The sequence below is a fragment of the Urocampus carinirostris genome, chromosome 1, assembly GCF_059441175.1.
Source record: "Urocampus carinirostris isolate Australia breed hairy pipefish chromosome 1, RoL_Ucar_1.0, whole genome shotgun sequence".
Classification (NCBI taxonomy): Eukaryota; Metazoa; Chordata; class Actinopteri; order Syngnathiformes; family Syngnathidae; genus Urocampus; species Urocampus carinirostris.
Window position 1 is genome coordinate 49,868,019 of NC_142349.1, and position 72,089 is coordinate 49,940,107.

At 39.3% G+C, this 72,089-nt stretch overlaps 1 protein-coding gene, 1 non-coding gene and 1 pseudogene across 2 annotated transcripts; 2 read left to right on the forward strand and 1 right to left on the reverse strand.

Moving 5' to 3' along the window:
- Positions 1–10,156: 10,156 nt before the first annotated feature.
- On the forward strand, positions 10,157–39,220 carry rgl3b (ral guanine nucleotide dissociation stimulator-like 3b). The gene is made up of 16 exons (XM_088343691.1): positions 10,157–10,457; positions 19,218–19,504; positions 21,721–21,765; positions 21,921–22,120; positions 22,214–22,371; positions 23,066–23,290; positions 23,378–23,481; positions 23,752–23,836; positions 25,478–25,564; positions 25,924–25,956; positions 26,035–26,156; positions 27,734–27,823; positions 27,929–28,058; positions 32,390–32,692; positions 35,856–35,970; positions 37,598–39,220. The coding sequence occupies exons 1-16, from the start codon at positions 10,404–10,406 to the stop codon at positions 37,735–37,737; spliced, it is 2,178 nt and encodes a 725-aa protein (XP_088199817.1). The 5' UTR covers positions 10,157–10,403; the 3' UTR covers positions 37,738–39,220.
- LOC148375039 (U2 spliceosomal RNA) lies at positions 37,113–37,232 on the forward strand (annotated as a pseudogene).
- Positions 39,221–53,641: 14,421 nt separating the features above from the next.
- On the reverse strand, positions 53,642–53,829 carry LOC148375040 (U2 spliceosomal RNA). Its single transcript, XR_015849072.1, has one exon. It is a non-coding gene; the product is annotated as a U2 spliceosomal RNA (small nuclear RNA).
- Between the last annotated feature and the right edge of the window lie 18,260 nt (positions 53,830–72,089).

The following is a 72,089-nucleotide window of genomic DNA, read 5'->3' on the forward strand; positions in this document are numbered from 1 at the left end:
TGAGTCTCAAACTCATGGTCTGGGGACCTATTGCAGCCCTCAAGATAATTTAAGGTCCCTGCCATAATAATAAAGTTAAAAGAACAGTGTGTATTATTTGACCGCCAGAAGTCACTGTTTTTTCTCATACAACAGTGAGTGCTAAAAATCACAAGTGAGAATACAAAATTCAGAAGCTTTTTAGTGAACATAGAGCACAGTTTCCAATTTTTTATGTTTTTTTTTATTTATTTTTTTTGTTCTGATTTTTAGGGTAACTGTAGCAGCAAGATTGTGGACAACAATGTCATTTTACTTCGGGTGAGGCACATGTTATGTAAAATGAATAGAAATTTATATAAAAAAAATAAAAAAAATAAAATTATGTGACTGTTCATGTTTTTTCGCTATTTCTATCAAAAAAATGTTTTCAATGAATGGCATTTTAACCACGAGGGTAATGATTATTCATTAACACAGTCCCTTTAGGTGCAGCCCTAATGGATTATGGATTAATTACTGATTGTTTAATTTCATACTTATTCTTAATAATTGTATCATTAAATCTTATTTTATGTAAGGACTACTATGTGTGAACGTGTGAATGTTTTTCAGAACTTTTTTTTACGGAAAAATCGATTCAGCCTAACCTCACCCAGACCCTAGCTGCAGCGGCCCCCAAGTAAAGTGAGTTTGAGACATCTGAGTTAATGAATTATATGGGCATTTTTAAGTTATCTCAAAGGCAAGTCTGTAAATGGTTAAAAGGGGGGAAAGTTTAATTTTTCAACTCCAAAACTCTCAAGCAGTGTTTCTCAACTGGTGAGTTGGGACCCAAAAGTGGGAAGTAGGCCCGGTTTCAGCAAAATAATGTTAAGATCAAAAACGGTGGAGCAATTACACAGCAGCGGTAGTATGCTCAATTTTTTTCTTTCTGTTCAGTCAATCTGCGACGTCCCACTTGTGTTATTGAGAGGGACCACATATCATTTCGTTGTGATTTTTTCTTATTTCCTTTTTCAGAAAGCTGGTGATAAGGGAAAAGAAAACGTGAAAATGGTGACCACAACAATCTAGTCAAAGAAGGAAATGATTGTGGAATACAAAAATATTGAGTGTCTGAAATTGCTTGAAGATACAGTGAATGTTTTAAAAATATATTTCTAGCTCCCCGAGGCCCTACTGAGGATAAGCGGTGCAGATAATGGATAGATATTTCTAGCCTTTTTTTTTACCAGTGTATTGATCTTTATTATCTACACAAGTAATTGTCGTTGTCTAGGTACACAACTTTTTTTTTTTAATATTTTGGATATGAATTTATTTTGATATGTGGCAATTTTAAAGCAGTTAAGCAAGTATATACAGTACTGAGGTCATTTTGCTGATCATTTCTCTTTTTTTAAAAAAAGGTGAATATATTCTATCTCTGCTTTAAACTGCAAAATCCCTTCTTTCAATTGAGAAGTGGATTTTTTTTTTATCTTCGGGTTGGAGTTTATCATTAGAGTGGAATGGCGGGTCCTCAAGTCGGACCTGTTGAACATCTGTTTTAAAACTTCTTACAGTGAACAAAATAAGTATTTGAACACCCTGCTATTTTGCAATTTCTCCGACTTAGAAATTATGGAAGGCTCTGAAATCTTCATCGTAGGTGCAAGTCCACTTTGAGAGATATAAACTAAAAAGAAAAATCCAGAAATCACAATGCATAATTCATCTCTCTCAGTCGACATGCACCTACGATGAAAAGTTCGGACCCATCCATGATTTCTAAGTGGGAGAAATAGCAAAATAGATGGGTGTTCAAATACTTATTTTCTTCTCTGAACATAGTGCAGTATTGTTTGACACAAGAAGCTTTGAGTAATTCAATTTTATAAACGGCCCTGACCCCAATCAGGGTTAAAAGATTCTCATGAGCCTCTCATGTGGGCTGGAGGATATATGACTTCATTTTGATTTGTTTGCCTTGAACTGATAATTCAGAAGTCACCACACAAAACGTTTTTTGCTTGCAATCGTGCGTCATCGGTCTTGAGTGATTAATGAAGCCTGCTGGCCAGTGAGCATTCACTTTCACTCCAGTCTCCATGGAGAACACCTGAGCGGCACAAGTGGAGCCCTTAAAACAATCCGGTATGCACTTGATACGAGCACATTTCCCTGGCAACCTGAAGGGTAGTAAACATCATGGGTGTAATATCCAGCTGATTATGTATCTATGTCAAATATTTAAATATCAAAGGGCAATAATGACAGAAATTAGCCAGTACTTGAAATGCAAATTGAACACCTGAGAGAAGAACCCTTTTTCACATTATCTCTATTTGAATAAATGTCATCTATTGTTGTTTAACTCATTCAATGCCAGACTGATTTTTGAAAGCATACAGAAAATGTTATTCTGTAGCAAAATAGGCATAGGAAATATGCAAATAAAGTTTGAACACTCATTTTTTATTACTTTATTTCTAGCTTTGATCATTTTTTAGTAAAAAATACACTTGAACATTCTAAGTTTCTTGAAAATACTAATTTCTGAGAAAATGGCTTTTTGTGAAAGGGTGCCTTTCAAGCAGAATTTTCACTTTGTGTTTTTTTTTTTCCTTTTCTTTGGATTTGTTAGAATTCCAATATCTGAACAATGCTTTACATGAACACAAAGGCACTTTGCTTCCAAAATAACATTTTATTGCAATAACATCGAACTGATGCATGAACAATGCATGCATTTTTGGTCACTATGACGATCATGTTCCCTCAGGCAAATTATTTTTATGCGGAAGAGCATAAAATGTCATCCTTCTTTGACCAGAGGATGACAAAGGGCTTCTTCGTATTTTTTTGAAAAAGAAAGGCTCTTTCGAAAAGTTAACTGCCCATATATGTCCATATCTCGCGACTCTCACCACACTTTGCACCATGCCTAATCACCATATACACGCACTCATTCACTGGATACCGAAAGCAACACTACAAAATTGGGCTTCCTTTATGTGTGGACAAAGATCTGATTAAAGCCACTCCTGACATCTAATGGTGATTTATCATACTGAAATCTTTACCAGAGGCTTGATGCTTTCTGACGGGCAGCCCCAAACCCTTTGTTGTGTGTGTGTATGTGTATGTATGTATGTTTAAAAAAAATACAATTAGAAAAACATTTTTATGTTTTGGCACTCAGGGCTAATGCTTCCGAAAACTTATTTATATGTCCTGACATTGAATGAGTTGGCAGTAAGAAAAAGGAAGGCTGGTTTTGTTGTGTGATTTTATGAAGATGTTCGAGGAACACTCTTCACAGATTGATGAACGCTATCTTTCTTGTTTGCACTGACATGACCACATTGTGTTTAAAGAATCACTTTATCTTTTTGTCAGTTGTCTTAGGGGAAAAAAACCCTTCCCATATTTACTCTAGGGGTGGGCGGATCAAACAAGATATCAATATTATTGATAGTCAGCAAGTACTTGGATCTGATCGATACTATTGTCCTACGATCAATACTTGCCACTCCTACATTTTATTTAAAGCACCCCTTCAATGTGTATATAATGCAGTTCTTCTCTCTTTCACCCAGCGCCCTCGGCCACCATCTATGTTTATACCTGTTTTTGTGACTGATGGGCACACATTTAACACCTCTCCCTACATGGCCTGCTGTCACTCTTTGCCTGCCAGGCAAAAAAGACAGCCAAAGCCATGTTTATTGGAATGTGGGAGGCAATACATGCGGGCATGAAGAGCTCATGCAAACTCAACACCGGGAGGCTGCGACAGCTGGAATTGAATCCTGGATCTGTGCACCATATATCCATCCATCCATTATCTGCACCGCTTATCCTCAGTAGGATCGCAGGGGTGCTGGAGCCCATTCCAGTCACCTTCGGGCCGTGGGCAGGGGACACAAAGACCGACAACTCACTCGTTCACTCACACCTAGGGACAATTTGGATCTGTCCATTAACCTGACATGCCATCTCCAAGCAAAATGTATTTGTATCGTATCAGTACCGACTAATACTACCATGTATTTACTTGGATCGGATCGATACTGGAATTCCCAGTATTGCCCATCCATAATTGACTTTATTCAAGGTTTTTTTAAAACTCTGTTTTGTGTGCGAAAATCATGAAGACCAATCTTTTGACATTAAAAATGTGTAGTATTTATCGCACTTTTTGTTTTAAGCACAAAACACAGTCACTCCCCAGAATAACAACAACAACGACACACGGGCTTGTTTAAAACCTGAAGTAGCAAACCTTTATCAAAACGCAAATGCAATGCTTCAGAAGGGTTAATTCATGCACAAAGACATCATCTCACTTCAAAATAAAGCAGCTGTAGACCAAAATACTAGTCTCTCGTCGAGATTTTGTTATTTTACATACAAAAAGTGTTTTTAAGGGGAGACAAATGTTAGTTTAACGCGTAAATTTGTTGTGTTGGTAAGTATAAGGAAATATTTGTACTCTAACAGACTAAAATGCAGTCTAACATACATAATTCTGCACAGTGTCATATGAATGTGAGGACTTTGTAACAACTACTCGCGTCTAGTGCTGATAAAGAAGTGTTTGTCTGCATTCCTTGACATTGGTGTAACCACTCATTTCTTTGTATCGCTGAATTCCAGGAATCTTAAAACACAATACCAAGATGGCATCCAACCACACATGATAATCTCAAGCAAAACTCAAATCTCAGAAAATAGCTCACATTATGAGAACACAGTGGCGGGCGGTGCCTTTCGCACCAAGGCCTTCAGTGATGGCCTCTAGTTATGTGTGGAACCGGCTCCCCACCAATCAAGAGCCGGTTCCTTTAGAGACGTTTTTTTTCTCTTGTGATTGGTCGATACGCATGGTATTTCAAGGATGATGTGTTGTTGACTTTATTTGTATCGTATAAAAATGTTAAAACTGTTTTGTGTCCTATCTTTTTTTTGTACATTTGAAAATATTTTGATTTATTTTTTCATGTGCTTGTTCAGGGATGTGTTTTACATAAAAGTAAAGTTAATCCTGAGGAAAAAAAACGTTTTTTTCTTTGGTGCCAACTTCGTCCCCATTGTCCCTTTGTGTGTCTACAACAAAAATACTACTACAGAAATTGTAATGGTTGCCATGGCGCCCAATTGGCCTCGCCCATGTGGGCAGCACGGCAGCGCAGTGGTTAGCACGTGTGCGGCAGACAGGCCCGTCGGCCTCTCTGCCGCGCCCGTCGGCCACGTCGACCTGTCTGCTGCACACGTGCTAACCACTGCGCTGCCGTGCTGCCTACACAGGCGGGGCCAATTGGGCGCCATGGCAACCATGACAGAAATACAACCACAACACTACAAAATGATCACAAAACTAAATATCAAATAAAGTGCTTAAAACACTGACCTCATACATAAACACTACAAAAATACAACTACAGTAATATTCCAAAAATACATATGAAATACGACAAAAATACTACTATGGAAATACTACAAAAAAAAAAACACTGGAAAAAAAACTAAACTTGGCAACTACTTTGGAAATCAAAAATATTTCAACTGAAACACTACACTATTACCACTACAGTAATACTATATACAAAAACACTACTACAAAAGTACTACAACAATAGTACAGAAATACAACAAAAATTATTCGATGATACTGCAAATACTACAGAAATACTACAAAAATAATGCAGAAATTCTGCAAAGGTAAAACAGCAGTACAGTGGGACCTCGCTACTTCGCGGTTCCACGTACGCGGGTTCAGAGCTTCGCGGGTCTAAAGAATAATAATAATAAAATAAAATATTAAAAAAAGAAGAATATATATATATATATTTTTTTTTTTTTAAGCATTTTTGAAGGGGCCTCGCTACTCCGTGGTTCCACGTTCGCGGGTTCAGAGCTTCGCAGATCTAAAAAATAATACAGTGGAACCTCTGTTCTCGACCATAATCCGTTCCAGAACCCTGTTGGAAAACCGATTTGTTCGATCACCGAAATCATTTTCCCCATTAAAAATAATGTAAATCGTTTGAATCCGTTCCAACACCCTGAATGTTTACCTTGAATGTTTAACGTAATCATAAAGCTAACCCAGGCTAATCGTACGTTCGCTTTATCATAATCTTCCGTACGAAAGATTACGCTAACATGAACGAGTAAAAATAAAAAAAAGGATAAAGAAAATAATTATGAATAGGATTTCTTACCTTTGTGGTGGTCAGCAGAAGGCGCAGGCAAGATCAGACACTCGCACAACTCCTTCATATTTTGCTATTATTTCTTTCTTAAATGCAATAGTTTTACGCACTAATTTTTTTTTTCACCTGTAGCAACTTTGCTGCTTGCACTGACTTTCTCCGGAGGCACAATTTAGGGGCTAAAACACTTTGTACACCTATATTAAAAGCGAAAGCAAAACGAAGTACATCCGCACGCGATAATAGTTGGTCACGAAAAGATCGATCTACACCCGTACGCCGCTCAGCATCGCACCCTAGCGTAAGCACTCACGCATTACCGGCGTTCGAACTCCGATTTTTTGACCGAACAGCGAAGCAAGAATTTCTCGAAAGAGGCGTTCGTAAACCGAGGTTCCACTGTAATAATAAAATAAAATAATAATAAAAAATATATATAAATATATTTTATTTTTTAATTTTTTTTAAGCATTTTTGAAGGGGCGTCGCTACTTCGTGGTTCCACGTTCGCGGGTTCAGAGCTTCGCAGGTCTAAAAAATAATAATGATAAAATAAAATAATTAAAACAAAAAAAATATTTTTTTTGTATTATTTTTTTTAAAGCATTTTTGAAGGGGCGTCGCTACTTTGCGGATTTTCGCTTTTCGCGGGTGGTTTTGGTCCCCATTAACCGCGATAACAGAGGGATTACTGTAATAATAAAAAACACTACAGAACTATAACAAACATCCAACTGCAAAAATACTACAAAAATTCAATTGGAGTGTTACTGGTTGGTTGTTTGGTTGGTTGGATCCATTAACCACACAGGTCGTAGCGGGCACTATTTCCTGTGGTGTGTCTTGGGCAAGTACTGCCCTATTCCTCCCCCAGCCAACTATGTTTACACTCGGTTTTGAACCGGGGACCCTTGCATGTTACTACAAAATGTAAAATCAAATAAAGATCTTCAAGGGACAGCCTGTAATATGTAATGCCTCCTGGTGGTACCTTTTTTTCATTCATTAAAAAAAGACAACATTGATTTTAATACTAAAAAAACACATGAAGTATCATACCAATGTTAATCTTTTTATATATATATATATATATATATATATATATATATATATATATATATATATATATATAAAATCATCGGTCGAGAAATTTGTATTTTCTTTTGATATCCCCCCATCCTGACATCCCGACATCCTGCTGCCACGCTGTGCTCTATGTCATTGGCCCTCGCTTGCACCAGACAACACAGTGCCATCTAGTGGTCAAGTATTACACACTGGGGCTTTGATAACAGGAACTAATATATCAATCCATCCATTATCTGCACCGCTTATCCTCATTAGGGTCACGGGGGTGCTGGAGCCCATTCCAGCTATCTTCGGGCAGTGGGCAGGGGACACCCTAAATTGGTTGCCAGCCAGTCGCAGGGCACACAAAGATGGACAACTCACTGACTCATTCACACCTAGGGACAATTTGGACCGGCTAATTAACCTGACATGCATGTTTTTGGAATGTGGGAGAGGACCGAAGTGTCCGGAGGAATCCCGCGCAAGCATGGGGAGAACATGCAAACTCCACACAGGAGGTTCGATCTCATGACCTCAGAACTGTGCCGCACACGCGCTAACCACTGCGCCGCCATGCTGCCCACGTAATATCATATTTTTACTTTAATTTTGAACGTTTCAAACCCGAATTGATGCGAAAATCTCTTTCAAAAGAAATATAACATGTAGATGTCTAAATGTATGTGTAATCCTAATATTAAAAAAGGGTCAGTTTTCCAGGATCGACCAAATGCATACCTGTCAACGTGTACGTTTTTGCCGTACAAAGTATGTTTATTATGCATTTTAAGACGTGTACGACGTACCAGAAAATCTGCACGGAAAAACGCAAATTTGTCAATTATGGGGACCATCCGGTATACAGCGACTATCACGAAAAGGCAAATCAATCAAGTCAAACGAGTTCGCCGCGGTATCGTTTTTTTGTTGCAAACGAAGCGAGCGTTTGATGCTACTGTGCGCATGCGTCTGCCGCTGTAGTGCCTAATTTCGACTCTCCTGCAAAATCCTCACCCCTCGCGTGAACGCGCATTCTGCTGCGCTTTCGACAATAGCGATTGTATTCTATATAATAAGGTTTTTAAAACATTACACCTATTGTCGGAAGCGCAGAAGAATGCTCGTTCACACGAGGGGGGTAGGATTTTGCAGGGGAGTCAAAATTAGGCACTACACCGGAAGACTCCTCAACAGCTGCAGATTAAAAATACAAGCATCAATGGTTGATATTGTGGTTTGGTTTACAAAATAGAAATGCCAACTAATTTCTTCGTCCATAAATATCTTTATTTACAAATTTAAATTTAAAGTGTTATTAACGGATATTTTAGTTACGCTGAAAACAATTGGTCCTGATTGTTTATTTTTTTTCTTATTTAATTTTTTATTTTATTATTAAGAATATGTACAGAATGATATAACGGAATACAATATAATATACAATATAACATGTTTAACTACATAAATAAACACGTTTGAAAAAAAATATGGTGTACGTTTTTTTTGTATTTTGTAAGGGAAAACATAATAATACCTGTCAACCTGTAAGTTTTTGCTGTACAAAGTATGTTTATTATGCATTTTAAGACGTGTACGACGAACAAGAAAATCCGTACGGAAAAAATGCAAATTTGTCAATTATGGGTACCATTCTGTATACACCGACTATCACGAAACGGCAAGTCAATCAAGTCAAACGAGTCCGCCGCGGTAGCCTCTATCTCCGTATCGTTTTTTTTTGTTGCAAACGAAGCGAGCGATTTCCCATCATGCATCATTCCGTGGAAGTTGTGTAGTGAAAGGAAGTCCGTCTCATTTTACAGAACCAGCTTTTTCGGCTCAACTCATTAAAGAGAGCCGGCTCTCAAACGGCTCACTTGCTTTGATGGATTATATTACGAATCATTATTGTTGTATAAAGAAGTTAAGAAAAAAAGGAAGTATAAAAGAAGAAAATGAAAAAAGAAGGTTCGTGGTTATCCGTATATTACCAACAATAATTTGTGGTTATCCGTATATTACCAACAATAATTTAATAAGGAAAATGAATTAATAATTTGAATAAGAAAATTATTATTATTATATAAGAAAAGTATTATTCTACTTAATATACTTTCATTATGAGAATGGCTCAGCCTTTAAGCATATTTATTCTTTAACAGCAAGCAAACAAGAACGCAGCTCCATCCAATACAATATGGCAATCAACAATAGCAAAACGAAATATGGTGCGTGCGCAATGACGTCACACAATGGAAAACGTCTCCCCGCAATATCACGAGTAAGAGCAGGGTTGGGTAGGGTTACTTTAACTGGATTACTTTCAATTACTTTTGGATTACTCCAATACCAAATATGCTAATAAAAGACAAAAGACGCGAAATATGAATAAAATTATGACTCACAACACGTGGTAAGCTTTCTCTACTGGCTTTGATCTCTTTGATCTCCGGCAAAACTAACATAAAATGCGACAGAAACAAAATGAAAATAAATCCAAACAGCTTGCCAACATCATTTTTGCCGTTCCATGTGTTCCGTTACTCCCCAAGCCTGCACAAAATGTTCTAATTTCATCATATTTAGTTTATTTTGTCTTTTATTAGCATATTTGGTATTGAAGTAGTCCAAAAGTAATTGAAAGTAATCCAGTTAAAGTAACCCTACCCAACTCTGAGTAAGAGCGCTATTAAATTGACAAATCTTAACAAACTCGATGTGCCCCCACTCCAAATAGTTCCCCACCCCTGATCAAGTGTTTAGAAGCAGGTTGAAATGAAGAAAAGAGAAGCGATAGTGATTGGCTGTCAAGTGGCGTTTCCCCGGCTATCCCCAAAATGGCTCCTCCTGCTATTTATACCACAGTGCGCTAACTCTCCCCAGCCGCCAGCCGGTGTGTCCAGTCTGAGCTCGGAGTTTCTAACACTCCAACCAGTTTCGGCAACTCCCTAACAACCACTAAAGCCGCTCCTTCTGAGTTTTTATTTTTATTTTTTAATGTTCTGATTTTAGGTCTTCAACTGTATTTCCCTCCACAAAATTATTAAACTTTTAGTTTAAATCGGGAATGTGTCAGTGAGCTATTTTTGTCAAGTTTTTATCCCGAAGAAACATGCAGCCTTAAATTTTAAACGTCTCCGGGGAAGATGGATGAACGTCTACCGTAAGAAACCAAACGAGATGGGGAAATGGGAGTTGACAATGGTAAGACTTTTGGAGTTTATTATACTGTCGTGGAAATGTAACAACTGCTAAACAGCCTTAAACATTGTGTGTGATAATGGATTGTAACTGATACCTCCATGCCCTTACAAACTGTCGTATTTTCCCTTACAAATTACAAAATAATCTTACACCATATTTTTTCCCCAAACGTGTTTATTTATGTAGTTTAACATGTGATATTGTACATGTGTTTCATTATCTCATCTCATCTCATCTCATTAGCTACACCGCTTATCCTCAGTAGGGTCGCGGGGGTGCTGGAGCCCATCCCAGCAATCATCGGGCAGTGGGCAGGGGACACCCTGAACTGGTTGCCGGCCAATCGCAGGGCACACGGGGACAGACAACTCACTCGCTCAATCACACCTAGGGACAATTTGGACCGGCCAATTCACCTGACATGCATGTTTTTGGAATGTGGGAGGAAACCGGAGTGCCCGGAGGAAACCCACGCAAGCACGGGGAGAACATACAAACTCCGCACAGGAAGTCTGGAGCTGGATTTGAACCCATGACAGGTTCCCATGACATGAACTGTGCCGCGCAAGCGCTAACCACTGCGCCGCCGTGCTGCCCGTGTTTCATTATATCGTATATAATGTTAATTAACATTTTGTTGTGAAATCCTGAGTTGCTCGACATGAATGAGGTTTATTATAAAAAAAGTTCAAAAATGAAGTAGCTTGGACGTTCACTGTAGAAGGAAACAATACATGCAAATATAATTAAGTAGAATAATACATTTTCTTATTAAAAAAATGAATTCATTTTCTGTATTAAATTATTGTTGGTAATATACTGATTAACGGGATAACCACAAACCTGTCGTTTTTCATTTTCTCATTTTATACTTTTTTCTTAACTTCTTTATACAACATAATAATTCGTAATATAACGCATCAAAGCAAGTGAGCCGTTTGAGAGCCGGCTCTCTTAAATGAGTTGAGACGAAAAAGCCGGTCTTAAAAAAGAGACGGACTTCGTTTCACTACATCAAACTGCTCACTTCGTTTGCAACGAAAAAAACGATACAGAGATAGAGGCTTCCGCGGCGAACTCGTTTGACTTTATTGATTTGCTGTTTTGTGATAGTCGGTGTATACCGGATGGTACCCATAATTGACAATTTGCGGTTTTCCTTACAGATTTTCTTGTACGTTGTACATGTCTTAAAATGCATGATAAATGTACTTTGTACGGCAAAACCGTACGGGTTGATAGGTATGATAACTGCTTTAACGTCTCACATTTTATGTGTTTTTTTAATGTCTAGGCTCATGGGCAAATTTAGGTGCAGAGATTTGTGTTTGGATGGTTTCAAAACATACATCCATCCATTATATGCACCGCTTATCCTGAGTAGGGTCGCGGGGGTGGTGGAGCCCATCGCAGCTATTTTCGGGCAATGGGCAGGGGACACCCTGAACTGGTTGCCAGCCAGTCGCATGGCACAATGACACAATTCTCTCGCTCATTCACACCTAGGGACAATTTGGACTTGCCAATTAACCTGACATGCATGTTTTTGGAATGTGGGAGGAAACCGCAGTGCCCGGAGGAAACCCACGCAAGTACGGGGAGAACATGCAAACTCCACACTGGAGGTTCAACCTCATGACCTCAGAACTGTGCCGCTCACGCGCTAACCTCTGTGCCGGGTTGCTGCCCCGGTTTAAAAATATGTTTTTCCTATTTCACTTAAAGTGATATAATACGTAAAATTCAATCATAATAGCATTTTAATTAGAATATTTTCTATTTTTAATTTTAATAGGACATTTTTATCAATTGAATGTACATTCAAGGCCATTTTTTTTAAATTGGATGTTTGTTTTAAGGCCATTTTTATTAAATTAATACAGTACTGCATTCAGTTTTTAAATTAAATTATGGCACTCTTGGGCTTCCATAATAACATATCCTCACCCTAATAGATTGGAGCCTCCACAGACTCCGCCGCTATGCTGCAAGTGACACAAGCTGAGCGAAAGGGGAGCAGAAAAGGGGGCGAGAGCTGTGCTAGGAATCAAATGGACTCTATTGTTTCAAAATGGTGAATGTAAGAAGAGGCTTTCTTCAAGTAGAGTCCAAACCCCAAGAAAGATCAAAATTGATTTTGATGCATGTACTCACACACGCATCATGAACGAGTTAACTGAGGCTGCAAAGTTCGAAATTCCGCCCGTCTCTTTTAAAAAGTCACAAAAGGGGAAAAAAACATCTCTATCAGATCTAATTCTATTAGATCTAATAGTTTTTTCGTCACACCCAATATTTGCTCAAAAGTACAGATAATGTATCCGTACAAACAAAAGGTTATTTAAAACTCTACAGGATTGACACTTAACATCTCACAAAATTCACTGTATTAAGGGTTAGTACAAGTTCTTGAAATCCTTTAAAATTCTTTATTTTGATGTTGTGTTTTCCAACTTTGAAAAGTGCTTTAATTTTGGGTGAGGTGATTGTAAATGCTTGAAATTTTTTATATGTTTCCCGCCAGTCTGACTCGATAGATCATACATTATATGAAGCTATTGATAAGTGAAATGATTACGTATCAATTATGGACTTTTATTATGGGCCCCGGGCAGCATGGCGGCGCAGTGGTTAGCGTGTGTGTGGCACAGTTCTGAGGTCATGAGATCGAACCTATCCTGTGTGGAGTTCTCATGTTCTCCCCGTGCTTGTGTGGGGTTCCTCCAGGCACTACAGTTTCCTCCTACATTCCAAAAACATGCATGTCAGGTTAATTGGCCGGTCCAAATTGTCGCTAGGTGTGAATGAGCGAGCAAATTGTCGGTCCCTGTGTGCCTTATGACTGGCTGGCAACCAGTTCAGGGTGTCCCCTCCCCACTGCCCGAAGATAGCTGAGATGGGGTCCAGCACCCCTGCAACCCTACTGAAGATAAGCGGTGCAGATAATTAATGGATGGATGGATTATGGGCCATGTAAAAAATTAAGGGGGCGTTTCCTAGTGTTAAATTGAAATGGGAAGAACTTCCTCAACTGAAAGTATAAGCTACAAATTGCCATACACTTTACCCAAATCCTATATGAGAGATTTGTCTTAAAAATCACATGTCGTGATGAATTCTCACACAAGATTAAAAATTGTATATTTGAGGATCTGCAAAATTCACGATTCACCCGGATTTCTTCCAATAATAGTACTAGAGGAAATGGAAAATTGTCCTCGAAAGTCCTTAAAAAGTGTTTAAATTTAGGTATTAAAGAAGGTGCAAACCCTGTGTTCTGGAAATTAGCAAAACTCTCCATGCAATCCCTGAAATTGTATTTACAGTACTAAAATGATGGGTTAAAAAGAAGTATCCTTTAATATTAGAAGACCATCAATCTTTGGGTTGAACTGAAATAAAGTTTTGCTAATGTTGGACTCAAAATGTTTGGGTCAGAAATAGTTACATTTCATAATTCTTATTTATTTTTTATTGCGATGCTATTATTCCTTTACAACCATTTTAATAAGTAATTTTATGATTTATTGAACGATTTATTCTTGACCCATTGGGGATATCTTTAAAAGAGCTATTTTTTTGAAATTTTGTTTAGGCCCAACCCCAGCATTTTTGAAAATAATAATAATAAAGTTTTTCTATTTTACAAAATTGTTCAGGCCAAACTGCAAACCAATTTAACATGAACGTATGTTTACAATCTTGTTTTATTGAACTCATTTTTCGTTTTATGCTATAACAATCAAAACAAAATCATTTTAAGTTTGTGAGATCCATTGATGAAATAACATTGGAATAATAAATTCTTAAATTTGTAGCAGCCCTGGTTTAAAATATTACAATTTTGGGTGTCCAAAGTCTTTGGTCTTCCATATTCACTCTCCCTTTCTTCTGACCCCCCACCTCCCTTTACAAACAGGACCCCACGATAATTTATGTGGTCGTTTGGGTTTGGGTCCTCACTGCACTGTCATCCCTGTTAACCTCTGATGACGTTTGAAAGTTATAGCTTGGGAACATATTGAAAAGGTTCCCGAGTTCCCATCACAAAACTATATTTGAAAACTAAACAAGACGTTTCCCCCTCCAACTTTCATTCACCTAAATCAAATGGCTGTACAGTACTAGAAGTACTACCTCTTTCACACATCTCGTCAAGTTCCATATGTTACCCTGCAAAAGTTGCAAATTGCGTGTACAGTACATTGTTGCTCAATTTCCATTTGACTGGTCCTGGTGTTTTGTGCTTCGTGCTACCAGTGCATCCCTTTCAATGGGTGCAGGCAACACACAATGATCCACTCTTTTGAGCGAACACACCACTCGTTTCTACAAGGGACAAAGGGTGCTTATGTAAGCATGTGTGCTTGAAGCAGTTTGTCTCAGAGCGTTTCTTGTCAACTTCACTTCAGGTTTAAAGGATTTGATAAACTGATAGTTATCATTGAGCAGTCCAAATGTAATGTGATTTTTGTTTTCTTTTTTTGTTTTTGACTCATTTTGGAAGGCCTACAAAAATGTAGTTCTGCAGCTAAATAGGCAGAGGACATCCAAAAGAAAACTTGAACCCTCATATTTATATTGGACAAAAATATGTTCTTTAGCTTTGCCATTTTTTTAGTAAACAGCAGTTGAACTTTGCTTAGTTCATTCAAAATACCTGTTTCCAGAAAACGTCTGAGAAGATCGGCATTTCAAGCAGAACTTTCACTTGATTGTTTTTTTTATTTTTGCATTTAAGACACCTCCAATATCAAAACAATCCTTTCCATAAACAAGGGCACTTTGCCTCCAAAATGACATTTTATTGCAACCCTGACATTATGCATGAACATTTTAAGAAACTCCTGATGTTTAGGGTGACGTGATCATAGGATTTCTGCCTGCACACTCTCAATTGCTGGATCGAGGGAGCAACAAGAGGAAGTAGGGGCGCCTTGATGTGTGGACTTAGATATGATAAAAGCCATTCCTGCCATCTAGTGAAGTCTTATCATACTGAAATAATTCCCGGGCGCTTAATATTTACTGATCAACAGTGGAAAAGTCTTTTTAGAATTAAAAAAAAAAAAAAAAACTCTTTATGTTTTGGCACTCAGGGACAATGGTTCTTAAAACACATGTATACATTATGGCACTTAATGGGTTAATAAGTACCAATTCAAAACTGTTTTGAAAACAGATTTAGATTTACTACTCAACCTAAGAATACAGGTCAGGGTTTTATTGTAAATCACCTGCACGCTCATGTGTTCCGCAGGTGAGCAGAATGTAGTTACCCAAAATGTCTTACTGACACTGCTGGTTACTGAAAAAAAAAAAAAAGTAATTAGTTACAGTTAATAGTTACTTCATTTAAAAATTATTACTTAACCCCCCCAGATTACTGACACCCAAAAGTAGATAGATAGATAGAATAGATAGATAGATAGATACTTTATTCATCCCCGCAGGGAAATCCACATTTCCAGCAGCATCCATTCGCTGAGAACAATACAATAATAAAGCAAAAGGAATACAATATACAAATACCCAATGTGACGTGCTAATACCCACTGTAGCGTGTTGTATAGAGTATTTAAATCGTGCTACATAAAATACACACTGCAATAGAAGTATGGTAATATGCAATGTAGGGGGTGTGGTTTAATGTGGGCCTTTACTCCGCCGGGTGGAGTTAAAGTGCCTCATGGCATGAGGAAGAAAAGATCTCTTCCGTGGTACAAGACAGTGACAGCAGTCAGTCGCTGAAGCTGCTCTTCTGTCTGGATATAATGCTATGTAGTGGATGTGATGAATTGTCCATGATTGACCGAATTGTCCATAATTGACCGAAATTGTCCATGATTGACCGAAATTGTCCATGATTGACCGGATTGTCCATGATTGACCGTAATAAACACAGTAGCGCGTTACCCTGAGTTACTCTAGTTTTAAATTACCATTTATATAAGCTGTCCCCGTAAAACTGCTTAAAACAGCCACATAATAAAAGAAATGGAAGAAAATGTTTAAATAAACCCCTTGGAAGTGGTAAAAGCCTCATAACTCTTGGATTGTGCAATCTTGAGAGCTTGCAAACCAAATACTTCACATCTATTTAGTCTCCCTTTCTGGGTGGTGTCCAAGACATTTATATTTTTCGCCAGGCATGGCGGTGTATTGCAAAAGGAATTGTACAAAAAAAAAAGACCAACATTCAGCACTCTTTAACCGTAAATTCTGTGCTTTTGTTGTTCATGTATGACCCACGCCCCCTGTCCCTGCACTGCCTACCATTTACTACTGGTTACACGCAACTAAACTGACCACCTGATTTCAGTATTTTATTTTATGGTTGTAAACACGGTTTAGATGTGAGTAGAAGAAATATCAGAATATTAGTAGGGCAACATTTTGCACTCACATACTCTGTGCTTAAGAAAGGGGCACCATAACTGTATTCAGTTGTATTTTGTAGGTATACTGTATATACATATAAACATGTCCACCCTTCTCAAACATTATATTCTGCATTGTTTTGCTGACGGAATGAGAATTGAATGTTACTTCATGAACAAAGAATGAGCTGTCAAAATTCACGAAACATAGAATTCCATGGTCCACTTTAAAAAAAATTGCAGAGTAACGGACCGTTATGTCACGACAGTTGAGTTACTTCATGTTATCAGTAACTGATTACAGTACTCGTTACCGAGAAATGTAATTGCGTTATCCCCAACACTGGTTACTGATCACTTTTGTACAAGTAGGAGTACACTCACATATCACATTACATTCAGAGAATTACAGTACATATCGAGAATACTAAAAACATTTCTGGTATCCTCTTTTTTTTCTATAGACACTAGGTTTTAATTGATGTAAAGAAAATAGCAGATGATGACTTTGTTTTTGTGGCTGGTCGTTTTGTGCCTCAAACTGTTCTTGTAACAAAATAAGAAACATAATGCCCACGGGTTGTTTTTCCTAAACCCTAAATATGATGTGCACGTACTGTACATCTTCATTACCACATCATGTCTATACTGGTCTCCTAGTCAGGGATTTCTCTATCTAGGTCAGGTTTTACCAAGTCAGGTTCTCGAGGGCACCTATCCAACATGTTTTGTGTGGTTTCCTCCTCTGACACCACTGATTGAAATGCTAGAGATCTAAATTTGGCCTTTGTGGTGCTCATATAAATCAGCAATGGAGGTGGGCAAATCTAAAACAAGCAAGATAGGTGACCTTCAAGGACCGGTATTGGTGAGCCTTGCTCTTGGTACAAGATATTCCCGCTCGAGGGTGAGGGAAGGTGACGCAAAAATGGATGTTGTTCCTGTACCTACTATAATACATTTTTCTGTTGTGGTGGCATTGTTTAAGGCATGTTTTTGGAGTGTTTATTTTAGCCACATAATGACATGGTAAATACGTTTAAGACCTCATAGTAGTTGTTCAAATGATTCTATTAAAAAATTACACCTAAAAAAACTTAAAAGTAAAAAGATTTAAAAGGAATTTGGTAAAATAAAAACCAATAACCTTTCTAAGTATATGTGTTTCTGTAATCTGATCTTATTTTAACATTATATCTATTTTACTTTATTATATTTATTATATTTATTGTCCTCTATTTTTTGCAGCTCACACTGCTAAAAAAGGATATATTCAACATGGAAAAAGTAAACTATAACAATGGTAATAGTAGTTAACAAGATAACTAGTTTTTGAAAAAAGCACAATTATGTGCTAACAAAAAGAGAAAATGTTAGTTAACAATGTATAAAGGATACGTTTTTCGATTTCTTCACCATCACTTAGTAGTTCATTTTCTTAAATCAATCTATAATTGTGTTAAAAATATGTCATTTAATTTTTAAATCTTTGGGGTAAGAGTACATTTCCAACCAATTCACTAGATATTTCTAAACTTTTTTTAAAATCGCAGATTTATGATTGGCCTTCTGTATTTGCATATTATTTTTACACCATGACATTTAGACATGACTTTAGGTTTCGTTTCCCTTTTTTTAATAAAGACGGCTGAAACGTCACTAATCCTGAATTTGTCCATAAATATTTGCTGAAATGATTTGTGTAAATTTCAGGTTAGTCTAAATTTGGGAATCAACACTTGTGAACATGCACTGACTCAGCTGTCACAAAATAGGGCTCTGACAAATACAAACAAGTATAACTGACTATTAAGTTGAGTATACCACCTCTTATTGGAAAAACAACAAAAACTAAATAGTTCAAATTCACAATGCACACCCAAAAATATACCTTAGTATGTATAGAAACCGTATACATATTTTATTTCTCGACTCTTGTTTTGGAAGTATGTTACTTCTAATTTAATTGCACTATTGTTCTAATGCACTTACAATTTAGGCTTTTCACAGTAAATATTGCTTATTTTTCCAAGAATTCATTTTTTTTTCTCTTTTAAGTCTTAAGTGCCACATCTGATCACGTTGTAAACCTTTCCACCATGTTGTTATCAATGACAAAGACAGTTCTAATTGTGATTTACCGGTTAAGTCTGTAACATTTCTTCACATACCTAAATTAAAAGTAGGCTACATAAATGTGGGGCTATTTATAGTTGTTTTAAAATTAGTTAGTTTTTTTTTTTAATTGTTGCTCCTAAAATGCAAACTGAATTTGCCATTGAACTGGTACAGTCTGAATTTTAATGTTTTTCTCATTTGGGTAACTTATTTTATAGACTCTCAATTGCATATCATAATTCTCTCCCTTCCTAAACCGCAGAACCCAGTGCAGGAATGGGGTGAAGAGTTTGAGGATGGAGCAGTGTATGGGATCACGCTGCACCGGGTGCCTGTCACCTCCTCGCATGACTCTAGTTCAAACCCGTCCTGCGCATTTGTCCAGTACCGGACCAACAAAGTGCGTCGACTGAAGGCAGCAAGTCTTCAAATGCTCGTCAGTCACCTCCTTGATCCCGACTGTCAGGAGCAGGACTATGGCAGGATTTTCCTTTCCACATACAGAACCTTCACCACTACAGACAAGTTATTAGAGCTCATCTTTCAAAGGTATTGTGCATTTATTAAAATTACTTTATTTTCACGACCATAGAGCGCACTGCATTAAAAGGCACAGCCTCCGTAGCTGGTTCTATTTTTGTATTTAACACATACGCAGGACGCACTGCACGATAGGGTGCGGTTGTGCCTTAATCCGACACCCCTGCAAAATATGACTCCTTCGTGTGAACTATATTTATTTGATAAACTCATTATATAGACTGCAATTGTATTTTGTTTTAATCACGCCAAACAATATTCCTTAATAGACACATTATACAGACTAAGATCGCGACACAAGTTCTGTCTTAAGCATAGTGCGTGTTCACGCGAAGGGGAATCAGATTTTGCAGGAGAACAAAAACACTGAAATAATTCAATGGAGGGAAAGTGAGGTTTTGAATTAAATTGATATTTGGGGTGACAACTCTGTTCAGCCTCCCGTCGCACAATACGCTACAGCGTTAGCATCCATGAATACTTCCGTCAGTTTCCAAGTAAGAAAAGTCACTTGCCATTTCAAAGCAGCTGCAGGTCCCAAGAGCAACAGTGCAAACAATTGTTAGTGAGTATAAAGTGCATGGCACTGTTTTGTCACTCCCACGATTGGGAAGAAAACACAAGCTATCACCTGATACTGAGAATATTCAACAGAGAATACCCAAAAAGCAGATCTGCCAAGAATTAGAAGCTGCTGGAACATAGGTCTCAGTGTCCACAGTCAAGCGTGTTTTGCATCTCCATGGACTGAGTCTGCCGTGCAAGAAGGAAGCCCTTGCTCCAAAAGCGGCACCTTAAGGCTCAACTGAAGTTTGCTGCTCATCACATGGACAAAGATAAGACCTTCTGAAGGAAAGTTCTGAGGTCAGACGAAACAAAAATTCTAGCTATCTGGCTACAATGCCTAGCAATATGTTTAGAGAAGAAAAGGTGAGGCGTTTAACCCCAAGTACACTATGCCTATCGTCAACCACAGTGGGGCTGGTATTGTGTTGTGGGGCTGTTTTGCTGCATAAGAACCTGGTCCTGTACAGAGAATAAATGGGATAATGAAGAAGCAGGATTACCTTCAAATTCAAAGTCAGCCCAAAGATTGGGTGTTCTAACAGGACAATGACCCCAAACACACATCAAAAATGGTAATGGAATGGCTAAATCAGACTTGAATTAAGGTTTTAGAATGGCCTTCACAAAGTCCTGACTTAAACCCCATAGAGAACTTTTGGACAATGCTGAAGAAACAAGTCCATGTCAGAAAGCCATCAAATTTTACTAAACTGCACCAATTATGTCAAGGGAAGTGGTCAAAAATTCAACCAGAATCTTGCCAGAAGCTTGTGGATGGCCACCAAAAGCGCCTAATTGAATGGGAAAATGGCCCAGGGACATGTTACTAAAAATTAACGCTGCTGTATGTATATTTTTGACCCAGCAGATTTGATGACTTTTTCTGTTAACCCATATTAAGTTCATAAAAGAACCAAACTTCATGAATGTTTTTGTGACAAAGAACTAACTGTTCCAATAACTCTATCAGATGAATCAGAATTGTAGAAATAACTGGAAACACAAGAGAGCCATGACATTATGCTCTTCACAAGTGTATGTAAAATTTTGACCACAAATGTATGTTCATTGTTGAGACACTTTTTAAAGTAGTGGAGTAACGATACAAATGCCTCGTAAGATGTCATTTTTGTGCTCTCGCATGTCGTAGTTTTGTTATAATGTTCCATCTGGCTGCAGTCTGTAAACATAAACAAACTTGTACGAGGATCATAAACGTGCCCGACAGAGGTTGCAATGATGACACAAGCCAAAGGTTTTGTCTGCGAGTAAAAAGAGTTTCAAATTCTGTTTAGCTTTTTCAATTAACTCAAAAATCAATGTGCCTATTTTCTAAATACAGATACTATTCAGAGTTTTTTTTTCCAAAGTCTTTTATCTTGATGACTTTTGAAAAACATCTCTTCATACTGCACACTTGTGTTGCTTCCAAGTTATCTTAAATGTTGCCTGCACTGCATGTGCTCATTAATGAAAGGCTTTCAAAACAGCAATTACGAACTCACAGGCTGCAATTAGGTTTGGTTGACTCACGTGCGGGATAAGGCTAGAAATACACTATTGGCAAGTATTTTTACTGTGTGAAACAAATGCACATGTGCTTACTTCTGTGACAATATAATTGTAAATCCTTTCTCTTCCCTCAAATCTTTCTCCAGAGACACTGCAACATTGGAAGTAGAAAATACTGACTGCAGCCTCAGGTGGGTGGATTATTTATTATTTCATAAAATAAGTCATACCATCACTGTTTATAATTGCGACATGGTCCAATTTTCAAACAAATGTGCATGTTATCCTTTAAATTCTGACCAGAAGTTAATGTTAGCAGGTAATGATTTTCTTAATGTCACCCTAGGCCCCTTTTAGCCTTTGTCCAGACATGGTTGGATGAATGCAGTGAGGACTTGAGGGACCCTCCGCTGCACTCTGGTCTGCAACTTCTTTTGGATCACCTTAAGATCAGCTCTTCTGTACACGAACAACTTCACTGTCAGCCCAACTTCTGTTCTTTGGCTGCTCAAACTGAACATTTGCTTCGAAGGTTCCAAGAAGAAGGTGTCACTTCTTAATCTATCACAGAGCAAATCTATTTATTTGCCTCAGATAAACATGCTCATTTATCAATTAATCAATCTGCTGATTCATCAGATTCTAAACCTCGTATGAGTCCTACTCAGGCTGATTTGAAAAAAGAGGAGCAGCTTTCAGGTGATGATGATTCAGGATGTGAACACTCACAAGATCAAAGTGACTTTACAGACTTCTCAGCAAGAGCCATCGCAGAGCAGCTCACGCGCATCGATTCTGTAAGTGAGCGGAAAAAAAACATTCAAATACTATGGTTCTCGATTGGGGATGTTAGAATATTTGGGGCTAAAATATTGGCTTCAGTCGGGATCTTTATTGGTATGGTACCCGTATCTACTGCTCATTTGAAATACAAACAAAAATAGAAATTAGCAGTGATTTCATGCACATTTAAAGGCCATATTTTTCTTTAAAATAATCTTTTTTTTTTGAGGCACATTTTCTAGTTCAAAAGTGGTAGACTTAATTTCCTTGTCGAGTTCCTAGTTTCTCGCAGGATTTAGATCCAAAGAGAACCCACAGAGTAGAACTTTTTTTTTAACAATTATTATACAATTCAACACTCTTTACATTGAAACCAAAGAAAAACACTCTTATCAGATGAATCAGAATTGTAGAAATAAATACGTTGAAGAACTGTAATGGACGTCTCATCAAAGATTCCTATTTTAAAGTTAATTGCCCAAGTTCACGAACACAACATTTAAAGAGAATTTGCATGTACGTAATGTGATTGACGCACATGTAGCGCAAAGGCCGAGTGACTGTTTAGCCAATCAGAATCCAGAGCACAATGCGCAATGGAAATCTGCAAAGTAGCAGAGCCGGTTAAATAGCAAGGGATTACTATATCCCTAAATTTGATGATGCAAGAACTATTAGTTCTTTACATCTATTTTCATGTTTTCACAGGCTTTATTTGTCAAAGTGGCTCCTTACCAGTGTTTAGGCTGCATGTGGTCACAAAGAGATAAGAAAGAGAACACGTCCCCCACGATCAGGGCCACCATCGCACAGTTTAACGCTGTCACCAATCTGGTCATTGTGTCTTTGCTTTCTGGCGTTTCGTGCGCCACAACTTGCCCGACACCATTGCAGCGAGCACGGATCATAGAGAAGTGGATCAGAGTGGCACAGGTAAGAACTTTGTATGTAGTTTGATGCTATGTGGCCTTTCTAATAGTATTACAACTGTTGAAATGAAACTTTTGTATTTCTCTGCAGGACTGTCACCGGTTGAAGAACTTTTCTTCCCTTAAAGCAATTTTGTCGGCTCTGCAGTCCAATGCCATCCATAGACTTAGAAAGACCTGGAGTGCTGTAAGCAGGTAAAGTTACAGGTTGTTTTTTGTCTTAAGGGCTATCATTTTCTTTTATGAGAGTGTTGAACTTTGTGCAAAAATAGTGTCAGCAAATTCCCCGCTTTTAGATGACCCAGAGACCTTCGCTGCACGCTTGTAAAATGATTCTAGCGATTGAACTGAATTTTCTCTGACATAACACTTGCTCTCGGTTTTTCATAAAGCACTTTATGATCCTCGTTCAATCACATACTGTATTTGCTGTGCAGCTAATGGTTGGCATACTCTTTTTTTCAGGGACAGCATGGTGGTGTTTGATAACCTGTGTGAAACCTTTCCAGATGAAAACTGTCTTCTGACAAACAGAGAAATCTTGGTGCAGGTGAGTTTTCATAACCTTTATTTTAGTATAAAAGGTTTCATAACCTTTTATACTTTGAGTATAAAAGGTTTGAGTTTTCATAACCTTTTATCATACTCTCAATTAGTCTGGATCCAGCAGATACATTTGCTGCTTTAGCACAGTATTATTTTAAAAAGTGTTACTAGTGTTCAAACGTCACCATCTGTTTAACCAACCAAAATTTTTCAAAGTTACTTTTTATCAAGGCGCAGTGGTTAGTGCGTGTGCAGGCACAGTTCTAAGGTCTTGGGAACCTCCTCTGTGGGTTCAAATCAAGCTGCCGGACTTACTGTGCGGAGTTTGTATGTTTTCCCCATGCTTGCGTGGGTTTCCTCCGGGCACGTTCCAAAGACATGCATTTCAGTTGGATTGGCCGGTCCAAATTATCCCTAGGTTTGAATGAGCGAGCGAGCTGTTTGTCCCTGTGAGCCCTGCGATTGGTGGGCAACCAGTTCAGGGTGTCCCCTGCCCACTGCCCGATGATTGCTGGGATGGGCTCCAGCACCCCCGCGACCCTACTGAGGATAAGCGGTGCAGCTAATGAGATGAGATGAGACTTTATCAAAACAAGTTAGTGGAGTAGTAGTGGAGGCTTTCAAAAACATCACATTGGAGTACAGTGCATACAGTGCATTGTACCTAAATAGTAAATGAATGACTGAATTGAGGAACAGCAGAATATTTTTATTTTCTTTATTTACTATGAGGAATACTGCAATTATGTTAAGGTTCTAGATTAAATAAAGTGACTAGAGAACTGCAGTTTTGCAGCTGTTGTTTTACTTTTTTTTTTTTTTGAAGTTGTTTACTTCCTTGAGACAACTTTGGTCATGCGCCTGTAGATCATCATATCCCTACACTTCTGGATTACTTAGAAACTTGCTCCCTTTAAAAAGAAAACCATTAAACAGGATATCCGAGTTAATGTGTACCTAAACCTGTTTTCTGAAAGTTCTAAGGTCAGATCATACTCTATAAAGTAGGATGTGATTAAAATGGCGATGTGCATGAAATGGACAATACAAACATTCATTACATGGCTATTCACTGTATCAATTTACCCAAGTGAACTTGGCACCCTGTGACCTTTTTGGATGGGAGAGAGGTCAAACGACAAGATATAATATTTCTCCCATAATAGCCAAGCATTTTCTTACACTACCAATCACCGAGGAAAATCCTTAAATTATGATTAGGAAATGCTTCAAGAAACATAATACCATCATTGATGCCAGGATAAATAAACATTTATATATCACAATGCTACACAAGACAGACAATTTCACTTCAGTGTAAATCATGCTTCTTACGTGGCCGGAAACCAAAACTATATTCGGCCCTGTTCAGTACTGAACAAGATTTAAGTTGCCAACGATCCACCAGGATTATAGTCCAGTAATAATAGACTAGAGTGGAGTGCTTTATAAGTCATCTGCACAAACTCCATCTCCCGGGCTGAAATGTAAACCAGTTCAGCTACCGATGCAGGCCTATATAAGAACCTTGAATGAAAGTAGGTCACACAGTCCACTAAGAGTCGCTCTGAACATGTGTTTGCAGGTTTGCACGAGACAGAATTACTGTAGCCTAATGAACTACTTCATTGTTGTATTCATGCAGAATACTTCCAGTGGGGTGGTGCCTTACCTGGGAACATACCTGACGGTCCTAACCATGCTTGACACAGCCTTGCCAGACACAGTGGAGGTGCGGTACATACAAAAACGTGATTCTCATACTCACAATTTATTGTTACTTGTTCCTTCTCTTTATTTTTATTTTGGGGCCCGTCATTTGAATATGTCACGTGATTTAAAGTTGGAATCTGCATGGCAATTACAGAACATAGTTTACTTTTTATAGCTCAAGAAAAATACATGCTGTTCTCAGAAAATTTGTAGTCCTTTCTCTGTTTTACCCTGAAGATAATGTATTTATTGTTTTATGAGCTGCAGTTTTGTGTCTATTATTAAGCAACAACCATGAACCTGAACAGAGTAAATCTATTAATTTGAGCATTTGTGGCAATATATATAAACTCTTGTGAAAATGTATCTTCTTTACAGGATGGACTCATTAATTTTGAGAAGAGGAGGAGAGTAAGTTTCCTGATTTTTGTTTTGGGATGAGCATTTTTTTTCTTGTATACATATTTCCAATGTGTTTTATCCCTGCAGGAGTATGAGGTCCTGTCTCAAATCCGTGTACTGCAAGTTTCCTGTGATCAGTTCAACCTGCCTCATTATCCCAGAATTTCTGCATGGATGCAAGGACACAATCTGCTCACCGACCAAGAAAGGTGCGTAGAGGGACCAATATGTTTAACTTTTTTTCAGAAGAATTACAAAAAGAGTAAGAAACTAAAAGAAAAACATCGACTACGGCAAGCATGCATCAGTTTCTGTGACAGTTTGTGTATAAATTATTTGATTATGCAAACAAACGATTCTAGTACCTCTTTAAGGTAAAGATGATGGATGTTGAGGTTGTGTACGGGTGTGGTTGGACCCTCAAATTATCTGTAAATGCATGTTAAAGATTGCTGCTGTCTCTACTCCCCAATGCATGCCACTCCCAATTAAAATATATTTTAATGAGAATAGATGAGCTCAGCCAATTAGTCTCAAATAGGTGATGGGTATTATTTTACCCACATTTGAAGTAAATTGGCATGTTGTGATCAAAATAAGTATTTGAATTAGATTATCAAAAAAGCGGGTTGTTTATACCTAAGAAAGCTAAACATTGCAGGATTAGCAGAATTTAATACTGTGATCATAGTTACTGACTTGAAACATGTGACTCTATCTTCTTATTTATACTATAGCCTTACAGTATATTCAAAAATGTTGCAGTAAAAGTGCTAAATCCTGGATCATGGGCCAACATTCTTAACGGGGTTATCAGAAATATTTAAAAAGGAAAACTCCTAAATGTGCGCAGTATTTATTGATTTATTGCCGTGCCACATATTGGAATGTTTTAATGGCGCAAAATGGTAATTATTTCAGCCAAAACAAGTTTTGTACAACGATTTACCAATCACGTGTACCTTTAAGATTAGAAAGGCGAGACAGTATAGTACCATGGGTAAAAATAGTGTGATGAAATAAAATATCATGCCTTTTTTTGTCATCAATGGTGCTCTGATCCGGGCTCAAATGTTGTTGCATCCAAAGTTGAGCAAATGTGATCTGTGCCATGTGTCTTTTGATTAACTACGCCCAAATGCGACAATTTACCACCACAGAATATCACAAATTAAGGTCAATACTAATAAAAAAGATATTGAGTGTGAACACAAAATAAATATAACTTTTATGCAACATTGGGGTGGCAGTAGCTCAGGAGGTAGATCAAGGGATCCCAGTTCGAATCCCGGCTTGTCCGTGTTACATGTCGAAGTGTCCTTGGGTAAGACACTGAACCCCTAATACCCCCAATAAGCAGGTTAGCGTCTTACATGGCTGCAATACAAGGCCGCTATTGGGAAATGTGGAGCACATTGTAAAGCGCTTTGGGAAGTAATTGACTTGAAAAGCGCTATATAAATGCAGATCATTTTCATTTCGTTTAACATTTTTTCTTTCTGTGCGGCTCGGTACCAAAGGACAAGCAGCCTGGTGTTAGCCAACCAATGGGTCTATGCCACCGCCGATTTTTGCAGTTGTTTGTCGCCCTGCGGTTCCATATTCCGTTTTCTTAAAATAATTTTCTGAACTGACATAGTATCATGCACACAAAATGATCACTATGGGGGTCTTTAACATCCACATGATTTCCCCACATAGTTCACTTACTGTTGCGTTTCAGTTGCTCGTTGATACATTTTTTTTCAATCCAATAGACTTGATAGTCTTGTGCCATTTTTTACAGTTATAACCTTTCAAGACAGTTGGAGCCTCCAGTGGATGCATGCTCACCAACCACATGGAATCACAAAACGCTCACTAAGAAACTTTCCTTGTGAGTATCATGGGACAGGATGAAGTGACCAAAAGCAAGCTATTCATTTCTCACTGTACACTATTTGTACAACTTTAAATAAGCTGATGAGAATCTCTCCTTTAGTCTTTTGGCGATAAGCGACGGATCCAAAAAGACGCCAGCTGACCAGATCAGTGTTTCGTCTTCAGGTTCCAGCAGCTCTGAGTTGGAAGATCTATCTTCTCCAAACGCGGCCTGTTCCATCAAACTACAGGTAAAAGCCGTGAATTTCACACTTAGACCTTCAGTAGTGCTACTTCTGAATCCATTCATCCCCCAATAACTATGTTATGGCTATAAAACATTTACAGCTGTGACACATAAAAAAAAAGTATCAAATAAAACATCAAAGAATTACGCCACTATTGAGGAATATAGGCATATTTTACTCACCAAAAATCATGTTTATTTGTGCACAAATCCATCCTTCTTTCTTTCATCAGGGAGATTTTAATTACTCAGTCGTACAGATAATCCGTGCGTTTCATTATCAAAGTTTTTTCTGTCCCCATTGATACTATTGCTGAAAGTCAAGCCTGTCCTTTTGTATTTCTGGCAAGTTTTTCTTCAATTAAGAGCTGAAGAAGTCTGTTCAAAAGAAACATGGACACAGGATTTTTTTTTCTTTACCTTTTCGTTGTGATACTTCCATTACCAACCCCTAGCCAAGCATAGTTAGTGGAATCGCTGACATTCCCTTACGCATTCTAGAAGGCCCTGTTCCGCCAACTTGAAATCTGTTTGGCTTAACAAACAGCTTTATTAAGACTGATCCTGTCAACAAGTAATAACTGAAATGTGATTGATTAAATGCTTCAATATGAAATCATAGATCTGGAAGCGGCACAACTAGCAATGAAATGAAGCTAACGTACAATTTGGAATCATCAAAAGATGGTTTCCTCAACATCAAATTTTGATACTATCTTTGCATAATGTCATAAGCACAGCCATACACATCTAATTCCTCAACTACCAATAGAATATTCTATTTTCATCTTTTTGGGAGCTTAGTTTGATGTTTGGAAAACAAACAGGCCGTCTTACTTTGACCTTTTTTACGGCTACCGTATTTTCAAGACCATAAGGCACACATAATAGTCTCAGATTTTCTTCAAATTGTGCAGAGCGACCTCTGTCTGATGTAAAGCGGAGGATGTAGCTAGGGTCACACTGCAGGGCTTAATGCTCTCTCCCGATTTTTGGGTGAAATCCAACAGTTTTATGAGATTGTTCACATTTCCAACTGAATGTGACTTGTACGCAAGCTCTTGCAACTTTTATGCGTCTTCTTTGTGAACGCGACCATGTCCCACTTGGGAAGAAGTGTACATGTGATGTCACACGCAATCCGTTCATTGTTTGCGGAAGTACCCGTGGACGCTAACGCCGTAGCGTATCTACCAATTTAAAAGTTAAGTTAAGTTAAGCAGCCACAAGAGAATTGAAGATTAATCATAGGATGGTTCAGAAGTGGAGGAAGCGGAAAACAAGTCCGACAAGTTTTTATCGTTGCGTTTTACTTTGTGATCTCATTATCTCATCTCATTAGCTGCACCGCTTATCCTCAGTAGGGTCGCAGGGGTGCTGGAGCCCATCCCAGCAATCATCGGGCAGTGGGCAGGGGACACCCTGGACTGGTTGCCAGCCAATTGCAGGGCACACAGGGACAGACAACTCGCTCGCTCATTCACACCTAGGGACAATTTGGACAGGCCAATCCACCTGAAATGCATGTCTTTGGAATGTGGGAGGAAACTGGAGTGCCCGGAGGAAACCCACGCAAGCACGGGGAGAACATGCAAACTCCGCACAGGAAGTCCGGTAGCTGGATTTGAACCCACACAGGAGGTTCCCAAGACCTTAAAACTGTGCCGCACACGCGCTTACCACTGCGCCGCCGTGCTGCCCATACTTTGTAATCTATACCTGAATTAACCACAACCAAACTCAGTTTTTCTCCTGTTGTATTTTTAAAGACGCACTCTTTTATGCTATGTTGTTGTAAAGCAGCCGCAGCAGAGGTCATCTGCGCCTATCGTGCGGTGCAATCTGTGTATGTGTAAAATACAGGAATAGAACGAGCTACAGAGACTGTACCCTATAGTTGGGAAAATACGGTACACTAACCAAAAAAACAAGCTTAAAATTACTCTCCACCCCTCATACCCCCTGACCCCCTTTCCTGCTTTCTAATGTGTTGCTAGTTCCGGAATAGGGGTGCTAAAAGTAAGGTAAAACAAGATGGAAGTGGAAAAAAATATAAAAGCTCTTTTAACTTTGTTGGGCAATGCTAACACATAATTAATAGAGAAGAAATCCTACTTTCAACTTTTTCAAAACACCTCAAATGACACGCCCCACCTTTAAGTATTCATTGACAGGATATGATTAACATCACATGATTCAGATATTCTTTGGGCCAGCAAGAAGACCTTGCAGGCTCTGACGGCCAACCACTATCATGGTTCATTTGTTTACACTAAGTGAGGTGTTTTTCTTTTTCTTATTTTTTTCTCTTCTATTTTAAATTGACTGTTTTTTTGTTAATTTTTTGGTACTGATATATTTAAATGTCCTATTAGTAACTCCAAAATACTTAGTTTTCCCAAATCTTAAAAGGCAGATTGACTGACTGTAACAGTGGGATTTATGTAATAGGTCTGAAAATGGTAATTGTTTCAATTTTAAATTTTTTGGTTGGAAATAACTCTTGAATGACTTATTACCCTAAAGCGTCACAAAAAGATACCAGGTGTATCGAGTAGCAACACATGCAAAGAAGGTGTCAACCTCCATAAATTCCCCAAACAAGAAAAGGTTTTAAGGCTGTGGATTTCCAGAGTCAAATCTGAGACTGTCAAAATGGCACAGGATTGGCAGGGAACTTGTTTTATGCAGGCATTCATTTTTAGAATTAAAAGTTTATTAAGTTCAGTCCTGAGTCAGACTCTTAACTGTTGTTCTCTGGCTAAGACATTGCCGTCACTATGAGTTGAACTCTTTCGAGTCCCTAAAAATAGTTTATTGCTTTATGCCCTGCCCAAGGAGTAATGTGAGTCCACTCAGACAAATTCAGGAATTACAGCCGGGTCGTCCATTAAACTCTGATACAAAGTGGCTGCAGAAATGCTAATCATTGTAATAAAGATGAGAATAGCAGGAATGAAAAAGACTGCATAATTATGTATGCCTGTTTATTGCCCTTTCAAGCCAAGACATGATTTACAACAGAGAACGCGTCCCGTCTTTCTTGTGACATGCGAAACACCTGCAAGCTAACTCGCTAATTGTTGGGTCAATGCGAAATGTAAAGTAACATACAGTACATCTCCTTAATACATGCTTAAAGGAACATTGTGTATTTCTTGCCACCTTCTCGTCTTAAGAAAATTATTTGACATAACATGAGGCTCACTTAGAGGGAGCTGACATGATTGTCCCTCATGTTGCTGCTACCGATACCCAAAGCCCCACAAAACCTTATGCTTGCATGCTGGAAAAAAATAGACAAGGATGGGCAAGTGAAAAAGAAGGAAAATGGTGCCGTTTATTTTGTATTCCGTATTGTGCTTTGTAGCACTCGTTTTTGGTTACACCACACCAGGAATGTCAAAATCACTTTGGCTCTGGGTCCGGATGCAGATTTAATGTACTGAGGCGGGCATTATTAGTTCAATAATATCAACTTTACGTTTTTTTGTTTGTTTTTCAGTATTTTACCATATCATTCACCCTACATTAGTAACATACCATACGTATTATAATCACAGATGACAAGGGATCTTTTCTAAACACAATACTGTACATTTATTCTCAATCAATGGGAAAAATGTTTCATGTCTGGCATAGAATGCGTAAACTGGTTTATTTTAAGTTAAATGAATGCAATTTTATATCTTAACCAATTTACCACACTATACAAACTATACCTCACTGCTACCTAGTTCATCGAGAGTTTTGGTTTGCATTTATTTAAAAAAAAAAATCATAACTTTTTAGAAATTGCTTAGAAAATCTCTTCTTTTTTTTGACATACTCAGAAAATTATAGCAAGCTGGATTGAATCACCCAACGGGACGGATCTGGCCCGCAGGCCGTATGTTATGCTAAGCTTCACCACATAATTTAGCAACATCAAGTGGTCAAACAAAACAGTGTCCCTTTAAATTAACAATACCTTTATTAATTCACACGAAACATAATATAAAATGTGCAGGCTTTGCTTGGCCCAAGACTTAGGTCTACAAAAAACAACAACAATTCTATTAATATCAGGGACTTTTAATTTTCTTTATCATAAAGTATTGTAGGGGGCCCACTTTCTGTGGTGATTCTTTGGCAAGTGCAGCCTGGCGGCCGTTTTTTTTGGTGAGGGGTTTGCTCCTCCACATGAAACAGATAGTTCTGGTTTTAGTAGCAGGAGAAGCCTCCTGATCTGATTCAGATGCAGCATCTACTTCATCTGGTTGCTGTTGTTTTTTGGTTTAAATCGTTATTCCGATTAGCAGTTAAACTTTGCTCTTTCTTATTTCAATCCTGCAGTCCTTCCACAGATCTTGCAACAATGTGTCAGAGGTCTTCTCTTCATCTTGCGCTTCATCATCTTCTCCATGCACCTCGCCGGCCTTATCTCCTGATCCCGAAACTTCTTCAGACTCATCTTCGGACTCCCTGTGCTCCTCAGCCGCTCCCTGTGTGACTCCCCCCACAACGACCTGCATCTACAAGCGTTCTGTATCCATGACCTCCCTGCCAGTCTACAACCGCCAAAGCGCCGACTCGTGCATCGTGAGGGTCAGCGTGGACTTGGGCCACAATAATGGCAACATGTACAAGAGTGTTTTAGTGAGTTTTCTCAAGCCAGACATATGAATTCATTCAATCTTAACTCATTCAATGCCAGACTTTTCTCTCAAATGGGAAGTGCAGGTGCGAGGCATTTTTTGCCATTTTGACTACTTTTTTAAGGCCTAGGGAAATTTAGTTCTGTAACTACATGGGCACAGGACACATTGAAAGATAAATCTCAACCTTTGTCTTTTATTAGAATAAAAAGTACGTTTCTAGCATTTACCGTTAAACAGCTGTTGAATATTGCTAATTTCTTGAAATTTCTTGTTTCCAAGAAAACCTCTGCAAAAAACAGCTTTTTGTGAAAGGATGCATCATTTCAAGAGGAACTTTCACTTAGGTTATTTTTTTTTTGCATTTGAGATACCTCCAATAACTAAAGAATGCTTTCCATAAACACAGGGGCACTTTGGCAGCAAATTAACATTTATTTGCAAGAACACTGAACTTATCCATTAATTTCTCAATAACTCTTCAATGCCAGATGTTTCCGGTGACGTGATCACACGATTTCGGACACTTGGGAGCCCCCCCTACACACACTCTCAATCGCTGGATAGAGGAAGCAAAGTCAAGTCAAGTCATTTTTATTTGTATAGCCCTTAATCACAATTAGTCTCTAAGGGCTTCACAAGTTATTACATATAAGAAGATTAGGTTACTCGTATGCTATAGAGTAGAAGTGAGTTTTAAGCCTAGATTTAAACATTTCCAACAAGGTTGCAGATCGGATCTCAGGGGGAAGAGCATTCCACAACACCGGTGCCCGGATGGAGAACGCTCTCGAACCGGCGGAACACTTCTTGGCTCTTGGGATCACCAGGAGACCGGCGCTCTCGGAACGAAGGCTTCGGGCCGGGACATAGGGGGAAAGCAACACGAGGAAGTGGGGGCTCCTCGATGTGTGGACAAAGATTTAATCAAAGCCATTCATACTATCTAGTGGTTATTCATCATACTGAAACTGTTCTCAGAGGCTTGATACTTACTGATCAGTAGAACTAAAGCCTGTAGACTAGTTTAAAAAAACAACAACACATTTTTACGTTTTGGAAATCAGGGACTATGCTTCTAAAAAACGTATTTATACATAATGGCACTGAATGAGTCAATAGTCTGAATGATGTAGTGCAGTCGACAACCTCCAGGCCGCTGTTAAAGTAAAAAAAAGTTATGTGTTTTTTTTTTTTTGGCTTATATTGTTATGCTGCTTTTGCTTAGTAGCTACCGAACAAGATTTAATCCTTGTAGACCAGGGGTGTCAAACTCATTTTAACTTGGGGGCCACACGATAGAAGAAACATTCTGTCGGGGGCCGGACTAGTAGATTAAAGAGAAAGAAAATGAGATAATGAAATAAGAGAAAGAGGGGGGGAAAGGAGAGAGGGCGGGGCAAAGAAAGAAAAAGAGAGAGAGGGAGAGAGCATGAGAAACAAGAGGTAAAAAGTCGTGAGAGAGGGGGAAAAGAAAGGGAGAGGAAGAAAGAAATCCAAAGAGAAATAGAAAGACAGAAGAAGAGAAAAGAGAAAAGAAAGCGCAAAGGGTATGAAGAGAAGAGAGAAAAGAAAAGAAAAAAAGGAAGTTAGAGCAAAAGAGGTTAAAAGGCACAGAGAAGGAAAGAGACAGAGACAGAGTAGGAGAAAATGGGTGGAAAAGAAAGAGAGAGAGAGAGAGAGAGAGAGAGAGAGAGAGAGAGAGAGAGAGAAATACAAGTACAGTGTCTTTGTGAGAGGCACCTGGCTTTGGCAACATCGAGTTGACATATTTCAACTTGCAGCTTGTTTTTCTCTTGCGCTTCTATGAGTGTTGTCTCGCGGGCCAGATTCAATCCCTTAGCGGCAGTAGCTCAGGAGGTAGAGCGCTCGTCTTGGGATAAAGGGATCCCAGTTCGAATCCCGGCTTGTCCATGTTACATGTCGAAGTGTCCTTGGGTAAGACACTGAACCCCTAATACCCCCAATAAGCAGGTTAGCGCCTTACAAGGCCGCTATTGGGAAATGTGGAGCACATTGTAAAGCGCTTTGGGAAGTCATTGACTTGAAAAGCCCTATATAAATGCATATCATTTCATTTCATAGCGGGCCTGATGTGGCCCGCGGGCCGCCTGTTTGACACCTGTGTTGTAGACTGAAGAGCTGAGACTGCGCTTTTTGTTTTTTTAATGAAGGATCAAATTGTAACTATTTTTACGGTACATTAAATACATTTTACATGTAAAATATCGTTCTCTATACAACAATAAACAAAAATATCCTACTAAAGTGCAAAAATATGTATTAAAGCAGTCATATAAATTAAAAACATAAACGTTTAAATCTTCCAAGTGTTCAATGTGGAGCTTCGAGCATGCTGCTTTGAACTGTTTGTCTACCATGTGCTTTTGTAATTTTTCCTGATGTAAGTAAGACAACCTCAAGCTGGCTACAGCAAGACTCGAAGGTCAAAAATAGAATCTAAAACATAAACAAACACATATCTACCACTAAGTGTTTAAGTTACATTGTGCGAGCAGAACAACCATATTTTTTCGTATAGAGGCCTACCCCCATTTTTCCCCACCAGTAAAACCCCAAAGTTTGGGTACGCATTATACACCAAATTTTGCGGTAGTAATTACTATATTTGAGCAATCATTAAATAGTCGACATACACCGCTGACCACCTCTACTCAGCATTGGATGCAACGGGAATTGAACCCGATCGCTGTGGTGAGAGTGCTGAACCCTAACCAATCATTAAGATTGCAGTTGATATAGGAAAAGGCATTCAATTTTATCTCGTCACACTATTATTACTCACGGTGCCACACTGTACAGCGTAACCATGGAGCATTATGGGAAAGAGTTCAACCAAAACAATGTTGTACATACAGTGAGTAGAAATAATGTGAGGATGAGATACAATTTGATGCATTTTCCTATGTCATTCTAGACCCCTAGTGATATAATGATTACACAAAGGACTTATTAGTATTACTAATGATGTGATTGGGCCGGGCGATGGGAATATCCTTAGACATTTAACCAGTCTGTGGTAGAGTACACTGATGTAGTGATTAGAAAAAGTCACAATTTTTAAATGTTTTATGAGTTTCCATGAACTAGGTCACGCATGATCATCACCTTTGTCCTTTGTATGTGTTTTTGTGCGTTCATAGTTGACCAGTCAGGACAAAACTGCACATGTGATTCAGCGGGTCCTTGAGAAACATCATCTGGAACAAATGAACTGGCAAGAGTTCACCCTGTCACAGGTCATCTCACCAGAAAGAGGTTAGGACTGACCTGTAAACTTTTAAACATTCTCCAGTTACATGAAGTTTTACTGTGCATCATGAGAAGCTTTATGACCTGAAAAATGAAAGTACATTTACCTAATTGTGATAATTGCTCAATCTTCGCTGGGGTCATCAACCCGTGACGGTTGAAATCTGTGTATAATAACCTGTATTTTTGGTCTATTTTAATAATACACAATTAAATACTCTACAATACATTCAAACCAATTTTTGAACAAATAAAAGTAACGTATTTTCCAAAATATGAGGCATTTACACAGATGTGGCTCGTCTGTGAAATGTTTTAAATTGCTAGTAGCGCTCTAATTGTAATAAAAAGAAATTATAGGCAACGATGAACACACTCCATTTTTTTTTTGTTGAGTGTTTTCGAATTTGTTTCGACATTAGGAATGGAGTATGTAGTTAATGTGAGCCACATATTAGTGAGGGATTACTCTGTTGTAATATTTGTGCTTATATTGGGGGTTTGTGCATTCGAACATCCAGTATTCGCTGTATTTATTTTTGTATAACTCTGGGTGCGTGTTATACACAAGGTTTTACCGTATTTGCGCAATGATTGATCATTCAAAGAATATCGCTGACAACAATTCCAAAACATTGGATGCAATGGGAATCGAGCCTGGGTTGCGGTGGTGAAATCGTCAAATCCTAACCACTGGACCACCAATGATATAGATAACATATGAAAAGGCATTTGGTCCAATCTAACTTATCCCATGATCAAATTATTTAAAATGATACCAGAGACGAATGTTAGGGAATAGAGAAAACAAAAAGTTAAAATAAACAAAAAAAAGCACGACAAGGGAAATAACTCTGGTGTCTCTGATGATCAATCTGACTTTGAAGGGCATTAAATAAATACATTGTAGATTTAATGTTTTTTTTATTTTTATCATTTATTTATTTAAAAAAGATGAATAGAATTTAACGTCATTGTAAGATGTGAAATGCACAACGGAATTAACATTCATCTCTAGTACCGTGAATGAAAATTGTGTGCTTATGATATAAAATCAAATGCCTTTTCACATGTCATCTACATTGTTGTTAGTCCAGTAGTTAGGATTCGACACTTTTTGGACTGTGGCTTTGATGCTATGTCAGTCCTTAGCTTGGCCTTTGCCATGATCTTTGATTTTTGCAATCCGGAGATGGAATAAGAGCTTGCTCTGTCCACTCCACGCATAGGCCCGGTATTGCAGTACCTCCGGGAATGGTGCATTCGCAATGATCGCAACAAGGCTATAGGGCTAGGACCTTAGCTTGGCCTTTTGGCTGAGAGTAAGTGTCCCGGCTCCTAGGCTTTGTAGCGTATAATGAACTGACCGATAACGGATAATGGATAATGAATAACGAAGATAGATCAATAACCCTTAAAAACCCCCACCAGTGACCCGGGTTTGTTTCCTGTTGCATACAACCGCAAAGTTTGTGCCGAGAAACAGTGAAACAAGATTTGAGAACGATTTCTAATAAAAATGTAAGGATGCGCGTTATACACAAAGTGCCCTAAAATACACGAATAAATATGTTATGTTTCTGGTTCCCACATTTGAGCGCTAACTAACAACATATTTCGTGTCTGTTTCCAGAGCTGCTCATACCCGACAACGCCAACGTCTTCTACGCTATGTCAACGACGGCAAATTTTGACTTTGTCCTGCGTCGCTTCCACAAAGGCCACAAAAAACCACTGAGAGCCACTTCAAGTCTTGGGCGCTACACAAGATAGAAAACGAGAATCAAAGCTTTCTCGGTAGAAAGATGGAGAAAACGTGAAGCTTTTATGATAGCGAGGAAAAGGTTGCGAACAAAACAATAAAAGCACTTTATGAACGATTCTCACAACAACAAGGACTGAAATTTGAAATACCTGATGTATTATCTCCATTTAGGGTTAGGGTTAACCCTAACCCTTACCCAGTTTATTATGAACAACTTCTACCTTCAAAAAGTGGACAATACTTTGGAGTGAACCTTTCCCTGTGGTACAAACAGTAATAGGGATACTCCTTGTCATGAAATTAAACAGTGGAGCTAATGCTGTGTTTGGTTCGGGGATCCCTTAACCACATGGATCGTCGGGGCAACAACGAGGACGCAACTCTGGACAGCCTTCTCCAATGCTGACGGTTCTTGACCTGAGTTTAGGTTTTATCAAAGTTGCCACCAATCCATTCCTTGATGTTGTTTTTCTGTCTCCCTTTATTGCCACTTTGGATTCTCTTTCCCAGTCCTGATGATCTTGTGATGTGATGATCGTGACCTTACCATTGCAGTTTTCCTCAGTTCTTTGTAGGGTCTAATGTGGCCTCTGGGGTCTGCACACTGTTTTGTATGTCACATGGGCTGTGGTAGCTAATGCCTAGAATTTTCTTGTAGCATCGCATCACCCTTGCTTGGATTTTCTGTGTACGCATTAGCAATTCATCAACCGGCCATCTACCAACGCCCACAGTGTGTGAAGAACACAGAAAGAAACCTGATCCCGTCAAGGTGAGCTATACTCATGTGATCTATGCTCACTGTTGCCAGTTGGCAAGCAAGTGGCGGCATATTTACCCAGCAACACTGAGTTCCCTGGCCAGTTTCCCTGCACCAGCTGTCGCTGGGAGGTTTGGCGGATGACTGACAGCCCTGACCAGAAAGTCGGCATTCCCCAGTTTGGAAACCATGGCAGCAGTAGAGACTTTGACTGACAACACGGGAAGCACATACATTGTCCGTAGCATGATCTTTTAAGTGTTTTGAATGTCATTGTTTTGTATTTTAATTCAATTGTTGTTGTCGTTTTTTTTCCAATTATTGCACCTTTTTGTTTGTTTCCCTTGCTTGGTCCTTTAACTGGTAGCCAACTCTAAAGCCTTAACTTTAAAATCAGGTGCCATGTTTTATTGTTTGTGAACGGAATAGATATTATTTAAAATATTGTACATATATATAAAGAAGTTGTACTTGAGTCTTGAATGAAAAATACTGCTGCTCTCTTGTGGTGAGTACTGCCGGAAGGCATTTTTAAAAAAAAAATTGTATTTCAATGTTATGTTAAGCGATGCTTCCAGGGATTTTTGAGTCACCTGTGATATCTGTACTAATGTCAAAAAGTAGAAATTGTACAAGATCACAATGTGATATGCCGGACTTGAATATGTAAAAAAAACACCTTATTAATTAAACGAAAATGTCCTTTTGTAATAAAGAATGTTGACAAAATATCCATAATTGTCTTCCAGTCCCCTTGAGTAGCAGTGTCGTTTTTTAAAATGTTTATTTTTTAGATTATTACAGCAGGGGTCTCAGACTGAAGTTACTTCGGAGCCACTGGACCTCGGGTCTGGGTGAAACCATCATTTCGAAGTTTGAGAGCCCTGCTTTATAGGGACGGTGTGTATTTAGCGCCTCACAGCGGTAAAAAAAAACTTAATTCTCAAAAAAAAATATTGATTTGAATAATAAGCAAAAATAAACGAACCATCATATTCTCATGATGCACAGAAAATATTCGTTAAATGCTTGTACGACAAAAAATATTTTACGTAACATTAGGCTCATGTTGAGGAAATTGGCATGATTGTTAGCATCCTGCTGCTAAGATTACTCCCAAAACCTTGTGACAGGATCGAAGAAAAATGTGCGGTTTGGCATACTCACGGACATACGCCTTCACTATTATTTTATGTGTCTACCGCTCTCGATCCCTTAAAACGCCTCCCGATTATTATTTTTTTTATTTAATGTAATGCACACCGTATATAAATCACTTATGAGCAAGCATGTTTATTTTGCCTTTTTCTACTCAAATCGCTCGTATTGAAACTGTTATGCACTCTACCATAACGCTTATTTCAGCATAATAAGCTTTTGGTAGAGTGCATAACAGTTCTCAAAAGTTATTTATATACGGTGTGCATTACCGTTTGATTACATTCACAACAAATACGCAGGGTTGGGTAGGGTTACTTTCAATTACTTTTGGATTACTCCAATACCATATATGCTAATAAAAGACAAAATAAACTAAATATGAATACAATTATGACTCACAACACGTGGTAAGCTTTCTCTCCTGGCTTTGATCTCTTTGATCTCCGGCAAAACGAACATAAAATGCGACAGAAACAAAATGAAAATAAATCCCAACAGCTTGCCAACATCATTTTTGCCGTTCCATGTATTCCGTTACTCCCCAAGCCTGCACAAAATTTAGCAATTGTATTCATATTTACTTTCTTTTGTCTTTTATTAGCATATTTGGTATTGGAGTAATCCAAAAGTAATTGAAAGTAATCAAGTTAAAGTAACCTTAACCAACCCTGCAAATACGTAATGGTTTAATTTGTATACATTCCAAACAAATGCAAGACGAAGTGGTTTTGGTTATATGTTCGCCATTACATTCCCGAAAAGTGATATAAAAGTGAGATAAAACGAGGTAAAAGTGGCGCCCTCTGTTGGCTGCGGCTGCATCGGCTCACTACAACGGGTCAGGTGTATCGACATTTCGTTCTTACAAAGAATGACAATACAAAGGAAATTATTAATTATTATTATTAATTATAGTAGCTAGGGGTGCATTTCTCGGCATAACACCGGCTTAACCTGCATAGGGCCCTGCAACCACTAGGGGGCCCCTAAGAGTGGTTAACTTTTTTATTGCCAACATTATTGTCACTCTGTGTGTCCACTCAAAAATACTTCTACAGAAATACAACAAAATTTCTACACAATAACTACAAATCTAAATATCAAACATAGTGCTTAAAAACAGGGACCTCATAATTTGTTTTGCTTTCCTTCTGAAAATAATAAAAAATAGATCATTACTACAAAAATACTACTACAATAATACTACATTACAAAATACTACTACAGAATTAAAAATACTACAAAAGGACAACTACGGTAATATGACAAAAATAATCAGAAATGTGACAAAATACTACAATGGAAATACGACAAGAATTCTAGAAAAATACTGCTAAATACTCCTTTGGAAATCCATCAGTTATACTTCTACTGAAATGAAAAAACAAACAATACATAATGAGCGGTACAGTTCTGAGGTTGTGAGATCAAAACCTCCTGTGTGGAAGTTTGCATGTTCTCCCCGTGCTTGCGTGGGTTTCCTTCCCTCCCACATTCCAAAAACATGCATGTCAGGTTAATTGGGCGGTCCAAATTGTCCCTAGGTGTGACTGAGCGAGCGAATTGTCTGTCCCTGTGTGCCCAGCTACTGGCTGGCAACCGGTTCAGGGTGTCCCCTGCCCACTGCTCGAAGATCGCTTGGATGGGCTCCAGCACCCCCGCGACCCTACTGAGGATAAGCTGTGCAGATAATGGATGGATGGATGGATGGATGGAGTGTCATAATTACTGATGGAAATCACCTGTGCCCGCTCATTTGGCGCCAACCGCAGCGGGTTCTGATTGGCTCTCTGTCACTATTTGAACCCAGTCCCACCAGTCCCCTGGTGTCAGTCTGTCTGTGAACCTCAGTGCATACTAGGCAAGACTTTTTCGACCCTGACTCCCACCTGTCCCGTTTTTGCTCCCGTCTGTCTTCGGCTACGACCTGTTTTGATCCCGTCCTGGCTTAGGGCATCTTTTTGTCCCCGACTACGTCTACTCTCCCGTTCTGGCTTACGACTCATTTCCGACCCCGACCACGCTTTGCTCTTCCGACCAGTTTTTCCGTCCCTGACACCGCCATCGCTCTCAACGGAAGATCCACTTCTGTGTTCGGATCACAGTCCGAATCCGAGAGCGACTTGCTTCCCGCGTCCAGCAAACACCGGATGGTGGGCGCAGCCCTTCCTCTTTCCTTCAATAAAACTTGAGGTAAAGGTCACGCAATTGGGTCCTGCTTCCGTTCTGGTCCTGACAAAGAGGTTTTTCAACAGAAATACTGCAAAGCACACCCATAGCGATACTACAAAAAATCTCTGATGGAAATATCACAAAAATGCTACAAAAATAAAACTGCAGTATCACTGTACTACAAAAATACTAGAGATATACAACAAACATTTTTATATGGATATACTACAAAATAGAACAGAGGTAATACAAACATACATATATACAAACAAATAAAAAAGTACAGTAATACTACAAAAACACTATTATCATAAAACTACTGTAATAATACAAAAATACTACAAATGTACAACAGGCATACAACAAGAAATCTACTTTTGAAATACAACAAAAGTACTTCAGAAACCCTAAAAAATACTACTATGGAAACTACATCAAAATAACTTCAGAAATAATACAAAAATAGTACAAAAATAAAATTACAGTAGCACTACAAAAAACGACAAAACTTTAATAAAAATACGACTTCAGAAATACATAAAAAACTGCAGTAATACTTCAAAACTCAACAACAAATTAAGTGCTTAAAACAGGGACCCAATATACTATTTTGCTCCAATTGTGGTCTTTTCAAAGCTGATTTGATGAAACTAATCCATCTAAAAAGAAGTATAACATGTCACATGCGGCCCACAACTCCAAAGAGTTGCCCACCCTTGGAGTAGAATATACTATGGATGCAAATGATCAAAATCAAATCTAATTTTGCTTAGGGCCATATGAAGGCCTGGGCCGGTTCTGTCTCCTGGTCCCTGAGGGGGAAGGATGAGCCTGATTGTTGCACAGTGCATGCATTTTGAGCCATCGTACCGGCACTTGGACCTGATGTTTGTCATCATTTAGAACCTGCTTTATCACTCAACATTTGGGAACAGGAAGCTGTCAACTGGACATTTTGTTATCCATCCATCCATTATCTGAACCGCTTAACCTCAGTAGGGTCGCAAGTGCTGGAGCCCATCCTAGCCATCTTTGGGCAGTGGGGAGGAGAAACCCTGTTTGCCATCTGGTCACAGACCACATAGAGACATGCAACTCATTTACTCATTCACACCGATAGGGACAATTTGGAATGGCCAATTAACCTGACACACATGTATTTTGGGATGTGGGCGGAAACCGGAGTGCATGCACGGGGAGAACATGCAAATTCCACACAGGAAGGTAGCTGAATTTGATTCCATGACCTCAGAACTGTGCTAACAACTCAGCCCTCATGCCGCCACATTATGTTATTGTCGCCACATTTTGTTATTTATTTTGTGCTCGTGTATATATCCAAATTATTTTTATTTATTTATTTTATTATTATTTTAATTTTAATTTTAATTTTAATTTTAATTTTAATTTTAATTTTAATTTTAATTTTAATTTTAATTTTAATTTTAATTTTAATTTTAATTTTAATTTTATAATTTCTATATGGTAACTGTGTCACGGTTGCCATGGTGCCCAATTGGGCCTGCCCGCGTGGCGCCTGATGCGGCTCGTTGACAGATTGGCTTCCCTTCTATTTAAGCTCAGAGCTCTCACTCACCTTTGGTCAGTCCGTCAACGAACCTCTGCACCCGCAAGACGTGTGTTTTGACTTTATCAGGTATACTGTTTGTGTATCCTGTCCGGTATCGATCCCGTCAATTTCGTCCTGTTTTGATATCAGTCTCCAGTCTTCAGTGTCTGGTATCGTTCCCGTCTATCTCGTCCTGTCTGATATCTGACTCCAGTCTCCTATTTCTGTTATCAATCCTGTCAGTCCCCTGCTGCCCGGTATCAACACCATCAGTCCGGTATCGGCTCGTGTAACTGGTATCGATCTTGTTGGTCTCTGGCTTCCTGTTGTTCCACACCAGACTTCTGTCTTTCTTCTTCTGCCCAGCGATCGCCGAATCACTGGCGTTTGTGTTAATGTGCATGACTGCCCAATTCCCGTAAAATAAAGCTTGTGTGAGAAATGTTACACATCTGGGTCCTCCTCCAGGTTCCGGTTCATGACAAACTGGAGTGCCACGTCCAATTTCCTTGTCACAATATGTTCAACTCATTTTGTAACAATGATAATAAATATATATTCGATTCTATTCTATTCTATTCTATTCTATTCTATTCTATTCTATTCTATTCTATTCTATTCTATTCTATTCTATTCTATTCTATTCTATTCTATTAATGATGTATCTGTGTTGTCTGGTAATACCCCTGCAACATCTTTTGCAGCCTGGTTAACCCGAGAGAAAGATTTTACTCATTCCGAGATATTTTAGTTTTCCCTTGCCCTTATGTCGGTTTCAGTTCAGGGATTGGTGTAATGGTAATCTTTAATCTATATTGTCATTTGAAAATTCTTGTGATTAAAGGTTATACAAATAAACACGACTTGAGTATTATTTTGTATAGGTGTAAATATACACTTTTTAACAAATTTGATATAATATAAAAAAATGTATTTTGAACAAAACAGCAATCTCAGAAGTACACTACGTAGTGTACTTTAATGGATAAATTTCCGGTGCGCTTTAAACATTGACCACTAGATGTTGCTAAATAGCTAAATATACCACAGTTAAATGTCGACTCACATGACTGTCCTGATTCCAAATCACCGCTAAGTGGCAGTAATCATTGCGGTCACCACTCTACTAAGTCGTCTTCTGATAGAAAATCTTTGAGTCACTTGGCTGGTGACCTTGGCTATTGCACACAAATGTGAAGTCAAGGTCATTATGCTGTTTGTGCTTATTGTAAGTAAATTCCGAATGACTTAGGCTTAAGTGACCCTTTTTATGGCCAAAAATCATAAAACTCCTGCTTCAGAAATCCATACTCAAGCCAATTATTTTCAGTGTGAGGATGTTTTCTTGACAGAGGTGTCCAGGTGTGTCTGTTGGTCGGGATGCAGAGGTCAGCATTTCTTCTGCAGAAACACAACACTGCTCTTCTCTCACACTACCTCATGTATTATGTATTTGTGGGTGCTTGCGCCATGTGTGCAAAATGCATGTTGCATCCGCTCTGTCCTCTTTGCCTTTGGCTTGGTGGGCTCTACAGGCTGAGGCCGGACTGATTCAAATAATAATATTATCGATACCAAGCAAGTACTTGTATCGGAACAATACAATTGTCTTGGGATCGATACGTTGCTCCTTCATCATATTCCGCAAAGCACCGCTCTTTATAAATAGAGCAGCCCTTCTCTCGCTCACCCAGCGCCCACAGCCACTCTAACAGTTGGTGCCTGCTTGTGAGACAGACAGACACACTTTAAGCACCTATCCCTACCTGGCCTGCTGCTGCATCCCAAAAGACAGGGCCAAATCTTTGTGCCTGCCCCTACTGGAAGCTAAAAATCACGGAGGCAAATGGAAAGCGCAGCGCAGTGTGGACCTTTATTCAACTACAGAAAAGAACAATGCTAGGTGTTATTTGTGTGGTAAAGTGGTCCGCTACTGGGGCATCATTACAAATTTACATAGACAAATGAAAGAAGCTCACCAAAAAAAATCGAACTTATTGCTGTTCTTCAACAAAAGTAAATGCATTGCCAGTATGGTAACAATGCGAGACAACTGACTCTTTATTAGTCATATTCATTCACTCATTCATTCATATATTTAAACGGGAAGCACAGTGCAGTAAGGACTATCTTTTTTTCAACAAGAGAAAAGGAATATGCTAGGTGTCACTTGTGTGATGAAATGGTCCATTACCATGGCAAATGTACTTAAACACATGAAGAAGTTGACCCTGCAGAGAATGCATTTTTTGGAGGTGATGAAACAGGAACTGGAGAAAGGGGAAGTATAGCAAAATGAGGTACAAAGTGACAAACCAAAAAAAGGGTGAACAAAACAATGAAATGTCCAAACAAAATCCAAACCTACCAAGTACAAACAAGAAACAAAGACTAAAACCGTAAATGAAAAAGGCAAGAAAACAGACTTGCATAGCAATGGAATGAAAATTACCCAAGGACGTGTGCCGTTCAAAATTACCTTATAAAAGGGTGAAGACAGTTAGGGACAGGTCTGCGGGTATTGAACACACCTCTGCCCAGTGCTAAAAACGCTTGGGATCCCCTGGTGGAAGGAGGCACACTAAACACTTACATCTTAGTTATCTGGTTAAAATTGTTACACAATACTTATATTTTTGTCAAAAACCTTTTTGTTTCTATTCTGTTGGCTTTTGTTCGGAAACGGTTGTTATATTTCTATTTACTGTTTTTTGCAGAGACTGAACGCAGATTTGAGAAGGAAATTAAATGTTTTTGAGATGAAGTGTTTGAGGAGTATGTTAGGAGTGACAAGATTGGATAGATTGAGAATTGAAATTGTGAGAGACAGAACTGGGGTAGTAGTGGGACTGAGCATGCATGTGGATAAGAAAGTACTAGGTTGGTTTGGACACGTGGAGAAGATGCATGAGGAGCAAATGTTGAAGAGGATCTACTGAGCAGAAGAAAATGGAGGGAGACCAAGAGGAAGGCCGCGATTGACATGGGTGGATGGTGTTATGAGTGCACTGCAGGAAAGATGTCTAAGTATAATGGAAGCTAGAGCTCTTGTTGGTGATAGGAAGGAGTGGAGTGGTGTTATTAAAGGATAGTGGGATGTTTGGACGTGTTCTCAGGGATGGGCAGGGAACCTGTATGATGCGGCAGGGGTAAACCAGTGAAAGCTGTCGGGCCCTGCTGTTGAACAGAAGAGTGTGTGGTGTCACCCTGACCCGAGTGACGTAGCCGCTTTCTTGTGTCCCATTTCATCTGGAGAGATGAAAGCGTGACCATCTTGGGTGACGAGGTGCTTAACTTTTTTGGATGTTTGGGCATTTGGGTCAATGGTCCAGTGTGTTTTTTGCAACTTTTTTGATTTTCTTTGTTTTTGTATGTGTTTGTCTTGCTGTCGGTCACCCCTCTTGAGAGATATGACCAGGGTATATAGATTGATAGATAGATGTTTTATAAATTGATTTATAAATTTTATAAGGGTGATTTATAAATTTCCAATGTAGTTATTTAATAAGAAAATGAAAATTTTTTAGCGCATTAGATCTTTGTGTTGTGTTAGTTGTAATCATAAACTAACTCAAGGGAAGGGTTCGATTAATCAATGATGGACATTCCTAAGCAAAAATGATCGATACTACCGTGTATTTCCTTGGATTGGATTAATACCAATATTTTCGGTATCGCTCACCCCTCCTGCAGACTCGGAGAGACGTTCAAGGTCTTATCTGGATTTCTCGAGTTAATGGCTCACACGGGTTGACTGCCTGGTTTTTGGTATCTGTAACAATCGATAACACTCACCTCTTTTGACCTTAAAGTGAAATAATACCGAAATAGCAACGTTGTATCATTCTACTTTTATTTTGACACTTCGGGAACATGTCTCCCCTTCCTCTCTTTTTACTCGTAAAACTGTCTTCAGTTTCAGGCAGCTGCCCTCCCCTCCCGAGAAGACCTTCAGCTGTTTTAACAGTAAACAGCTACAGTGCACACGAATATTTTGGGTTTGTGTGTGTACATGGTGGCATCCTGTGTTTGTGTGCTGGGTTAATGCCTTGTTAGGAAGCTGCAGTATACCGTATATTAGAGGTCTAAAACTTGCGGCCCGGGGGGCCAATTGTTGCCCTCAGGATGATAGTTTGAGGCCCCCTCCTCAATATGAACATTATAGGGACAGTTGTTTATTTGTAGCTGCATTGCAGTGTGAAAAAAATGCAAGAAATAATACATACTATGGAGACTCAAAGAAACCATAAAGGGCCACTTTTCTACTATTTTTCCCCCTGCCTTTTGTTAAGAAAACTAAAGAAAGAAAATGATGGGAGAAAAAGAAATAAAAAAGAAGGAAAGAAGGAAAACAAGGGAAATGAAAACAGCGGAAAAAGAAGGGAATGGAGGGACAAAAAAGGAGGAAGAAAGAAAAGACAAAAAGCAAAAAAAGAAGATGTGGCAAAAAATGAAGAGAAGAAAATAAAAAAAGAGAAAAGTGTACTAGAAAGAAAAAAGAAAGGAGAAAAAAGAAGACTGAAAGAAAAAAAAACAGGAAAAAAGACAAGGTTTTCTTTGGGTACCCGTAGCAGCAAGATGGCTTACAATGATGTAGGTGAGCCTCATGTTTTGTAAAAAAAAAGGAAATTTTGCATTTTACAGTTTCAGAACCAGAACAGATGGTAGACCCAAACGCGTAACGTTTCACAACAAACTTTATTGTGAAAGCTGAGAAGTCAGGTATGGGAAAGCAAGCGCCAACAATCCGGCGATCGCTGGGCAGGAGGAGCAGGGAGCTCACGGGATCAGAGCGTGGTCGGAAGGCGGGAATGAGTTGAGTAGCCGGGACGGGCGATCAGAGTGTGGTCGGTGGGCAAACATGGGTCGAGTAGCCAGGGCAGGAGATCGGAGTGTGGTCGAAGGAAGGAAAAAGTCAGGGAGCCGCAGACGATTGGGAAGCCAGGGTCAGACGAGCAGGATTTAAACAAGGGAGACAGAATCAAATAGTGCTTGCCTTGCATGTGCGGAGGTTCGCTGACGGACTGACCAAGAGTGAATGGAAGCATTTGGTTTGAATAGGAGGGGAACCAATCAGGCAACGAGCAGCAGCTGGCGCCAAACGAGCAGGCACAGGTGACGGCAATGGGCAATCATGACAAACGGAGTATTTAAAAAGCAGTGCTCATTTATATAATAGTTCGTGTATTTTTTGCAAATTATTTCAAATGTATTTTTATATGAATGAGGTTTCTTTAGCACTAGGCGGCGCTGAATAATACACACTGTGCTTTTAAGTGCAGCTCTAGCGGATTGTGAATTAGTTTACTGTATTACAGTACTGATTGATTTATTTTCATCTCATCTCATCTCATCAGCTGTACCGCTTATCCTTATTAGGGTCGCAGGGGGGCTGGAGCCCATCCCAGCCATCTCCGGGCAGTGGGCAGGGGACACCCTGAACTGGTTGCCAGCCAATCGCAGGGCGATTTATTTTCATATTTATTCATATTTTTTTATTTTTTTTCAATTTTTAAAAAATCTAATTCTGTGTAGGGAATCTGAAAAAGTGATATTTGCAACCAGTGGAGAGTTTTTCCCTAGACTTTTTTATGGAAAACCCGATTTTTCCCAACCTTACGTAGACCCTAGCTCTGGCGTCCCCCAAGTCAAATGAGTTTGAGACCCCTGCTGTAGACGTTTTACTTGTACCCGCTGGCAGTAAAATATGCTTGCAAACCAGGTCAGCACGGTTAGCGTATTCACAAAGTTAATAAACACGGACTTCTTCCCCATTCCTAGAAAAGGAAGCTGAAAGTCAAAGCGGTATACACACCCAAAGCTCTTGCACAATAAAAAAAATAAACAGGGCTTTAATTTGAAATGTGTCCTCTATGAAGTCTCACCCGCAAATAAAACGTGGACACTCAGTATTTGCATAAAGGGTTGAATTTAAATTATAAATCTTATACGCACCAACATGTTTTACTAGCATGAAGATTTAACATTTCTAACCTCCTTTTCTCTGATTTCATCACATTATTTTAACAATCGGGAAGAAAAATTATTGCTAAACTCATTGATTGTACACCCATACTCATTAGATAACCAATAGAGGCGGGTGGATTGGTCCAAATATGGAAATTACCAATACTAAGCAAGCGCTTGGATCAGATTGATAATATTGTACTGAGATAGATACTTCACCCCTCCACCAATTTCCTCAAAGCGCATATTCTCTTCGTAGCTAGCTCAGTCTCTCTCTCTCTCACTTAACTTCTCTCTAACTTCATGCCTGTTTGTCAGGCACACTTTTAGCACCTCTCCCTACCTGACCTGCTGCTGCATCTTGCCTTCCAGGGGAAGGAGAGGGGAAAAATCTACCGCCCAACCTTATCAGAAGCTATAGTTGTTGATGTATTGCTCAGCTGTTTTTTGTGTGAAAATATTTTGACGTAAACATGTGACTGTTCCTGAACAAAAACCTGTATATGTTTTGTCATTATGTCAAGAGAGCTCAAGGCCTTGGTAGTTACATAGTTGATTTTTTTTTGGTTTGACTCTCTTTTGCTCTATAACAGTTGTAGTACAAATATTTTATATTTTAGACTGTTGAAGGCTTTCACATTGTATTGTTTACACTATTTGCACATTCCGACTTTGATTTAAAAATATTGTGCAATGGAAGGTGTAGTTGACATGTTGACATTGTTATACTATTTTTGTCACATTGCTGCATTTTGACTGTGAAACAGTTGTATTAGAAATATTTATATTCATTTTTTATATTGTTAAAGTTTGAATTGGAGTTATTTATGAAAAAATAATTATATTTAGTGTTTAAAATCTGCTGCGTTTATCGTGAATATAACCTAACTCAAGGGGGAGGGTTCAATTATTCAATGAACAAGATATTTCCAAGCAAATATTTTCGGTATTGGATCGGCATCAATCGATACTAACATATATATTTTGTATTGGAATGATACTAAAATTCCCAATATTGCCTACCCCTAACAACCAAAATAATTGCACCTTTTGAGTCAACAAAACTCTAAACCTTCTAAAGTAAAAGAAACTAAATGTTGACAGCAGGACTCTCAAACACACCAACCAGAGGTCATTTGCAGCTTTCAGGATAATGGTTTTGGTGGGGGACCTTAATAAGAAAGTTAAAGTGACGTTGTGTATTATTTGACCACTATTTCATGTAGTATTCGGTTCAGTGCTAAAAATCTCAGGGACAAATACAAACTACGGAGAATCTAAGTGACCAAACCTCATAATTATCCCCCAAGGTTTTTATTTTTTATTTTTTTTGTGTGCATGTACCCGTAGCAGCAAGACGGCGGACAATGATATCAACTCCCTCTAGGTTAGGCTCATGTTATTTCAGATAAATGTACATTCCTCGACATATGAGTACTTTAACAATACATGTTTATATGCTACTTCATGCATATTTGCTCATTTTTAACCCAATATTGTTTTATTGGATGAATTAAGCTGTTTTCCACTAGGAGGCTCTAAATACTCATAATTTTAGTCTGTTTTTAAGAGTTGAAACCTGTGAAGGCGATTTCATAGACACCAGTTTGTTATTTTGACTGTTATTGTGCACTGTTGTTGGTTATTTTGACAATAATTAACTGTTCACATCATTGTCACTATCGGCCAATCATGTTGCTGTTTTTTGATTTCGACACACTTTAGGGCGGATAAGCTTTTTAACCCAATAAAAAAAGGCTCACGAGAGGGCCTTTAAAACAGCTTAGAAATTCTTATGGGAGGATTGGACTCCTCTGCTCTCCTAGCATTTTCAAATTCCTATGAGCTACACATTGTCCCATTTAATGAAAAAAAGGTAGTTAATGGTATTTTCTTGAAAGTTTAATTTTTTTTTGCAGTGGAAAGGAGTTTTATGTATTAATAGTATTTGTAAATTCATCGATATGACACTAAGCTAAAACACGCAAAAAAAGATGATTGAAGCTTCATTTTTTTGCAACTGAGACTTCCGTGGATGGTGAGAAATGTAAAAGTATATTACAATGGGATAAACTCTTAAATAGAGTGCTTATACTTTACATCTGTCTGAACTATTAGAAGATGTAGTTGTTTATACATCATATAAACACTTAAAGAAATGTACAACATTGCCTTGGTAATCCTTCAACGTGGATGAGGATAGATTGGACATGCGACAGTTCTGTCATTGTCTGAGTTTCTGTTTACGTTAAGCTCGCGGAACTGAAAGTGACACAGCAGATCAAGAAGTAGTATTATTTCGCAACACTTTTCAACTAAAAGCTCAAATTAACACTTTTCCTAATGAATGTACATCTGTTTTTAGCCTTGTATTTTAAGAACAGTAACTGTTCTATTAAAGAGAAACGGTTGCCGTAAGGACAACATAGTATCAATATTTTGCATAAGAGAGGATGACTTATTGATAGATTTGCTTATCGTTGTAACTACAATGTTGAACATGTGAGGTAAAATTTAATATATTTAAGCATGTGTCCCTCTCCAAATGGAACAGAGAGTGTTCTTCCCTGCTTCAATGGGTTGTGTTGCTCTTTAATTGACTGTTATTTCATGCGCGTTCTGTGCTTTGTCCATTTCGAGCTATCTTGTCTAATTTAAGCCGAGAAGGCAGGATTTTACCATTTACTTTACTGTTGTTTTTTACTGTGTGTGTATGTGTGCATGAATGAACAGTTGTGTTTGTGTGGCATTTGAAAAAATGAACCTCCCCCATTGTAGCGTGAGTCATAGCGTGACGTTAGCCGCCTTGTATCACTCTACACGCTTGGCCTCAGCACATGGCACTTGGACAACACACTCACAGATTTCACGTGCTGCGCTTCTCTCTTTCTCTCTCTTCCTTCTCGCCATCGTTTTACTGGGAACCCACCTTGGCTAGCTGCCTGCTGCCGCAAGAGTCAAGCAACCGTTTATTTATTTTATTGTTCCGTGATAGCATGTTTCTTTGTTTTATTTTTGTTTCCAGTCAACATTCAACAACCCTGTTTATTTTTAGTGTTGATTTCACTTTTTGCCTGTGTCATTGTGTTAGTTTAACAGTCAATAAATATAGTGTATTTTCAACACTATAAGGGGCATCAGATTATAACGTATATAGTATTTTATTATATATTTTTCTTATATGTTATGCGCACCGGACTATTGAAAGTGTGACAACACCTGGGTCACCAAAGTAGTGACAGCCATACTGGTTGAGTGTAAGCTGCTAAATTTCCCCCATTATTATTGTGATTTATATTCGAAATATGGCGATCAAAGCTCTAGTTTGACTGTCGTTAAACGTTCTGTTATGACCACAAATGTTAAGTGATGTAAAAACAAAACCCATATGCTATTGAAAAGCGTGTCTTGTAGGGCCAAGGGTTCAAATAAGGCGATTTCTGGGACTGGTTTCAGTAGGCGAATGGCACACTATCATCGGCAAAGCCTTTTAGCCTCCCTGGGCCATTCCAAAGGGATGCATTGCGCCAACTCTGAGCCAATCCATGTCCACCACTCACCTGAAAAGGGTGCACTCTTTTCAGCCAGGCTTTTAGGGACACTGGGGGCTTTTGTCGAAGCTCATTTTGGCCAGAAACGGTGCTATATTTTCGCCTAGGGTTTATGTTGCGCGTCACCTATTACCGAAGGGTGCGTTGCAAGTGAGGTTTCCCCCTGGCCTCCACTCACCAGGTAACAGTATGAAAAACTGATGGATGAATGAATAATATTGGATGCAACGGGAACCAAACCCAGATTTTGGTGTAGAGTTTGCTGGATCCTATCCAGTGTTTCTCAACTGGTGGGTCAGGACCCAAAAGTGCAGTGTGTACCCATTTTCAGTGAATCGCGGGTCTTTTCCTTAGCAAAATAATGCTGAAAAAGAAAAAATAACTGAGGGTCATTTAAACTCCTTGACAGTAGATGGCGATAATTCCCAGAAAATGCGAATTCACACTCACATTTCACACCAGTCGGAGACCACTGTCATAGAGTGCAGCGCACAATGTTAAGCTAATTCTCTTTTTTATCAATTTATTTTATTTATTTACATTTTCACCCATTGGAGGCTTAGCCAATTGCGTGCTGTAATGCAGTTTTTAAGGGTTATTTTTCTATCTTCGTTATTCATTAACCATTATCGGTCAGTTCATAATACGCTACAAAGCCTAGGAGCCGGGACACTTACTCTCAGCCAAGAGGCCAAGCTAAGGTCCTAGCCCTAAAGCCTTGCTGCGATCATTGCGAATGAACCGTTCCCAGAGGTACTGCAATACCGGGCCGATGCGTGGAGTGGACAGAGCAAGCTCTTATTCCATCTTCACAAGTCAAAAACTATAGAAATGATCCCTAAGAGTATGGAGCACACCAGTGTCAAACCAGTTAGGAGCTACTGCACTAGACCAGACATTAAAATGCATTAGGTCTTATCTCACCATCACACTATTTTTAGCTGCAGTGCTGTTGTTGATGTTATTATTCGGCCGAGCCAGGAGAATATTGTTAGACATCAAATCAGTCAGTGCTACAGTGGTCTCACAAAGTCTTTAAATAGCGCGTGAGATTCAGAACTGAGTGACAAGAAAGGCATTGAAGGAAGTGTTTCAGTTGTTCTGAAATGAATGAAGAGAAAGGATTTGGGAGGCATAATTGATGAAAGATAAGTAACGGAGTGTCATGTGCAATATTAAATTATGAGGGTAGTGTAGCACTGGAACAGTTGTGACAAACACAAACTATGCTAGCTTCCGGTCACTTGCTTGACCGTATGTGTTGTGGTGAGTCTCGTCTGTCAATCTCTCGAGTCAAGTCATTTTTATTTGTACAGCCCTTAATCACAAAGAGTCTCAAAGGGCTGCACAGGTTATTGCACAGACTATTATTACAGACTATTATTACACCATCCCCTGATCTGAAACCAACAAGAGGGCAAGGAAAAACTCAAAAACCTCAACATAAGGAAAATGAAGGAACCTTGAGAAGGGACCGCACATGTGGTAATCCCCCTTTCACGATGACCAGACTGCAATGGATGTTACAATAACAAATAATACACAGATATTGAGTCTCTGAGTGTTGAGTGAATTTATGTTGATTTAAATTGGTTTCCTATCCCTTCATTAAGGTGTATTGCACTCCCAAATTACTCTTTATGTGTTATGTGCTCTAATTTGTGTATCCATTTTCAGCTAATCGACGTTTTGTCAAACTTTGAGTGTGCAAGTGTGTGTGCAAGTGTGTGTGCACATGCGTTGTAGTAACGTATGAATCTGTTGCGCAGATTAACGAGATGACAAACTCATCCAACCCTGCATGTTTGTCGCATCTGTTCCAGTGCGTCACTTCTGCTATAATTTATTATTGCACATAAAATTCTTTACATATATAAATAAATAAATGGCCGCCTTTATTCAAAAACAATTGTCACATACATTGCTTGGTTTGCTGATAAAAACTGAAACATTATCTCTACTCTCACATATATGGTACCTGTACTAATAGTGTGACAATGAGACAAGACCTAATGCTTTTTCATATGTATGTCTTCAGTATCCCTAGTGGATTCATGTTGCATTCAATGTTATACAAGTATGAACAACCATCCATGTCCCTAGTGGCCCATTGGTTCCACCTATCCATTATCTGCACCGCTTATCCTCAGTAGGGTCACGGGGGTGCTGGAGCCCATCCCGGCTAGCCTCAGGCAGCGGGCAAGGGACACCCTAAACTGGTTACCAACCAGTCACAGGGCACACAGGGACAGACAACTCACTTGCTCTTTCACACCTAGGGACAATTTGGACCGGACAATTAACCTGACATGCATGTTTTTGGAATGTGGGAGAAAACTGGAGTGCCCGGAGGAAACCCACGCTGGCACGGGGAGTACATGCAAACTCCACACGGAGGCTGCGGTGGCTGGACATGAACCCTGAACCTCTGCACCATGGGGCAGTGCGCTAACCACTACTGTGCCGTGGCCCTTTATTTTCCAAGTGAGCGTTCGATGATTCCCTCGATTTTTTTAAGTGTGAATATAATATTTTTTTTTTTAAAAAAGGATAACTGAGAAACACAAATGAGGTCACAGAAAATTTATGAAAAGTGCCCAAGGGCTCACACTACCACGCTGACAGTTTTCCAGGAATGAAACTCTCGAGTTTCTTAAATGCTTCTTGGGTTTGACACCTTTAAGAACAAATTTAATCCTTACAGCAACTATTTGGTAACTTCAGACACTGAATTTGAATTTTTTCAATGGTTTTGGTTATCTCATGCCTACAAGTGCACACTGGACCTTAAAACGTGCATTATTGTGAAGGTTTGTACTAATGCATGCTTCACCAGTGCCCAGTTGAGCAGAAAGAGAGCAAACCATTTGATTTCAATTGTTTCTATCACCCAGTCGCCTCACTCTGTATGGCAGAGGTCGGGAACCTGCGGCAGATATGGCTCTTTACAAGAGTACACAGTGCAGGATATAATAAAAGTAAGCATATTGTCAAATTTGGTACGGAAATAGCTGAGGAAACACTGGCATCTGCATTGGCTGACACTGTTTTGGCTGTGTTTTGGCTGTAAGGAATCCTTTTTATGAAAGCTCATTAGATAATGTATGCTAACTGTTAGATACAAACCCAAAGAACAAACTGTACACACTCAAAATCACCGGCCAGGCACACAGCACAATTTGATTGGATGAGCGGTATTGGTGGGGGGATCTCTCTACACACAGGAAGCTCCTCTCACAAACGCCCACTGCGCTGAATGGAAATACACCAGTGGACTAGAGAAAACATTTTTTACTACTCTGTATTCGTAAATATTTTACTCTCCTGGATTTACTACACTCACGGTTGTAAGAAGACCATAGTTACGTATCATTATTGAACGTGATGGCTGCAAGAGAACTTAGGTGAGCTATGCGGCTTTATATTTTCCCGGTATCGAGTTTTAGAACGATCTTGATGTTTTGGGGATGAGTTTTTTTTTTTAAACTAAATTCAATTCAAAGTTTTTATTGTCATATGCACAGTAAAGAACCCCGTTTCCCTGCACAATAAAATTCTTACTTTGCTGTCCACACAGTTGCCAGCAAAAAATAAAATGGAAACTAAGAAATGTTTGGCATTTCTTGAATCCCAAGACTTTAACCTTCCGAATGATATTTGGAACCATGCATTTGAGTGATTGGTGACATCATACAGACACTGTTTCCGTACATGTCTGAGACACGTATTTGCTTCTTCGCAAGCTTTCGTAATGTTAAGGGGGTAATAAGTTTGACTGAACTATCTGACTGTTTTGTCGACGTTCCCATTGTAGCGCCTTATAATCCGGTGCGCCTTATGTATGGAAAATATAGGACCAAAAACTATTTTTTGGGGGTGCGCCCTATAACCCGGTGCGGAAAATACGGTATTTACAATCATCCCATCATAAAAGCAGAAACTCGCAGTAAAATACGGTATAAAAGCGCTGTTTACCAAAATCGCTGTCTGTTTCGAAGTTGGCCTCACATGTTGTGTTGATGGAATCCTTCATTTTGAACGTGTTGTTTCCTTCAATAATGTCACAGCTCTACAGCAAACAAGCTAAATTCCTCGAGTCCCCCGGCGTGTGGAATATTTTACATCATATTTGCAAAATTGTGGGGAGGAACACACGTTCTGTGCCTAATTGAAATAAGAAATATCATGAGAATACTTTTAAAACACTTGATTGTTATGATGTGCTATTAACCTCGCAGGAGCTTTCAGTTACACGCTGTTAACAAGGCAAACGCAAACAACAGGTGGCATTGTAAATGTTCCACTTGCACTGTTGTGCGCTTGCAGTTCGCTGTTTGCATAAAGGCTTGTCGCAAGAGCTGCACTTTATGTAACCAGCAGCTCGAAGCGGGTGAGGGTGTTACAGTAACACGTTGCGCCAGGCCTGCATGTGAGCAAGCACTCACATGGGGGCTGCAGCTGGACTGCCTTCCTCGCCTCTTTCAGGTGTTTAGATTAGACGAGGAAGGACTGAGTGTTGAGCAGGAGGAGGCGGAGAGGGGGGGATTACTGAGAAGTCATTTTTCCGACTGCCCGGGCTTCATATTTTCAAAGAGAATTTTAGGCTTGTTGTTGGTATGCACACGATTGTGTTATTATTTGTCTTTGAATAGAGATTATATCCGGCTATTATTTTCAGATGTAGTTTTTACTGACAGTGATTAGTTCATTTTGGTGTACTGTTTGTTTACAACAGGCAGAACATGTGAGTCTAATACATTGTTCTTCAACCAGTGTGCCGGGAAGTTGTCTAGTGTGCCACAGTAAAAAGCCTAATTCTATCTTTGTTCAAAAGCATGGGGTTGTTCAATCTTTTTCCTTTTCTCTTTTAATCAGCTGAGTAACTGTAATATTCATCCATATCAGTAAGGGGCCGCAATTTGCTTCTTTTTAACCGCCTTACTAATTATCTGCTCATGAAGTAGTGCAGAGAAATGTATTTGATAAGGTATTTTGGTTAAAAAAGCTTTTTAAAACTGCACTACAAAAATAAAATTAATTAAGTAAAACTCTTGCACATAACTTTGTTTATAATAATTATGTTTTGATTTTCTGAAAAACCAAAACAGAAAATAATTGGAGCCTTGTAAAACATTGATATGTTCTACTGGCAGATATTATTTGTTCATTTTAAGTATTATTTTGGAAAATATAGTGAAACTTGAAATAGGTTTAAAATATATAAAATCCCAAATGACAGATTTTCTTTTAAAATTCAAAATTAAAAACCTGTGTTACCCCTTGAGCTACAGTCATCACAAACATGTAATTGCAATGGTGGTCTGTGCAGCCCTTTGAGACTTTTCGTTATCAAGGGATATAAAAATAAATGTGACTTGACTTGACTTGGAGCCCAGAGACAAAATTGACATGGAGTGTCTCGGCTAGGTGTTCGTATGCAAGCTCTGAAAATTGCACAAGCAAGGAATGTAAAGAGTTCAGGTTGGTGTACACGTTTTCTCATATTATTTTTATTATGTCTAAAGCAGTTTTAAGGGGTCGGCTTCAATATGAGTATATACAGTATATACAGTAATTTGTTATTAAATGGTTAATTTCAGACAATCAGTATCAGTAATCTGGAAGTAACGAAAATTATTTTTCAATAAAGTAACGAGTAACTGTAACAAGTTACTGTTTATCCAGTGACGTGCCTGACATTCCCCATCAGTGATAGCTTTTATGAGCTTGTTCCTCCTGTCAAGACTTCTAGTCATTCTCCAATCACCTCTTCAAAAAACAGGTCCACCTTTTGTTTACCAGCTATCTGCACAAGAGTATTAACATTTTATAAAATGAGCCTCCAATAGGCGCATCTCTTTCTGGGCATATGTGCTGCTGACACTTACTTATTAATTATCTTTTATCGGTCACATGTATGCACAGCATTGAATGACACAAAGGGCCATATTTTGTTTTTACTGTAATTCACTTTTGTTTTGTTTTGAAACAGAAAAACAACTGCCTTAAAAGGGGACAGTGTGTATTATTTAAAGCTTCCTACAGCTGCCAGGGCCAGAGAGGGACAGTACTTGACCTACATGGAATACTCTGATTGGATATGCAACCTCAGTGGAAGTATTTAGATCTATATATACTCAATAGCTTATGAATGATGTTGACCTCAGGAAGCTGTCAACTGGACATTCTGTTATTACCTATATTATATGTTAGTGAAGTCTATGTATTGTCTGTTGATGTCCTTGCATCCATTGCAGCCTGGTCATCCAGGAAGGGGAATTACCTCACGTGCAGCCCCTTTTCAAGGTTTCTTAATTTCCTTATGCTGAGTTTTTCCTTGCCCTCATGTAGGTTTTAGATCACTGGATGGTGTAATAATAGTCTGTGGTTTGCAATAATCTGTGATCTGTTCAGCCCTTTGAGAATCCTTGTGATTAAGGGCTATAGAAATAAACATGATCTGACTTGAGTATTACCAAATTCTTGTTTGAAAATTTTGTTTTTCAGGTGCAATTGTTTAAAGGGACAGTGTGTATTATTTAACGCCTTTTAGTTGTAAAACAAACTGAATTCATTCAAAAAACAACATTTATTTAAAAATAAGCAAAAATACCAGCTATGATATCAACGTGCATTTTTAAAGGATACTTGTAGGCCGAGATACTTCAGATTCAGATTCAGATTCAGATATACTTTATTGTCATTCTTGTACACGTGTATACAGAACGAAATGTCGATACCCGCAGTTTCCTTGAATGTACAGATATAAATAAAATGTTGTATTGAGTTGGAGTATTGAAGTACTAAAAATATACTAAATAGTGATAGCTGTTTTGTATTGTATTATACAGTAGTGCAAAGAGTGCAAGAGAAGCAGCTACCCAGATGAGCAAAATGGGCAGTCAGGTAAACAAGTCACTATACAATAACAATAACACTGGAGTACGATAGTGCAGAGGAGAACAGATGTGCAAAGGAGTGGCTAGGTATAAGAGAACTGCCAGTAGTGTGCAAAAAACAAAACAAACAGATGTACAGGTTAGCAGGTGTGTAGGCTTACTATGTGTGTGATTGACCATTTAACAGTCTAATGGCCAGGGCGACAAAGCTGTTGCAGAACCTGGTGGTCCTGCACCGCACACTGCCGTACCTCTTCCCAGAGGCTGGCAGAGTAAACAGTCCATGATGGGGGTGAGAGGGGTCCCTAATGATGTTCTTGGCTCGGGATAGGCAGCGCTTCTGGCCAATGTCCTGAATGGAGGGGAGAGAAGTCCCGATGATTTTCTCTGCTGTCCTCATCACACTCCTCACACTACCCCAGTCGGAGGCACTGCAGCCTCCGCACCACACAGAGATACAGCTAGTCAGGATGCTCTCTATGGTACTTGCATTTTATTTTACATAACATGAGCCTAAACTATCGGGAGCAGACGTAATTGTCCGGCATCTTGCTGCTACTGGTACCCTAAACAGACAAAAACCTTGCGACTGGCTGGCCCGAAAAATTTAAAGAAAATCGTTGCTTTTTGGTCACTCAGTCTCTGTAGTCTGTATTCTTCCTGGTGGTTTTTGGCACTTGTTTTCCTTGCAGTACACGATACTGCATCAACCATCAACCGTTCATCTTCACTAGGGTTGAGGGGATGCTGGAGGCTCGGACAGTGGGCAGGAGACACACCAGGCCGGTACAAACAACATTTGTAAATCCTGGTGTACAGAGTGCTTCATGAAAATCAATTTACGGACCTAGAACCTGACCACAACTCGAGTCCGTAGGCTGCTCCAGTTCCACTCACTTCAAACAGGCCCAACTGAGACAGATGGATAGGCCGACCCGCTGACACTAATCCGCTGTATGAGGTAATGGAGTTAGCGAGTGTTTGTGCAATGCTCGCCTGCCACTCCTGACTTACTGACTGACCTACTTAGCCAGCAACTCACGTGGCACACACAAACACTTGCACGCACACAGCAGTCACACTCTTTCCCAGAAGCTTTGGGATCATAACATGTTGTGTGCGTGTTGGTCAAATTGCTGACATTCCAGTTTGTGTACCTGTTGCTCAAGTGAAATTAACCACTTTCTGAGACGAGCATATGAAGGAGGCAAGGGTGGGTGGATCGGTCCAATATTATCTATACTAAGCAAGTACTTGGAGCCGATCGATAAAATTCAAAACTCAAAAATCTCAACATGAACATGAGGAAAATAAGAAACCTTGAGAATGGAATTCCCAAGAGGTAATCCCTCTTCCAGGATGACCAAAGTGCAATAGATTTTGCATTGGTTAACTATACACAAAACATAGCGAACATCAATGAGAAAAACATAGGCAAGATGTAAAAATTTGTCCAGAAAGTGCATCAACGCCTTAAATATTTGTGTTTATCGTGAACATAAACTAACTCAAGGAGGAGGGTTCAATTATTCAAGGATCATGACACCTCCAACCAAAAAGTTCCCAGGATCGCCCACCCCGAAAATGAGGTTGAATTTGTATTTGTTGATTTATAGTTTAGGCAGAGGACACACATTGATTTGTAAAAAAATAGCATCAAACGAGTTAACTAAGATGGACTTCGAGAAAAGAAACACACTTTTATGAATTTCTTCCTCGGTCAGTGGACACTTTAAACAAACGAGACTATTTAAAGAAAATTTTATCATCCTATAAATGTTTAACATTCAGATCGAAAATAAAATCTAAATGTATGAAGTTGTTAAATCACATTGAATCACAGTCAGATTAGATTACATTTCTTAAAGAGTCCATCAATCCATCCATCCATTATCTGCACCCTTTATTCTCAGTAGGGTCACGGAAGTGCTGGAGCCCTTTCAGGCTATCTTCTGGCAGAGTTATTGGGGGGAATTTGTGTTGCTGCTTAATGTTATTGCACTACTACTAGTGATCCCAAGAGCCAAGAAGAGATCTGCAGGTTCGAGAGCGTTCTCCATTCGGGCCCAAGTGCTGCAGAATGCTCTTCCCCCTAAGATTCGATCTGCAACCTCAGTGCAACTGTTTAAATCTAGGCTTAAAACACACTTCTATTCTATAGCATATGAATAACCTAGATTTCATGTTGACAATATCTGTGTATTATTTGTTATTGCAACATCCATTGCAGCCTGGTCATGTGCGGTCCCTTCTCAAGGTTTCTTCATTTTCCTCATGTTGAGGTATTTGCATTTTTTCTTGCCCTCATGTAAGGTTTTAGATCAGGGGATGGTGTAATAATAGTCTGTGGTTTGCAATAATCTGTGGTTTGTGCAGCCCCTTGAGACTCTTTGTGACTGAGGGCATCACAAATAAACATGACTTGACTTGACACTACTCTCATTGCACTATTGTTACGATGCACTATTTTTTATTGCAACCATTACAACTTAGTATCTAAGCACTACGTTGTAAAAATGTTTGACTTTTTATCCCGATGGTCTCTTATTTTATATTTATCTATTTTGTATACGTTATGAGTTGCACAGATCTTTGACGCTGATTGTGTTTTCAGGTCTGCAGCTGCTTCCGTTCAACTCCAACCTCTGACCCCCTGAGGAAATGTTTCGCTTGTGAAACCTGAAGCTCGAAACAATCTTACACAAGAAGGACTGAGATGTCAAGAGGCTTTCAGATCTCACTCGCTTGCTTTGTGACAAACTGCTTGGATCTGCTTAAAAAAGTAGACCCGTCATTATACACTCTGGGCTCGTGTCTGTTTCTGTGTTTGAACAACGATAGTGCAAAGCTGAAGATGTAAGGTGTTTCCATTTTCTGCAAAGAATGCAAGCCAATGAATAATACAACAAACCTTTCAGATGCAGTAGTTTCAAATGTTTGACTTATTTTAAACATACCTGAGATCATATTTTGTATATCTGACCTTCCCTCCCACCTCTTGTGGATCTCGGCTTCTACCTGGGATGCCGTCTGAATGTGGGCTTGGAGGACGGGTCAGCTGTGTGGGCTTGAAGCTATTCTCAAACAGAATTATCTCCATTTTAATGAACGTGTGGTTATACAAATATATTGCAATAGGGCAGCACGGGGGCGCAGTGGTTAGCGCGTGTGCGGCATAGTTCTAAGGTCTTGGGAACCTCCTCTGTGGGTTCAAATCCAGCGACCGGACTTCCTGTGCGGAGTTTGTATGTTCTCCCCGTGCTTGCGTGGGTTTCCTCCGGGCACTCCGGTTTCCTCCCACATTCCAAAGACATGCATTTCAGGTGGATTGGCCGGTGAAAAATTGTCCCTAGGTGTGAATGAGCGAGCGAGTTGTGTACCCTGCGATTTACTGGCAACCAGTTCGGGGTGTCCCCTGCCCACTGCCAGATAGTTGCTGGGATGGGCTCCAGCACCCCCGCGACCCTACTGAGGATAAGCGGTGCAACTAATGAGATGAGATAATGAGAGATATTGCAAAATAATCCACGTGCTGTGAGGACTCAATAAATGTAGTCTTAAAGTTGACCCATTTGGCTTTACTTTCCGCAGTTACAGTGTGTGTTCCTTGTTTGCCATTACATCCTTTTAGGTCGGCGATTTTGGCTTTTCCTTCGTGTATTTTGCCCTATTGGTCGAGGTTAATATTATTTTGTCCAGCTAGCTCCCTGTTAGTGGCGAGGCTGCCGAGGGTTTTCCTGTTTTGTCCGCTCCCGGCTGGCGCTCGTTGGCTTCCCACCGTGTGTTGTTTGGCTGGCTCGCCCAGCGTTAGTGCCGGTTTTACTGTCTTCCTTGGTTTATATATCTAGTGGGCTTTGAATTTGTCGCCATAGCCGTTGCCGTCTTTGTTGTTAGTTCCAGGTAAGACTGGCCTCTCACTGCACGTCTGTTATCTGCCAAAACTACGGCCGCCTTTCGTTTATCAACACCGATTGCGTTCCTGTCGGTGGCTCTCTGTATGTTTTTTTTTCCCGTTAGCCCCTTTTTGGCCTCTCGTCCTTTTATGTAACATTACGGCATCCACCAGCGACACAACGCACATTTTCCATTCGACCTGCCAGTTAAAACACTCATAACCTCTTCGACCAATTTACGCATAAAACAATTTGGCAACTGGCTTATTAACAGCGCAAGAAGTCAAGGACAAGAAATGGTGTCTTTAAAATGCATTATCTCGGAAAATAATTGGTATATACCCATTAAACATTCATAGATTTTATGCAGAAAACATGAACTATTTTCTCATGTTCTGCATGTTTAAGAACTGGGGAATGCCTTTAAAGAGCTGCTACAGACTCTCGTGGAGCAAAACGAGCACGAGAAACAAGCCGTGCTAAATGACTATCAAGTGTGTTCCTCAGAGATCCGTTTGCTCCACTACTCAAAGATCAAGATATTTATTCATTACCATCATTCCAAATGTGATACTCTTCCTGAAAATGTTTATTTGATAGAATTCAGAGTTAATACGGCCTTTTAACCTCCTCGATGGTGAATTATCTTCTCAATGATCCCACAAATAGGTGCTTCTGGGTGGCATCAGGAGGTAGAGCGCTCGTCTTGGAATCAAGAGGTCGCAGGTTTCGATTCCTGGCTCCTCTGTGTTATATGTCGAAGTGTCCTTGGCCAAGACACTGAATCCCTAATACCCCCGATAGCAGGTAATTGCCTTGCGTGGCTGACGCTGCTATCGGTTAGTTAGTGTGTAAAAGGGAAAAGTGTGAAGCCCATTGTAAAATGCTTTGGGAGGTCCTCATCGACTTGAAAAGCGCTATATAAATGAAGACCATTCATTTCTGCATGGGTCTGACCTTTTTGAATTATTATTGAGTCCAAAGACCAAAGTTTGAGGCACAGGATCCAAATATTGTATTCATAGTTACAGAAATCAGTAGCTGAGTTTCCATTAGTGGGCCAGTGTGTAATAAAAAGTTTAGGGGTCTTAAACTCGTATTGTGGAGGCCGTTCGCTGGCCTCAGGATGATAGTTTGAGGCCCCTGCCAACATAAGAACATTAAAGTGAGAGTGTAAATATTTTGACTACTAGCTGTTGTCGTATTTTGTTGAGCAACTGAAAACAAGTGCAAAAAATAAGGAGTAATAATGAAAATTATGGAGACACAAAGTAACCACTAAGCACCTTTTAACTTCATTTTTCAATTTTTGAGGAACACGTACAATGCAGGTAAATGTTTTTGCCCCCTTCCTTTGTTTTTTGCATATTAACCGCTCACAAAGTTGTAAAATCATCAAACAAATGAAAAAATCACACAACCCAATGAAATACAAATGTAGTTTAGAAACGTTGATTCCATTTATTAAGGCACAAAAAACCCCAAAACCTATCTTGCCCTATGTAACAAAGTAATTGCCCCCTGAACCTAATAGCGAGTTGGGCCAACTTTGGCTGCAATATCATAAATAAAATGGTTACGATAATTGGTAATGAGTCTCCTGTGACCCTACTGAGGATAAGCGGTGCAGATAATGGATGGATTGATAGTAATGAGTCTTTCACAACACTGTGGAGGGGTTTTATCCCAATATTCTTTGAAACATTGTGTCAAATCTGCCATATTGGAGCCATTCAGAGGTAGACTTGCTAGTGTGTTTGCCGTACAACTTGCTGTGGTATACAGAATAATAAATCCTGGTGTTTACCAGAATATCCTGCAAGAGAACATCCAGCTTTCAGTTCATACCCTCACACTCAAGCGCTCTTGGGTTATGCAGCAGGACAATGTTTTGAAAGGCAATTGAAAAAAAAATTGAGAACAGGGTATACTAACGTGACATATATGTGCATATCTTAGACCCGCTAATGACGTATCTTATTGAGGGTTATTCACATAACTCTAGCATGAAGAGCATGCTAACCAAACTATCAGCTTAACTCCAAATCACTAAACCAAATCAAATCATCATATTCCGTGTCACTTTTACCGGTTAACAACTCCTAGTCCCAAAGGTAGATAGACAATCAGTGTTGGAAATAACGCTGTTATAAATACCGCCGTTATGAATAACGCGTTATTTTTATCAGTAACCTAACGAACTATTTTTTCCGCCATTACACTGCCCCTACAGTAACCGACAGTCAAAAGCAATGTGGTACTTTGGCTGCAGAACTCCAACGACAGTGTGTCCCCCTCGGAATACCCAATACTGTTTTTGCGATGCAGTTTTCCGCTCTTCTTTAAATTGTTTACGACACATACTGGACTGTCTCAGAAAATTAGAATATTGTGATAAAGTTCTTTATTTTCTGTAATGCAATAAAAAAAACAAAAATGTCATACATTCTGGATTCATTACACATCAACTGAATTATTTCAAGCCTTTTATTATTTTAATATTGCTGAATTTGGCTTACAGCTTAAGAAAACTCAAAAATCCTATCTCAAAATATTAGAATATCATGAAAAAGCATACAAGTAGGCTATTCAACTAATCACCTGAATCATCTAATTAACTCAAAACACCTTGCGAGGGTTTCCTGAGCCTTAAAAACACTCAGCTTGGTTCAGTAAACTAAATCACAAGTATGGGGAAGACTGCTGATCTGACTGCTGTCCAGAGGACCATCATTGATACCCTCCATCAGGAGGGTAAGACACAAAAAGAAATTTCTCAAAGAGCAGGCTGTTCACAGAGTGCAGTTTCAAAGCATATCCACAAAAAGTCTGTTGGAAGGGAAAAATGTGGCCGGAAACGCTGCACAAGCAAGAGAGATGACCGCAGCCTTAACAAAATTGTGAAGAAGAGCCGCTTCCAGAATTTGAGGGAGCTTCAAAGACAGTGGGCTGAAGCTGGAGTCCAGGTATCAAAAGCCACAGTTCACAGACGTGTCCGGGAAATGGGCTACAATAGCCGTATTCCCATGGTCAAGCCACTTCTGAACTCAAGACAACGGAAGAAGCGTCTGACTTGGGCTATGGAGAAGAAGCACTGGACAGTTGCAGAGTGGTCCAAAGTCCTCTTTTCAGACGAAAGCAAGTTTTGCATTTCATTTGGAAGTCAAGGCGCCAGAGTCTGGAGAAAGGCTGGAGAAGAGCAAAATCCAAGTTGCTTGAAATCCAGTGTGAAGTTCCCACAGTCAGCAATGGTTTGGGGAGCCATGTCAGCTGCTGGTGTTGGTCCACTGTGTTTCATCAAGTCCAGAGTAAATGCAACTGTGTACCAAGAGATTTTAGAGCACTACATGCTTCCATCTGCTGAAAAGCTCTATGGAGATGAGGATTTCATTTTCCAGCATGATCTGGCACCTGCCCACAGTGCCAAAAACACCAGTAACTGGTGCACTGACCATGGCATCACTGTCCTTGATTGGCCTGCTAATTCCCCTGACCTGAACCCCATTGAGAATTTGTGGGGTATAGTTAAGAAGAAGATGAAAGACACCAGACCTACAAATGCAAATGAGCTGAAGGCCGCTATCGAAGCATCCTGGGCATCAATAACACCTCAGCAATGCCACAGGCTGATTGCCTCCATGCCACGCCGGATTGATGCAGTAATCCGTGCAAAAGGATTCCCAACCAAGTACTGAGTGCATCAATGGACATTTTCAAATGTTTGATTTAGTTTTGCTGTTATAAAATTATTTTTTTTACTTGGTCTGAGGAAGTATTCTAATATTTTGAGATAGGATTTTTGAGTTTTTTTCAGCTGTAAGCCAAAATCAGCAATATTCAAATAATAAAAGGCTTGAAATAGTTCAGTTGATGTGTAATGAATCCAGAATGTATGACATTTTTGTTTTTTTAATTGCATTACAGAAAATAAAGAACTTTATCACAATATTCTAATTTTCTGAGACAGTCCAGTATATGGGATCATGTCACCATTCAAAAAAGCGGCTTTCATAGAGGTAATTGGCAATTAAAAATACAGTATTTACTACTGCGTCGAAAGAAAAGGGTAATTGGTGGATAAGGCGGGAACTGACTCGGGTAGTTCGTGTACGAATCGGCTCTTAGAAGTGAACGAAGGAAGCCGGCTCCTTACCAATCAAAAGGCAGTTTTTTTTATTTTTTTATTCATTTTTTCTATTTATTTGATCAAATTCACTTTATATTGTTTACTACTGTTGCTGGTGAGGTACTATAAATATTACAAGGTTCTACAACACAAGTATCTGTCTGTTCTTCTCTATTTAACCGTCTGAAATACTGCTCTGAACATTTTAAATTCTTTGGCACGCAACAAGTTTGACACTACTTGACCCTAATGCCACAGGTGCCTTGCATGGCTAGCACTGCAATCGGTGTGTCAGCGTGTGTGTGAATGGGTATGTGTAGAGCACATTGTAAAGCGCTTTGGTGGGTCTTCAATGACTTGAAAAGCGCTACATAATTGCAGACTGTTGACTTTTTTCTCAAAGTAACGCAAATAGTTACTTTCCCTAGTAATTAGTTACTTTTGCTCTAGGGAATTTCAGTGACTAATTCAGTTACTTTTTGGAGGAAGAAGGGACTAACTATAAATCATAAATGATAGGTTCAACTCCGGCCAAACTATGAAAAAAACTGTGACTAATAGTCCGGAAATCACAGCAATACTGTCTGCAAGCTCTCTGAACCTTGAAAATGTTGAAAACAAATACAACGCCTAGAATGTGAATTTCTTAGTTGCTCCGCCTTTCTAATGGAAGGTTGTAGTCATCCACCCGCCTGTGGTCGCACATTCAGCTGCTCTTGGACAACCTTCCCCACCCCCCAAATCTCTGCATAACATTCCAGTCTGGGAGGAAAATAATACTGACACCATCATTTCTTCTGGTTGGCAGTTTAGCTCATTTCATTGTCTGAGGATATCCCCACCCCTCTATTCCGCATCTCTGTTGGTGCCGTGCCACCCTAAAAGGCGGCCCAGTTCCTGTAACGGCGCTTCTCTCACACTGGGGAAAACACAACCTGTTGATTGAAAACGGCTGCTCGCGAGAGCTGGCCGCAATGACATTCGCATTCCGACTGTCGGCTTTTGGAATCAAAGCCAAGCAGGACACGTGACTGCAGTCGTGTCTGCTGCTTTATGATCCAGTTGGTGCTGTATATGGTCAGGATTCCTGATGTTCAGAGCACATTTCCCCACAAGTACAAGCGGCTGGAAAAAACGACTGGGGGCGAGTGGGGACGGGGATGCAGTGCTCTAATGCAGTGTTTTCCAACATTTTTGGTGCTACAGCACACTTTTTTTTCATTTAAAAAGTTTTAAAACATTCCTGGCACTTGATTCATGTATGGTTTTAAAGCTGATATTATCAAATCTGAATTGACAGTATAAGGTTTTTCTTATCCTTTGAGGTCCCAGTGGGCCCGGATGTCACACGAGTAATATGTTAAGGTTTATTTTAGCTGTAATTATGGATTGTACCATTTTCTGTTCCAATTTTACTTTAATTTTTAGTGTTGAGTAAAAATTATCTGCCAGTTAAACATTTTTTCTGACTACATTTTAACTATTTGTCAGAACCCGAACAGACGGTGGACCCAGACCAACGTTAGTGATTCGGTGATAGCTGGGCGGAAAAAGTGAGACAGAGAAGCCAGGCGCGTGAAAACAGGAAGCCAGAGGCAGACGAGATTGAAACTGGACAGGACAGAAGGGATCGATATTGAATACAGCAGCAAGATACCGGACAGAATGGGACAGACGGAATCGATACTGGATACTGGATACACAAGCAATATACCAGACAGGGCAGGACAGACGGAATCGATACCCGATACTGGATACACGAGCAAGATACTGGACAGGGCAGGACAGACGGAATCGATACCCGATACTGGATACACGAGCAAGATACTGGACAGGGCAGGACAGACGGTATTGATACCGGATACTGGAGACTGGAGAAAGATACTGGACAGGACGAGACAGACGGGATCGATACCGGACATTGGATACTAGAACAAGATACCAGACGGGATGAGGCAGACGGGATCGATACTGGATACTGGAGACTGGAGCAAGATACAGCACAGGACGAGGCAGACCAGATCGATACTGGATAGACAAGCAGGATACCGGACAGAGTCCAAATACAAAATACTCTTGCAAGTGCAGAGCTTCGTTGACGGACTGACAAGGAGTGAATGAGAGCACTGAGTTTAATTAGGAGGGAAGCCAATCAGGCGACGATCAGCAGCTAGCGCCAAACCAGCGGGCCCAAGTGAGGGCAATAAGCAACCGTGACACTATTTTTCAATTCTTTTAATAAGAATAATAATTAAAATCAGCAAAATGATGTGCAATATATTTACTTTATTTTATATATTTTAAACTCCTCCATCAAACCAAATACATTATTGAACATACGGAATATACTACCCCACACACACATAATTACTGTATCAGTGTTCTCCTTTGTCCGCATCCCTGCGTCCTAGACGCATCATTTTTGCTGGGGACGCATTGTGTCAAATCAACGTGCGTCCCCGGGACGCAACTTTTTGACACCATATTGTCATTATTACCCGATTACTTTTTTTTTAACAAAGATTTACCGCACTCCAAACTTTTCGTCGGGCAGATCCGCCATTGTTGTTTTGGTCTCGCGCCGATCTCGGCAAACAAGATCTCGTTGCTTCGAGATGACGTCATTGTTTTGGTGGTTTTCGAGTGAAAGAGAAATAATCCCTCCGAAAAAACAGTTGGTATTAGGTGCAAATCAACAAAAAAATTGTAATTTCTCCAGTGTCGGAACATAATACAGAAAGTGGTAACAACGACAATAACTCTGGCACGAAAAAAACGGCGGAGATATTCTTCACGAAGGCAAGGAAAACACGTGTTTTGAAGCGAACGTTTCGACGAAAGATAATAAACAAAATAATACTCCTACTTCCTGGTTACGCTCTGAGGAGGATGATAATGGAGGCTACATGTTCTGTGATGCGTGCACCCAGCGTGACAAAAAAACTGGATTGCATAAATCATTTTGCAATACGAACTTTCAGAAAAGCACATTGGATCGGCACAACGACAATGAAAACCACAAATTATCTATGGAAATTCCATTGCTGCAATTGGACCTTGAGAAGGAATTACAACTGTGGCGGTACAACAAACCACGAAGAATATACAAATTGAAAAATTTGAAGTGATTAAAACTGCATGAATATATAGACTAATATTTCAGCAATATTATTTCGTATAATGTACAATATTTTTTGAACTAAAAAATCTCAAGTGATATCTGCTTTGTATTATCAATTAACTGTGATGATTAAAACTGAATGAATATATAGGTTTATATATTTATTCATATATCTGTCGCCGATTTACAATTTCAACCCCGATAACACAAAATTTTGGGGACCCATAGATCTCTGTTGGGACCCATAGATTTTTGAGCATGCGAGTCCCCGGGACCCATCACTTTTCAGAGGTGAAATGAACACTGCTATATAAAAAGAGAGATAAAGAAAAAGAGGGCATCTGCAAACTCCAATTATAAGTGAATGTTACAGTTACTCGGCTGATCACCAAAAGAAAGCAACAATATTGAGGATTGGCTTTTTTTTCCGGAAATAAGATTGGGCAATTTCCTGCGTGACAGGTTCATTGATACATTTTTATACCAAAAATACCAAAAATAAGAGGCGCAGACGTTGAATTATTTTCCTGCTGGGAAAAGGCTGAGGAACAACTAAACCTGGAAGCTTGCTCACCAGCTTTCTGCTGTCCCTCAATCACCCCAAACATTTTATTTCACTTGGGAGGCCCTTAGTTACATCTGGGTCTCCTTGATGAGGCGGTTCGGGGGGTCGGGGGGATACCAATCACAACTCAGGGACACGGCAAACTTGTCTTATCTCTGGCTATCATGAAAAGATTGTTTACAGAACATTCAACATTACTATTAGACCTTAATGTTACATACCTGATGTCGTATAAATGGTAATAATAAGCAGATGTGTGATAAATATCTGATAATTAATCTGAAACTGCGGAACACAAGACAAGGACTCATGGCACACGAGTGCACACTGGTTGAAAAAAAACTGCTCTAGGATAGGTTTGAACATCAGGCATTTGTCGTTTCAGCTTCTTTTGCCAGTTACTCCACAAACAGCTGTTAAACCAAGTTTAGGTTCACTCAAGGCTTTGGGGAGTCGAAAGTTTAAAAATCCCCCCCCCAAAATAGGTGGGACCTTCCTGAAAAAATGGGGGAGGAGTTGACCTACATTTTGTCTGCTGCTTCCCGCTTGAGAACTCCAGAGTAGCTTGACTACTG

Coding starts and splice junctions, on each gene's coding strand:
- rgl3b (XM_088343691.1), top strand. CDS start 10,404: ATGAACGTCTACCGTAAGAAACCAAACGAGATGGGGAAATGGGAGTTG. Junction 25,957..26,034: donor ATTTTGAGAAGAGGAGGAGA/GTAAGTTTCCTG, acceptor TTATCCCTGCAG/GAGTATGAGGTCCTGTCTCA. Junction 26,157..27,733: donor CTGCTCACCGACCAAGAAAG/GTGCGTAGAGGG, acceptor CATTTTTTACAG/TTATAACCTTTCAAGACAGT.